The sequence below is a fragment of the Humulus lupulus genome, chromosome 3 (assembly GCF_963169125.1).
Source record: "Humulus lupulus chromosome 3, drHumLupu1.1, whole genome shotgun sequence".
Lineage (NCBI taxonomy): Eukaryota > Viridiplantae > Streptophyta > Magnoliopsida > Rosales > Cannabaceae > Humulus > Humulus lupulus.
The window spans coordinates 253,374,955-253,447,043 of NC_084795.1; the positions used below are offsets into that span (position 1 = coordinate 253,374,955).

General features: G+C 39.5%; 2 protein-coding genes across 2 annotated transcripts; one reads left to right on the forward strand and one right to left on the reverse strand.

The window, feature by feature from the left end:
* The first annotated feature begins 11,096 nt into the window (after positions 1–11,096).
* Positions 11,097–14,718, forward strand: LOC133823635 (receptor-like kinase TMK3). Its single transcript, XM_062256492.1, has 2 exons — positions 11,097–13,743; positions 13,921–14,718. The coding sequence occupies exons 1-2, from the start codon at positions 11,313–11,315 to the stop codon at positions 14,427–14,429; spliced, it is 2,940 nt and encodes a 979-aa protein (XP_062112476.1). The 5' UTR covers positions 11,097–11,312; the 3' UTR covers positions 14,430–14,718.
* A 7,306-nt stretch (positions 14,719–22,024) lies between these two features.
* On the reverse strand, positions 22,025–26,909 carry LOC133823636 (mediator of RNA polymerase II transcription subunit 27). The gene is made up of 8 exons (XM_062256493.1): positions 26,517–26,909; positions 26,147–26,312; positions 24,895–25,363; positions 24,041–24,100; positions 23,747–23,955; positions 23,459–23,662; positions 23,031–23,145; positions 22,025–22,373 (listed from the first exon to the last, which is right to left on the reverse strand). Exons 1-5 carry the CDS (start codon positions 26,794–26,796, stop codon positions 23,872–23,874), a joined length of 1,059 nt encoding a protein of 352 aa, XP_062112477.1. The 5' UTR covers positions 26,797–26,909; the 3' UTR covers positions 22,025–22,373; positions 23,031–23,145; positions 23,459–23,662; positions 23,747–23,871.
* Positions 26,910–72,089: the final 45,180 nt, after the last annotated feature.

Below are 72,089 nucleotides of genomic sequence, written 5' to 3' on the forward strand. Positions count from 1 at the left end.
GGTAGTTACCCAGAATGAGGATACCATTGGTTTGTACGTGTAAAATCCCTATTGTAAAGGCCTAAGTCTTGTTCAAAACGAAACTCACAACTACTATATTCAAAACCTATAAAAGGTGCCATTTTTAACCATATCTATCCTATTCAAACATATTTTCATCCCTAAATATCCTAAAAAAAAATAGACCAAGATGCTCATTTTCCCCATAAATTCCCAAGAACAGAATCAAGAATGCAACGAAAAACATGCATAATAAAGAGAAAATCAAAACCTACACGTTGGAAGTTGATGAGGAAACTGGAGTATCGACTGGTAATATTTGTGCAAGAAAATCCTTGGGAACTCATTTTCAAATGGAGATGGACTGGGAAATTGAGAAATTTTGAAGATATCTTCCTTTTTCCGTGAAGGAAGCATGCAAGAAAATGCTCTAGTTTTGTTTGAAATGTTGAGAATGAAAGGGAGGATTGGGAAGGAAAGAGAAGGATATATGTATAGGCTGAAAAATGGGAAATCGGTAAAAGGATCTGGGACATTAAAATTAAGTTGGCATTTGATCTGAGGGCTATCATTTAACCTCGAAAACTGGTGGCAAAAAGGGGCTAGCGAAAAGACATGGGTAGAAGAAGAGTACTTGAGTACTCTCGGTATCCATCCCTGTATTGACACGTGCCCACACTCGAGTGTGGTATATGGGCATGTTTTCTGAAAGAGAAGTTCAAAAGTTTCCTGCTCATGGGGCTCGAAAAGATGCTTTTGAGGGGGCGAAATGTTACACCCCAAATTTTGAGATATAAAAGTAGCCTCGAAATGGGCTCATAAGTGTGAAGATTAAATATGTACATGGTAGTTGGCATGACTACTTACTTACACTAATAGTCAGTCGCATTAATGCCCCACGTCATTCATACCCGAGCACATAAGGTGAGCTCGAGGGCAAAGGCTTCTTCCGAAGGGTAGTCTTGGAAACCTGACAGTTTACATTAGAGTCACGTTGTGTACCGTCCCAAATTTGTTAATAAGGCTTAGTACCTTTATTAGTGTTTTGGGAGGGCATAATTTTATTTATATGTGAAATTAATTGAATATATGTGCGATTATGTGGTGTACATGATTTATATGGTGATATGAATATATATGCATGCTTATGTGTATTAAATATGCACGTGGGCCTGTTCTTATTAATAATGACATATTTGTAATTTTGACCCATTGAGGGTATAAATGTGATTAAATGTTATGTGATTGAGACCACATTATTATGTGGATATATTTGCAAGGTTTAGCTCGAGGTGTTCCTAGTGAGCGAGTTAGCAGAAAAGTCACAACGAGGTCAAATACCCGGCTCAAGGCGAGCCTAGGGGTATTTTGGGAACTTAGTGCATATTTGGGATTTAATGGGTGTTGGGTAATTATTAAATGATTATTTGGGTATCTTGTGATTAATTGGGAATGTATAGTGCCATTTGAGGTTTAGCGGGAAATGTGGCAAATGATGGTATTTCCCTTGGGGGCGTTAAAGATCAAGTTTTTGATCTAGGGGCACTTTGGTCCTTTTGGTGCAAAGGGATAACTTAGGAAGCCTTCAGGAAATAACTAGAAACCCAAAAAACACAATTAGTTCACTCTCAGCTCACATTTTCTCTCTCTTGAGCCTTGGGAAGCTTTTGAAAATTTGGAGAATTAGTTGGGAAAATTGAAGAGGGTGGAGGCTAGGATTACTTGAGGTTCAGTTCAAAGGTCGAAATCACTATTAAGGTAAGGTTTATAACTTGTGTTTTGTTGTGGATTTTCTGATTAGCTTAGGCTTTGATTGGGTTTTAATGCTAGCTAAGGTTGTCGAGTTAGGGTATGATTTGTAGTTGGTTTTTGGGGTAATTATGATGCCTATGTTGTGTTGTTGAGAGTTTGAGACTCAGTTTTTGCTTGGAAATATGTTTAGGGTGAGATTTGGTGACTTTTGGTTCGAGGGAAAATGTAATGCCCCAAAATCCCTAATAAGGTTTAGGACCTTGATTAGGAGGCCGGGAGGGCCATAATTGATTTATTATGCCATTTAATGATTATATGCATGTTTATGTGAATTATATTATTATATGATGATAAATGCATGCATATGGGTCCACATTTTATTATAAGGGCATTTTGGTAATTTGGCCCGTTGAGGGCATAATTGTATATTTTCATGCATGTGGGTGAATTATAAATAAGACCACATTATAATGTGGATTTGTTCGAGCCATTCGGCATGAGATGATCTTTGAATGTAAGTTATCGGTCTGGTCATAACGGGATTTTATTTCGGGGCTCGGGGTGAGTCTCGGGGTGTTTTGAGGATTAGATCATTACCGGGAATCAAAGGGTAATGAGATATGATTTAGTAGCATTTGAGAATAATGGGAATTGGAGGGCGTTAATTATGATTAACGAGAGGTGCGAAAGGACAGTTTTGCCCTTGGTGGCTGTTAAGGATTTTAATTAGGCATGAGGGCATTTAGGTATTTTCACCCTATAGGATATGTTTCAGCCATTAAAGCTTAGAAGGCTGTAGAAAAACAGAGCAATCCTCTTTTTTCTCCCGTACACCATTTCTTCTTGGATTTTGAAGCTTCTTTTGAGGAATTAAGCAAGGGAACCAAGCTGTGATAAGCTAGGGTTGGGTTCTACCATTGAAGAGGATGTGTTGCTGAGATTGAGGTGAGTTTTTAACCATAGAATCTCTTGTTCTTGCTCTGTTTTCTCATTGAGTTTCAGTTGGGTTTTTGGTTTGAAAGTTGAGTTTCAATGGGAGTTTTTGGCAAGGGTTACTTGGGTTTTGATGCCTAGGATATGTGTAGATGATATTTGGGTTCATTTGGGGGTTTAAATGGAGTTTGGAAGCTTGTTTTTCAGGATGGAAATGGAGGATTCGAAAGAGGAAGAACCAGGGCCATTTCTGCCTGGTCCTAGCGCCCAAAATGCCCATGGTTGTAGCGCTGGGGCACTAGGGAGGTAGCGCTGTAGCGTTACCCTATTTTCTCAAATGCATGTTTTGGGTGTTTTTAAGGGTTTTTGGCTCAAGGTTTCAATTCCTAAGGCTCGAGATCGAATCTACTCACCGTTTGGGTACAATTCGAGGTCCCAGGAGTGAGGTTTAGGTCAAGACCCTATGATTTTGGATTTCATTAATCAGAGATTGTATTTGGTTATGACTAGGTGACCATTAATGAATTAAAGGATCGATTGTTCTCAAGGGTCGGTCATTTGTTATTACTTGCTCGAACCAGAGGTAAGAAAATTGCACCCTATATGTGACATGCATGGTTATTCATGAGGCATGTTGAGTGTTTAAATATGGACATTGATTGCATATTAAATGCTTAGCAAATCTTGCTCACTTGTGAGTGGCGCTGACTTATTAGTCAGAATCGGCATGGTGTCAGTGTTGGAAAAACTTTATACAGGATCTTTATTTATTTTCATGTATATCTAATATTAAACAAATTAATACAAGATAGCCTAAAACATGTTTCTAAAATTGAATTCAAAGATAAAAAAAAATAATATAATACTTACAGTATACGCAGCGGAATTAAGAGTCTTTCCTTCAGTTTCTCTAACTCTTGTATCCTCTCTGTCGCAGAGTATTATCAAGAAACTGAACCGATCTTCTATTTTCTTCACGATCTTCCAATGTATCCTTAGAACCACCTAGAATAGTGTGGACAATTCTCAACACATGAGATAGATATAGAGAGAAGAAGATAAAATAACAAAAAGGTTTAGAAAATGACTTGTGTTTAGAGAGAATCTAAAACTATCAGAAAATCTGACTTGTGACTTATCAAACTTCTCACTAAGCACTCCTTTTATAGACTCAATTAGGTCATTTAATTTAATTAAAAAATCAATAAAATAACAGCCATTTTAAAGCCCTAGGTCGAAATTATCATGGGCTATAGGCTCGTGAAATTTCCCATTTGATTATAAGTCCGTTGGACTTAAAATCAAGGCCTGTATTATTTTCTATTGATTTAATTAATTAAATAATTATTTAAATCCTTTATCAAATTAATTATTTATAATTTGAACCTTGATTTAAATTTATTTATTAATTTAGATACCAATTTATCTTAATTAATAAATCTTCCATAATTTCTCTTTTCTTCTCAAAATTACACAACTCTGTGAAACTATCCAAAATTGACCTGGTCAACTTTGATAATTCTAATTGATGATTAAATCAATTAATTGAGACTATCTAGATGATTTTATCCAAGGTACAATGGGGACCATGGGCCTATGAAATCAAGCTCCAATAAGTTATCATAAATCTAACAAATAAATTTACTAACTTATTAATTCCTCGTGACTCCACTATAGACTTGGAATTGCATTCTTGAATTCATAGAATGCTCTATAACAAATATAGATACGCTATTAATTACCCATTGTTACAACCATAATTGTCACTCAATCCTCTATAGACGGTCTACAATGAGATAGGACTAAAATACTGTTTTACCCCTCATTGTATTTTATCCTTAAAACACTTAGTTCCTTGTAAATGATATTTCAGTAAACTAATTTAATTACTGAAATGAGATCTCTATCATTTATCACCTTGAACCAAACTAAAAGGAAACCATCGTTTCACTTCTTCATCAGAAGCTATAGATGTTCATATCTATGATTAACACTCCCACTCAATTATACTACCAAGTTCCCAAGATGTAAGTATGGGCTAGTCCGTAGGGTAAGCTGGTAACGAACAAGTCAAAGAACTCAAATAATACAATCAGTTAGAATACTAACCACTCAGAATTGAGAATGAATTGACCTATGGTCAACTATATGATATGACTAGAATAGATAATAACGGCATGTTTACTTATCTTACCAACTGTCAATATCGGTCCTGTCCGATGTAACATATACATCCGATCTTATCTACTTTGCTAATGTTCTGGAAAGAACATAACACTGTAATGTGCAAGTAGATCATATCGTAGATTGGCAAGTCAGTGTAAATCTGGTGCACTGACTAATCTTAGGACTAACTTATTTTGAACATATAATCATATTTATATTCCACTGTGATTACGTCACTATAAATAAGATTAGCTATATGCTCAGGATTTAATAGAAGTTTATATTAAACAAATAATCATGAAAATAAAACATGTGAGCAAAGTGATTGACCAAGTCAAAAAATGATTTCTATTCTTTTATTGAAAATAAAATGAGATTACAAAGAATTTGGGTTTTAATTAGGGCATAAAACCCCAATAGTCGGTATTAACTGTGAAGCTGTGACTTACTAGTCAAGTTCGGCAGTAGTACCAAGCACTGGTCGTATGGCACTGACTTATGAGTCAAGGACGGTTTTAGCGTGTTTAACACAAGCCAATAAAGATTAGATCTAATCGACATCTACATTGAATGACTCATCATGAGCATTAATGCCAGACCGACCTCAAGTTCGATGAAAACTAAAAGCGCTTGTCTAGTCTAAAGGCTAGATACTTAGAGCCAGAGCCGGAAAGGCTAAGGTGACCTACACGTCACATGGCTAGGAGGGTATGGGACCTCCGAGATAAACTTATCAGTCATCTAATCGAGATGAACTTATTAGTCATCTGACCGAGGTGGACTTATCAATCATCTAATCGAGATGAACTTATTAGTCATCTGATCGGGGTGGACTTATCAGTCATCTGACCGAGATAGACTTATCAGTCATCTGATCAAGATAGACTTATCAGTCATCTGACCAAGATGGACTTATCAGTCATCTGACCGGGATAGACTTATCAGTCATCTGAAAGTGATAGACTTATCAGTCATCTGACCGAGATGGACTTATTAGTCATCTAACCGAGGTGGACTTATCAGTCATCTAATCGAGATGAACTTATTAGTCATCTGACCAAGGTGGACTTATCAGTCATCTGACTGGGATAGACTTATCAGTCATCTGATCAAGATAGACTTATCAGTCATCTGACCGAGATGGACTTATCAGTCATCTGACCGGGATAGACTTATTAGTCATCTGACAGTGATAGACTTATTAGTCATCTGACCGAGATGGACTTATCAGTCATCTGACCGAGATGGACTTATCAGTCATCTGACCGTGATATACTTATCAGTCATCTGACTGAGATAGACTTATCAGTCATCTTATTGGGATAGACTTATTAGTCATCTGACTGAGATAGACTTTCCAGTCATCTATTTGGAGAGTGACTTATTAGTCAACGGTTTAAAGAATGACTTATTAGCCATCTACCTCAGAGCGGGAGACTTATTAGTCATCTACTCAGAGCGCAGGACTTTACAAAAATTTATTTGTACCTGCTTGCATGCATGAGTAGGGTTATTACTGCTAGGCATGCATACTATGACTTAGTAACATGTTATTACTTGTTAATGAGCATATTGAGTTTTCTTGCTGGGCTTCGACTCACGGGTGCTATGTGGTGCATGTAAAGGCAAAAGAAAGTTGGACCATCATTGAGTTGGAGAGCTTAGGTGACGATGTGTACATATGCGGCTGCTAGACCGCCACGGCCGAGGGTTTAAAAAAGAACTAGGGTTAAACCCTATTTTGCCGCTTAGGTCGACTGGTTGTAAATTTTTTGTTGTAATAAACCTTTAAATTATATTTTTGGGATCCCAATGTATACAGTAAACGTTTTAGTGAAATGTTATATCTTATCCAAAAAAATTAATCCTAAACTGCTAATCATACTTAGCTACACGATTATGGCCAAATGACTCGATTAGCGAGTTTAGCACTGTTTAAAAGGCACACTGTAATGATCCCTAGAGATTAGGGCGTTGCAGAAAATGTAGGAGAAGTGTTGGAAAATCTGGGTTCGCCGGGTCGCACCGCGACCCACATAAACTAAGAGGCCTACGGGGTTTGCCGAACCGCCATAGCGGCGCGGCACTGGGTAGACTGTGCCGTAGTGCGTGTCCAGGAGACAGACTTAGAATGCTCTCTAACTTGCAAAGGGTCGCGGTGCTATAGAGAGGCGTCGCGATACAAATAGGAAAATTTGGACAATTAGGGTTTTAATCTCGGGAACTCAAATATAAAGGCTCGAGAAGGATTCTACTACCCGGTTTAGTAGAATTCAAGGTCCCAAAGGCTAGAAATTTACCTTGAAGCTCTTAAATAGTCTAAATGATTTATGGTTATCCATTATTGCGTTGTGACTAGATTATATCGCTAGGGCTCGGGATCGCCATACCTATTTGTTCGTGACTCGAGGTAAGAAAACCGCACCCTGGTTGTGGATGAGGCTTGGTCCCTTGTAAATGGATATGACTGTGGATATAAATGCGATTATTCGTTTAAGCGTGCTTGTATATGTTGCATATGATTGTGTACTGTATGATCTATATGTTTCATTATACTTAATCTAAAAGTCTGGCCTAAGGGAGTTGGGGCCAACAGTAAGCGTGTGAAACGCAGCTCGACCTAAGCGAGCCGAGGTCGGCCATAAGACTAGAGGACTCGACCTAAGAGCGTCGGGCCTGCACGTCACTTAAATAAATAGAAGTGACGTTTGCACTTGTCTAACTATATGGATTGTTAAGCTGAATTATGTGTTTGATTGAGAAGAATATTACTACTGAGCATATTGTTATTACTTTGTTGCTTATTGAATCTATTGATTTAAGTTTTCTTGCTAAGCCTTGGCTCACGGGTGCTAAAGGGAAAGTTGGGCCAACCATGAGTTGGAGAGCTTTAGGGGAGACGTGTACATTTGCAGCTGCTCGACCACCATAGTCGAGGGATCAACAAGGACTATAACCAAAACTTAAATTTGCCGCTTAGGTCGGCTTATGATGTAATTACTTTTGAAGTTGTAAAAGCCCTGTAAACACTTATTTTGGGGATCCCATGTACAAACTCAAACTTTTTAATGAAAACCACTATTCCTATGATCAAAATGTTTAAACCCTAATGCGTTAATTATCCTTAGTTACACATTTATATCCAAATGACTTGATTAGAAAGTCCAACACTATTTAAAATACATAGTGTAATGGTCATGAAGCATGCTCGAAAGCGCATATGCAGCTGCAAAATCCCTATAATCATGGGGCTTTAATTTAAACTGTGCAATCAACCCTATTGTTTAGGGATATTTATTTATAATTAATGCAATTGATTGTATTTTAATGTACTTATTTGTATTTCAAATTCAATTATGATATATTGTAATATCTCTAAGATTAAGGGAGGACATTTGGATGTACCAGGCCTATAAATAGTCGGAAGATGGTCCTTAGAGGACACGCTCAATTCTTTGATGCGAAAACTCTGTGAAATTGTGACACACAAAGATAAATAAAAAAGTGACTCGTGGATTAGATAGATTTTAACTATCGAACCACGTAAAAATATTTGTTCTTCATTTCTTTTATGAATTATACATTTGCTTAATTGTTTTTGTTTTTAGTTGACGAAAAACGTCGTCAACAATATAAATTCAAATTCAAATGTTATAAAATATTATTATTATAATAATATATAATATAATATTAGATATTTTATAATTATATTAATATAATATTAGATATTTTATAATTATATTAATATAAATTCAAATATGATTATTATAATAATATAATCCTAATTTTTATAATATTTTGGTAGAATAAATATTTATTAATTATATTAATATGAATTCAAATATTATAAAATATCTTTATTATAATATTATTTAATACAAGATTAGATATTTAATAATTATATTAATTTAAATTTAAATATTATAAAATATCATTATAATAATAAATAATACATAATCTTAATTTTTATTAATTTTTTTATCATTTATATTTAAAAAGAAAACATGTTTTTTTATTTGATCTAACTTGTATAAATATATATTCATATTGAATAACAATAAACATTATAAATATTATATATATAGGTTTCGTGTGTGTATAAATAATATGATTGAGTAACTATATAAGAAATCAGAATAACATTTATCTTCTATAAAAAATAAACAAGTTTATTTTCCAATTATTAATGTGCATCTAATCATTAAGATGTAATTTGAATAATATCATGAATGTTTTGTGCTTTAATTATAGCAGTTTGTCATCTAAAAGGTTATCATATTATATAAATATTTTTAAAAAATCATAAACAATATTTTGGTTTAATTTTTCTTTTAATATACTTATGTCGTTTTTTTTTATATAATATTGTTTATTCATTTGAAATTTATATGACAACTATAAAAACTTAATAAAAATAATAAATAAAATTTTTTAAATAAAATTAATCAAACATATATTGTACACTGCTCGGATCTAGTATACATAATAACGAATTCTTAGTTTAATGGTTTTTTTTTTAAACCTATATACAATGTTTTAGTTAAAATCTTTTTAAATATGTTTATGTGTTTAAAATATATAACAACTTAAAATACATAATAAAAATAAATTAATACATTTTTAAATAAAATTAAATAAATATGCATTATATATATATAATCATGAGGAACAAATACTACTTAGTCACAACACATTTTCTTTGCATTAAATATCTCTGCTTACCACAACTTAAATTTTATTATGACTAAAATTATTATATTTGATTTAGAATTATTTTAATTACAATTTTTTAAGAAAACAATTAAATTTTTATTGTAACGTTTTTTAATTTAATCACAAATATTTATATCTACTCTTTTAAGTTATGTTGTGACTAAAAATAATATTTTTTTAAGTGATTGGTCGGTTATAATTCGAAAGCCCCCTTATATACAATTAAATATTTTAGAAATATTGGAGTAGCTTGATTTGGGTCCATAATCAACTATACTCTTTAAGATATAAAACTATGTTGTAGTTTTTACTTATCTATTTGAAGTAAAGAACCTTGTTTACACAACTTAACAATGGAAAATATGTGCATATACATAAATATATGCTAAATGTACGTGTATTTAAATTGATATAAATGGCAATTTATTATGTGTTATGTGAACAATGATTAATGACAGACAAGAGATATCATATGCAGTATTAGAAGGAAGAAAATTGATAATTTATTGCAAGAGTTACAGAAAGAATCATTTTCTTATCGCAACCATTCAAACAAAACATAATTGATATTTTATTTCACTGACTAATTCATTAATGTTTAGGACATTTCTTCAACCAAAAAAAATAAAAAAATCTAATTCATTAGCATATCTTCTTCCTAAATTTTTCAGTTTTTTTCTTCTATCATTAATTATAATGGGAAGTCAACTTTCATATTGATTTCACAAATCAAATAACAAATTTATTTGCATACAGACAATCAACTTCCTCATGATTTAAAAGTTTTCATCTATAAATCACAAAATATAGGCAATAAAAATAATAATTACTTTCCTCAATAATAATATTAAGTGTGTTCGTGCTCTTATACAGTATCAAGTAATGACACGTGGTGTAACTAGCTCTGTTGTTAAATGTATGTTGAACAATTAACTATACAATTAACAAAAAATCAAATTATTTGTACCATATTAATAAATAAATAAATTGGTAGATCTTGATTGTGAGACAAAATATCTCACAAAATCAGGCCATAAAAGTACTGAGGCTAATTCGAATTGTTTACACTCAAAAAAGAGTCAAAACTACATTAAAATAATTTTATTCTGAAAAATTAGTTAGCAGATTTAATACATTATTAACTTATATTCATTTTGATTGGTAAGAATATTAAGTGCTATACTTTATTTGTAATTATAGAATCACCCCACCACCACCACCACCCGTAATTCATTCCATTTCCGAGTCGACTCAGAATTAAATAATATTATTTGTAAAAAGACAATAAAGCCCTTTTGATTCATTTGTTTTTGTGGACAGTGGACACTGGCAAATTTTTACTTTCCACGATATTATGGATAAGAGTTAAAGAGTACAGTACAAGGACACGTAACGAAACATGAAATTACCAAAAAGGGTATTTTCATCAGATAATTTTTATTTTTATTTTTCTCCTTTGTACTAATTCTAATTGTTGAAAAATTTATGACTTTCTCAATAAGTCTGTCTAATATTTATTTATTAATATATTGAGTGATTAGACTATTCCCGGGGTTTAAGAATGCATGCTTTTTATTTGAGTGTTTTTTTCTTCGGAAGTAATGCGAAGAATTATTTTTGTTTTTTTTGCAAGATTTGAGCTTTAGTTTTAATCTGCCATTAATGTACATGTGAAGCTCCAGAAGACCCAAAACTTGAGGTGGAGTTCTTATGAAGAAGTAGGTTGCTACAAAGATCAGAGATCCGCCATGGAAGGCCAACTGGGAAAGCTTGTTCTGAAAGATCTTCTTCTTGTTGTTGTTCTTGCTTTTGCCTCTTTTCTTTCAGTGGTTTTAGGTGCCACGGACCCAAGCGACTTGGCTATTCTGAACCAGTTCCGAAAAGGGTTGGAGAATCCGGAGCTTCTCAAATGGCCGGAAAACGAAGACCCATGTGGGACTCCAAAATGGCCCCATGTTTTCTGCGAAGGTAACAGGGTAACCCAGATTCAAGTTCAGGAATTGGGCCTCGAAGGTCCTCTTCCCCAGAACTTGAACCAGCTCGCTATGCTAGAAAACATTGGTTTTCAGAGGAACAAGTTTTCTGGGCCGGTTCCGTCCTTTTCCGGGCTGAAGAACCTCCAGTGGCTGTTCTTGGATTACAACAACTTTGATTCGATTCCGGGAGATTTCTTTGATGGGCTTGATTCTTTGATGGTTTTAGCATTGGATGGGAACAACTTGAATGGCACTTCTGGGTGGATGTTCCCACCCCAGCTGGCAAATTCTGCTCAGTTGGTCAATCTCACTTGTTCGAGCTGCAATTTAGTTGGTCCCTTGCCTGAATTTCTTGGGAAAATGTCGTCTTTACAAGTGTTGACACTTTCCGGGAATACCTTGTCCGGTGAAATCCCGGCAAGTTTTAAAGACCTGACTTTGAGCAAGCTTTGGCTGAATAATCAAAATGGTGGAGGAATGACTGGTCCAATTGATGCCGTTACAGCGATTGAATCTCTCAGTGTTTTGTGGCTCCATGGGAATAAATTCAATGGCAAAATCCCAGAAAGCATTGGTAATTTAACTTCTTTGAAAGATCTCAATCTCAATGGTAATCAGCTAGTAGGCTTAGTTCCCAATGGTTTGGCCAATTTGGAGTTGGATAAATTAGATTTAAGCAACAACCATCTGATGGGTCCAATTCCAAAGTTCAAAGCAGCTAATTATTCCTATGGTTCAAATGCATTTTGTCAAACAGAAGAAGGGCCTCCTTGTAATCCGGAAGTTATGGCTTTGATAGAGCTTCTCGATGGGTTGAATTATCCATTGAAGCTAGTTTCTGGTTGGTCTGGTAATGACCCTTGCCAGGATTGGTTTGGAGTTACTTGTGATCGTGGTAAGGTCTCTGTTATTAATTTGCCTAAGTTAAATCTGAATGGTACATTGAGTCCTTCCTTATCAAAATTAGAGTCTCTTAAACAAGTTAGGCTAGAGAATAACAATTTGAGAGGTTCAGTCCCTGCGGAATGGACGAATTTGAAATCTTTGACATTGTTGGATCTAAGTGGCAATAATCTTTCCCCTCCTTTGCCAACTTTCAGTAGCTCTGTGAAAATTGTCATTGATAAGAACCCCCTGATAAATGGTGATCCATCTAAGACAGTTCCATCACCAGAAAGTAGCCCAACTGCGCCTGCGGCTGGGGCTGGGGCTGGGGCTGCGTCTGGGGGATCGACATCTTCGCCCAAATCCAGTAATACTCCGTCCTCACCTTCCTCATCTTCCGCATCATCCGGCTCAAGAAATACTAATGCAACTTCGGAGCCACCAAAAAGTTCCAAGAGGTCCAGCTTAGTTCCTATTGTTGCTCCTATTGCCAGTGTTGCGGTGGCTGCCATTTTGCTATTAATCCCATTATCTATCTACTATTGTAAGAAGAGAAAATATGCTTTGCCTCCAAGTTCACTTGTTGTTCACCCAAGAGATTCATCTGATCCAGAGAATATGCTTAAGATTGCTGTTGCAAGTAATACAAATGGGAGCGCTTCTACAGCAACAGCAAGTGATTCGGCAAGCAGAAACAGCAGTGGAATGGGTGAGTCTCATGTCATAGAAGCGGGAAATCTGGTCATATCAGTTCAAGTTCTTCGAAATGTGACTAAGAATTTTGCCCCGGAGAATGAGCTTGGCCGCGGAGGCTTTGGAGTGGTTTATAAGGGAGAATTGGATGATGGGACAAAAATAGCTGTGAAGAGAATGGAATCTGGGGTGATTGGCTCCAAAGCCGTGGATGAATTCCAGGCCGAGATTGCAGTTCTTTCGAAAGTCAGGCACCGTCATTTAGTATCCCTCTTGGGTTATTCCGTAGAAGGCTATGAGAGACTTCTTGTTTATGAGTATATGCCACAAGGGGCTCTCAGCAAGCATCTTTTCCATTGGAAAAGTGCCAACCTTGAGCCTCTTTCTTGGAAGAGAAGGCTAAATATTGCCTTGGATGTTGCTAGGGGAATGGAGTATCTACATGATCTGGCTCGCCAGAGCTTCATACACAGAGATCTCAAATCATCTAACATTTTACTTGGCGATGAGTTTAGAGCAAAAGTCTCAGATTTTGGATTGGTGAAACTGGCTCCTGATGGTGAAAAAAAATCCGTGGTGACCAGACTTGCTGGGACTTTCGGTTACTTAGCGCCAGAATATGCTGGTAAGTGTTCTTCTTAGACCATACTAGTTTACTTTTGTTATGCTTAATGTGTTTATCTGAAAGTTTGGTCAGTTTTCATTAAACACAAAACCAGTTCACATTAGTACTCTATATATACATGTTTGATGATTGAATTTCCGACTGATTCCAACTTTTCATATGTTCTGAATGATTTAGTGACCGGAAAGATCACAACCAAAGCAGATGTCTTTAGCTTCGGTGTTGTCCTAATGGAGCTATTAACTGGAATGATGGCTCTTGATGAAGATAGGCCAGAAGAGAAACAGTACTTGGCTGCATGGTTCTGGCACATAAAATCAAACAAGGATGAACTAATGGAGGCCATCGACCCTGCACTTGAAATAAATGAAGAGACGTTTGAGAGCATTGACATTATTGCTGAATTAGCTGGGCATTGCACTGCAAGAGAACCAAACCAAAGGCCGGATATGGGGCACGCTGTAAGTGTACTATCCCCACTCGTCGAAAAATGGAAACCACTGGATGATGACACCGAGGAATATTCCGGTATCGATTACAGCCTGCCCCTTAACCAGATGGTGAAGGGTTGGCAAGAAGCAGAGGGAAAAGACTTCAGTTATATTGATTTGGAGGACAGCAAGGGTAGCATACCAGCCAGGCCAACTGGGTTTGCAGATTCTTTTACTTCTGCTGATGGTAGATAAAAGAGAAACTCCATTGGCCTATTTTTTTTCTCTTTTTTTTTTCCTGCTTCTTTCTTTTTCATTTTTTACTTCTTCCCCACATTGTTGCTGTTTTGTTAGGTGTAGATATCATGTGGTGTTCATTCTGTCTGAGAATTTAAGATGTCGATAAGTTGTAGTATTTGTTGTTACTTTTGCATTTTAGTGGGGAAAATGAGAGCTTGTGAGATCTCAGAAACCTTCAAGTTTCATGCCAAATGGTTATGTAGATACAGATCATGAAGAATTGAAAAAGACTGGTTATTGATTATTACTTCTAGACCTTAGGCTAATTTTCATACTTGACAAATAATGTTATATTTGTCACTTTTTAATATTATTTTTCAAAAGTGAACCAAAATTAAGATTGTGAGAATGATAAACCTGAAACCCTTGCCGACATTTTGATTCCTAATATTATCTTAAGTCAAATCTTTGAAACGCGAGAAAAGATGAAAGTTATACAACACTAACTAATTAGAAATTAGTGCTAGTATTTTGGGACAAAAAGTAGTTGATAGGAAAAAAAGAAAGGCTCCTTTTAAAATAAAAAAAAATAATAGGAAAGGTATCACCGTAACACCTTAAGCAACATAATAAATAATATATAATGCGTGATTAGACAGGTAATGTTCTAGATACGCCTAATTAAGCAAAGCATTACAATTTTTCTCAATAATTTTGTTAAATTCTCAACTCTTACACTTCCATGTGTCCATTGTCTCCTTCTGTCCACTTCAAAATTTAAAACTACTTTAAGATCATAGGACCCCTGAATTATTATTATAGTTGTGGCTAACGACGACAATAATAAATACGATTGAGCCTTGCCTTGGATTATTACTAGGTCAGATATTACTTGCATGTCTTTGAATAATAGTCATGCAGAGAACTGTGAAGCTTCACAAAGCTCCAAATCCGTACCATCATCCCTTGCAGTGCCATCTAATTTCTACCTACAATCTTCCTTCTTTTTTTTTTAAATCTTTTATTTAAAAAATACCAGAATATTGTTACGTGATAGAAGATAATAGAACAAATTAATCTAGAACCACCTTACTAGCACAATCAACGGAACTCAAACTTTGCTAGTGGAATAATATATGAGCACCCTTGACCCTTTAAGCATATTTTATCTTGTTAGGATGTATCTATTTATCCCATAAGATTAATCATAGATGTTGTTGGGCCCAAAATGATCGGCCCAAAAACTTTTTCCGTTTTAAGTATATTAAAACGAGTCGTTTTGATCAAGCAGAGGCTCCGAAGGCAGACCTCTGTATATTTAATTGGATCAAATACATTTTGGGGAGAAATTCAGTTATTTCTCCCACCAATCAGGGAGTCAGCTTAACTAACTAACCATCTCACATTTTTGTTCTATAAATACTGAGCTCTTATTCAAAAAAATCTATCGAAAAACTAACTTAGGCATCGAAGTGTATTTCTTGCAGGTACCCCCGACGGTTCAACAATTGAAAAAGTTATCTTCATCATCGAAGAAGGATCAGGGAATTAGAATTCGTCGGCAAATACCTCAAGATATAGAAATGCAAAGTTGTTGCATTCTTAATTTGCACACTTAAATTATACACTATGATATATAAGTAATTTCAATCATAGATTCTTTTAAGAGGGATCTACATAATATTTGTTGACTCTCTTTTTCGCTATCAACTTAATAAAACAAAAACTTTAAAGAAATGCAGTAAAGAGCAAGAGATTTTACGTGGTTCATGTTATTAATTAACTCTAGTCCACAGGCTATTGTATTAGGATTGGTGAAGCTTGGCTGGGGCAAGCTTCTATGGAGTTTCAGATAGAATTTTGCAATACTCTGAATACAAAAAATTTGGATCCCTTTACAATGGATGCCCTATCCCTATTTATAGGGGCTGACAACAATTAATTCCCTTAATGGGAAGTTATTACAAAACGATTCCCAAATAATTGGGATTAAAAGCTAATTAATACACATTTTGTGATAGAGGTAGTGGTGGCCCGTGTGTGTCACACGGGGCCCATTTACGAGGTTGCACCCCACCATCTTCTGGGGAGACACACTCCTGACTGTGTCAGAGAGTGGTTGCACGTTTTCCCACGTCAGGCAATGCATTGGGACATGTTGTTTGTCGTCTGTATAGGCTTGACACCACGATGAGTAGGACAACTGTAACGCCCCAACTCCAGGGACCGCTACAGTGCACATTGCAAACAGTGCTAAACTCGCTAATCGAGTCGTTTGGCCATAAACGCGTAACTAAGCATGATTAGTGGTTTAGGAGTTAAAAACTTTGGTTAGGATTTAACGTTTCACTAGAACGTTTACTGTATACATTGGGATCCCAAAAATATAATTTCAGAGTCTATTACAAAAGAATATTTACAACAGGTCGTTCTAAGCGGCAAAACAGGGTTCAGCCCTAGTTCCACTTTCAAACCTCGCCCAAGTATTGGTCGAGCAGCTGCATATGTACACATCATCACCTAAGCTCTCCAACTCAAGGATGGTCTAGCTTCCTTTGTCCTTTACCTGCACCACAAAGCACCCGTGAGCCGAAGCCCAGCAAGAAAACTCATATGCTCATAACAGTCATATCATGATACCAAATCATATCTGGCATGCCTAGCATTCATAGCTCTACTCAGCATGCAAATGAATTCAAACAGATGCTGGGGTATCCAGGATAAGAAATCCTGGCCTTTTGATTGGAGGACTATCAAGTCAATCCTAATCAGATGAGTGTCGCAACACTTGAGGTTCTGGTAAACCATACTGAGTGACCGACAAGCGAGCCGCTAATTCAAATGGAAGGGTGGCTGTTGGGTAAGCCTCTAACCTTCTACAGGTTCTGGTAAACCATGCTGAGTGACCAACAAGCAAGTCACTGGGGCCTCAGTGCCCAAGCCATGCATATGATGATCAAAATGACCATGCAGAGCTCATGGCTCTGACCAGATGAGTGAATATCACTTGAGGTTCTGGTAAACCATACTGAGTGACTGACAACCAGGTCACTAGGGGCCCAGTGCCCATTTCCTGCAATGGCTCTACATGACTAGCCTCTGGCTAGATAAATGCTTGTTTATATTCATCAAACTTGAGGTCGGTCCTGCATTAATGCTCTTTGAGTCATTCAATGTAGAAGGTCGATTAGGTCCAATCGACATAGCTTGCACTACACACTAGGGTTGTCATGACTAGTGAGTTAGCACAATGTGATCAGTGCCCAGTACCACTGCCGAACCTGACTAGTGAGTCACGGCTTCACAGTTGATACTAACACCTTTGCCAATTCTGGCTAATGAATCAGCCCTGTGTGACCAGTGCCCAGTACCACTGCCGAACCTGACTAATGAGCCACAGCTTCACAGTTGGTACTAGCACCTTTGCCAAATCTGACTAATTAGTCAGTACCATGCACAAGTAAGCAATGCTATCAATGTGTATCATATGCCAATTATCCAAGAACAGGGCATTCAGCATGCTTACTAAAGAGTTGCTAGCATAATTATGATCATGCACAAACACAGAGTCTCAAGCTCTGACCAATCTCATATTCATCATTCATGGCATGCCCTAATCACATGTTTCTCGTGCATCACATGCATCACACTTAATCATCCAGCATGCCTCAATAATAATCATATGCAAATGGGCAAGATTGCCTAGCATTCATTATGCTATCAATGTTTACATTTAAACATTCAACATGCACCATTCATAGCCATGCATGTCACATATGGGGTGCAGTTTTCTTACCTTGGGTTCGAGCGAGAATTAATAAAAGAAACAACCTTTGAGAACGATCAGTCCTTTGGTCCTTTAACGGTCACCTAATCATAACAAAAAATATAGGATACCATCAATGAAAATGAAAGGAAAGGTTTCCAAACCAATATCTAGCCTCCGGGACATCAATCCACACTTAACCGGGTAGTAGGATCGACCCCGAGGCCTTAAGCTAGCATCCCCAAGTCAAAAACCTATTTTTGGCCAAATCTGCCTTGATGGGCCGCGGCTCACCATAGCCATGCCGCGGCTCATCCCCCTGACAGAGGCATAATTTCCTCAGAAACCACCTTAGGCCGCAGCACACAAAAGCCAGGCCGCGGCTCATTACCCTGATCAGCCCAAAAACCAGCAACGCACCAGCAAACTCTCCTGCGTTTTTCCTCTCAAACCAGCCCTTCAAATCAACTCAAAACCTCTTCCAAACACTCATTTAAACCTCCAAACATCATCAACATCTCACCCTCATCAAAACCCAAGTTTCCAAACTCAAGAACTTCCATTAATTCACAACTAACACATCAAAATCCTCAACTGAAAACTTAATAGAAAAACAGGGTATACCATGAAACTCATGGCTGGAACTTACCTCAAACTTGATTTTGAATCCCCTTTCATGGCTGAATCAAGTTCCTAAGCTCCCACCTTTGATCTCCTAGCTTAACTCCTCAATTTGGCCTCTCAAAATTCAAAGGGAAGTGAAGGGAGGAACATGTACGGGAGAGAAGAAAATGATGAGGATGAGACTCTGTTTCTGTTCTGTTTCCACAACTTTCTAAACCCCAAAAGCTGATATAAATCCTTAAATCCTTAAGGTCAAAAGACCATAATTCCCCTAGGCCAATTTAAAAGCTTCTAAGCACTCCCAAGGGTAAATTCGTCATTTCCAACCTATACTGTTAATTATAATTAACGCTCTCCAATTCCCGTTATTCTCAATATTCTCAAATACCAATAAATCACATCCCATTACCATTTAATTCCCGGTAATGTTCTAATCATCAAAATGACCCCGAGACTCACCCTGAGCCTCGAACTTAGACCCGTTATGACTAGACCGAACACTTACATTCCCATGATCGTCTCATGTCGAATGGCTCGAACCAATCCACATATAATGTGGTAAAATTATAATTCACCCATATGCATAAAATTACACAATCACACCCCCAATGGCCAAATTACCAAAATACCCTTGCAATTAAAATATAAGCCCATATGCATGCATTCACCATCATATAATAATATAATTCACATAAACATGCATATAATCATTAAATACCATAATAAATCAATTATGGCCCTCCCGGCCTCCTAATCAAGGTCCTAAACCTTATTAGGAAATTTGAGGCATTATAACAACAACTTTGTCAAACAATTACTTGTGGGCCAGGGTCTCTGCGTGTGACACCTGGCGCTACCATCTAGACTCTGAGAGGTCTACTCGCAAACTCAGATGAGTCACATGGAGGAACCTCAAGCTAACATATCCAAGGTTCTCGGGGCGTAGCCTGTTGGGGGACAACTTTCCCCCGAGGAGCCGCCCGAAGATGGGAGGCAGTCTATCTTCTGAATAGACAGTGAGCTCAATAAAGATAACTAAACTCCCTAGGAGAACCTAAATACTCTCAGAGACTGTCACGTGTCACTTGGTGAAAATGCATACAACAATAATTAATTGTATAGTTGAGATTACTTACACATAATAGTGTATAATTTGAGTGTGCAAATTAGAAATGCTTCTATCAATACTCAATTTATAATACATTAAATATCAAATCATTCTAAAAAAAACTTACAATACATAGTGGGATGATTCTATTTCTATTTTACAAAAAATGACAAAATCCATTACTTTTTATTTTATTGTAATATTTTTTTCTGATATTTTTTTTTCTCTTAAATTGATGAGACACATCATACTCCTACTAGTCATTCAAATGGGTACCATACTATATAAATATATATTTATACATGTAACTCATATCATGTGATGTGAGTAGAGAGCAGAGAGTATTCGTCCATGTCCATGACCACCCACCTACTTCCAGTCCATCATTTTAGATTTTAGTACCTTATATTATATTATACAAGGTTGATGAAAAAGTGTAAAAAATTATTAACAAGACTATATATTACAACAAACAAAATAAGTTTCGTTTATGTGACGAAAACCATGAATTAAGGGCAATGGAAAGGAAGTCGTGGTGGGTCGGGGGCAGGGTGGAGCCCACAAAGCAATGATGTCCTAACCTTGCGGGTTCTGGTCACGTGAGGAGCTAAGGATGAAAGAAATCTCGGATGGGTTGCTGCCATTGGTTCATAGGTCAATTAGTTTGGGTTGGCTCAGAAGAAATTTGCCTCATTCATTATCTTCACGACACGTGCCCATTTCTCTTCAAAGCTGTCAACTTCTCATTTGTTATTTTCATTAAGTTGAATACATTTCTAATAGATTGCTTGCTTAATCCACTGAGACTGAGACTGAGACTGAGACTGAGACTGAGCTTAAAATTATTATTCACTTTGCTATTAATTTAGAAATGTGTGGTGTAATGTAAGTTAGCATTTTCTGAAAATAAAGTGAGCTATATTTATTAAATAAGTCCATATGACAAATTGTTTTTGGACTGCAATTTAACTTTCCAGCGAAAAGTTTGTCTACAATGAAAGATTACAAGTTTAATTCGGACTTGAAATCTCTAGTAGTGACACAGCCACGCTCTATTATTTATACAGTTTTAGTTTTTTGCTGAATAGCCATGCTCTATTATTGTGGTCGTAGATTTAGACATGTTCTGGAATTTGTTTATTCTTTTTTATTTCCAAGCTATTTGAGGACATTTGTGGAAAAGCACACGGCCGTTAATATGAATTCGTTCTCTAGCAGTAAACTATCTAATGGGTCTTTCATTTATGTTAGTTGTGACTTGTGATGCTCTTTAGCATTACTGATTCAAATCTGATATTTACATATTCTACCAAGTACAACAATGCCAACTTAATCAACAAAAGAAAAAAAAAACTACAGCAATGTCAACAAACAGCTTAACATAGTTATATGAAGGAAAATTAATCGATAGGGATTGTTTGAACTAAATATTTTTATAGAAAGTTCTCTTTAAAATTATATATTTATGGAAAGAACATACTTTATTTATATTAATATATAATAAACTAATTTATGTATTGATTAATTTATCTTTAATTATATTTGTATGGATGCAAAAATATGTACATAAAAAATTAAAAATAAAATATTTTTATTTTCTAAAACTTCGAAGGTGTTTTGTTTTTATTTGACTTTTGGCTTCTTCAAAGAAAAAAAAAATGAAAAAAAAAAATTATATTTATGAGAAAATGAATGAATAATTAATTAAAAACTTTGAATTTTAACCATATTTGATATATATTTTAATTATTTTAAAATAAGAAACTAACTATTAAATTATGATCCAATGATTAAAAATATCTTCATGCATAAAGTGATTTTGGAGGTTTCTCCGGCCCTGAAAATGAGAATATTGGTATACTCGTATTTTTTGGCACCTAGATAATTATTATCTCAATTTTTTTGTATATAAATGTGTACATTGTACTTATAACTTCAATGTATATAATTTTATAAAAGAAATATAATTATATCTATTTGTGTATAGTTTTATAAAAGAAATATAATTATATCTATTTAGCTGCTAAAAAGGAATACCAGTAAAAGGAAGTACCGGAGAACTAGCTGAAACTATTTATATAAAACATTATATAGTATAAAGAAGCTTAAAGATTTTGTAAATCAAGGTTAACACCCACCATGTTTTTTTATATTGCCAAATTTTAAATAAATTCCGTAATAATATTGTACAATGTTCTACTTACAATATTACACATTGATACCTTGTAACTTGACTTCCAGGAGGAAAAAAAAACTCAAGTAATTAAAGTTTTCTTGATTAAATTCAAATTTAAAAAAAAATAAAAAGAGAACCTTTTCGTTGAAAGTAAGAGTCGAATTCAATGTATAAATATATTAATTAAAAAGAAAGATTCGAAACACTTATCTAAAGAATTTTTCAGAATTATTCCTTATAGTAATCTTTTTCTCTTGCAACAAATTTCATTTGGTGCAATCTGAGCTACAAACAAACAAAAATTAAGAAATATTAATGAATATTTTAAACCAGTAACTTTTTAACAAATAAGATGTGCTAGTTCAAAATTTGATGCATTCTCATTCCTTAAAAAAAAGTTAAGAAATAAACATTGTTTTTACGATTCCATTCATTTCGGGATAAGGCTTAGCAAAAGTGTTAAACTTACTAAATACTCTTTACTCTTAAAGTTGCCTTTTAAAAAAATAATAATAAATAAAAAGAGGCTTAACCCTAAGTCTTTCCACTTTGATATTTGAAAACTTTAAGGAAGATATGAAATTAAAGTTTCATAAAGATTCTTTTACACTTGCTTTGCCATGGACTAAAGCAACTTCAATCAGAGGCAAAAGTTACAAGTAATTGATTGCTACTATTCTTACAGTTGAAAGATAAACATAGGTAATACATACACAGATAATGGGGATTGTAAATAAAAGACGTCTATCTAGTTTCAAAGTAAATCTATTGTTAGAACTTAGAACTAAGAACCGAAAATTATTAGTTTGATCTCTTTCCCTGCGCATTAATTAAAACTTAATGTTCAAACATTGTATCATCAGTGTGTATGGAGCAAAAAGGAAAACTAAATGAAAATTATGGACAAGTAAATAATTGTACTAAAAGAACGTAGTCACATACAGATTCTGTAATCTGTGCCGGCACTTGTGAGAGCCAGCTTTGATTATAATAAGACAAGGCTGCTCACAACACCATACATGCAATTTGCAGTGATTCAGCCAACAACAGATAATACCTGAAAATAAAAACAAACATTCTGGCATTTAGATAAATGAATACGACGAATGAAGAATAATGAAACCCAACAGTAGCCGCCTTTTTCTACTGTTCTAGACTTTAATGATTTACAAACACAAGAAATTGTGGGCCTTGGAAAGTCACATGTCATCCATTAAAGGCTATCTATCTGAAAATTAAGATAAACTATGAATGGAAAAATGATAGAGATGACAAATACATCAGCATGTTAACAAAATTGATATTAGAAGCTTACAGGATATTTAATCAGATCTATCCAATTAATCGGCCACAAGGATAAAGGAGTTTACCTACAAAACCATACAAGTTAAGTATCCTCTGAAAAACACCCAATGTGATAATCCCGATCAAGATTTGAACTTTGATCCTTCACTGAGGAATTGGGTTGGGTAGATGAAAGTTTCAACTGGAAGAACTGCTGCTGGTAAGGGTGGTAAATAGCAGGTAACAATAATGCTGATTGTCGGTCCATAGATAGCAATCGCCCACATTTACTGTACCGATGACAAAGTAAACATTTAGTAACTCCAAAGTTTAACTACCACATAATTTAAAAATGTTTAAACGAGATGAGGCACCTGCAAACTTTTGAGAATAGATTTTGGTAGCTGCAAATCCAATGCTAGTGAAACAAAAATACAAGAAAAAGTTAAAAAAAAAATAGTTCATGTGTCAAGTAGAGAAATAAACATGAACACCCAATTTAGACAAAGATGATACCAAAAGGCATATAGAGCTGTTTCAGGTTCAACTCAAGAAAATATTGCAAAGCCATCGCAGCATGCTCCTGCAGTACGAAATGATTGACATTTAGAGCGCTCCAATCGTCTTTAAATAAAACAAACATAAAATAAAGGATAAAGGGACATTACCGTTATATGTCTAAATACATGATAAACTGAAACACCTCTTGCATGCATATAGCTGCCTCCCTGTTAAAATGAAATAACGTAAAAAGTGCAGCAATTAGGAGCAAAAGGATATAGGGCTCATAAGTCACAACAACAAGGGAACAGCTCAAGAAAAGAGAGAGATAATAAAAAATGTTACAGTTATACTACAAACCACGTAAACAATTGAAGACTTAAGAAGAGACCAGAGAAAAATTATTCATTAACATATACTACAAGCCAAACGTCAGCCATTCTCTTTCTCTAGTCTATACTGCACTTGAATATAGTATGTAATATTAGGCACATAAATACAATGAACCGGCCTAAGGTAGAAAAAAAAACTTGCACGGTTCGAGGAAGGTTTATAAAAACTTAGAACTATTAACAATTAGTATTCTTATTTTGGCTCTGATCAACGCTGAGCTTAATTCTAATGGACTGATGTGACTCTTCAAATGAACATTTACCCAGTTAATAATAATGCATAACACTTGCTAGATATTAGCGCATCTATGAAAGAAAGAACAGAACAGGAACACCTAAAATTCCTCCACATATTTTCACCAAGAATGACAAATTATTAACTCAAATCAAAGCAAGAATTGCTCAACTAGGGGGGAAAAGGTCGCATTAGATTGTTATGAAGAAATCCAACTATCCATTTCATTAGTTATCTGTGAAACAAGTGAACCGATGTCTCATGCTGAGCATAGGACAGCAGCCAATTAGATGTTGGATTTTGAACATCATTACGTGTCAATTTTTTAGTAGTGAAATATAAGTGAGTTACACAATAAGATTGAAACCAGGCAGCTAAATTGATCTTGAAATACCTCATCTGGAGAAAAGAAAGCTACTGCATCTGGATCAATAGAACCAGCTGGATGCAAAGACACTACAGCTCTGAAGACAGAAGGAAATGATAACTCAATTACAGCAACCTTATCTGCAGCAACATCACTCAGAGGACTTGGTTTTAATCTATTTGAACTATGAAAATTATGCTCCTTCAGTGTTTCCACGGGACCCTCATTTGCTGAGGATGGCAGGGAAGAAGCTCTTTTCAACCAGTCCATTCGTTCATAGGTTAAAACTTTCAAATTTGGTTCTTCTTTTTCCAAACGAGTCAGAATGTCTGATAGTGTTTTACAATCACTAAGCTCTTCCTGATGAATAGGTGTAACTACTTGTAGACCACGATTTTTCTTTGGATTCGGTTCAGAATCTTGACCATTTTGACCTTCATCATCAAGGTGAGGAAAAAATCGCCTCTTCTGATCAGTGAAGGCCTTAAGAGCCAACCTAAAACAAAAAACACAAAAATTACTTTTTGGTCAATAATAATAAGAGTAATGGTTTCAGTAGATTAAACACCCACAATGGAAGCCAACATATGTACCACACCAAGTAGCATACTAATTATTCATCAGAACACATGAACTTGTTCCAAAGATCCTACATAAGGCATAGCTCTAAGCCAAGTCTTTCAAAACTACATTAATAATAATAAAAAAAAATCTACAAAACTTAGAACTACATTTTCTGCATTCTCACTGGCTCAAATGGTCGCATGTGGTTTGCTCCCACAAGGTCTGAGGTTTGAATCCCTCTTAGGTACCTACATAGCTATAGTTTCTTGGTCCCCATATATTATTGGGTTAGACGTGGCCTAGTTTAAAAAAAATGTATCTACTGTAGAATCACACATGCATCAGCTAACCCACAAAAATTAAGTAATTCTCATTTCATCAAGACTCACATATTGAATTATGCTAACAAACGACATGCTACAATTAGTAGCATAACTACTATTTATCATAAACATGTTCCAAATCTCACTCACTCACTCACTTGAAGCATATTCATTCTAACCTGAGTCTTTCAAAACTTAAAACTGTTTTTCATTATCCTCTGATGGTTCTTAGAACTCTCAATTTAGAGTTGTGTCTTCTAAGTACCCACAATAAAGTAGAAATTCCCATCTAATCAAAATCTCAATTAAGAAGTAAATTACAAGCTAATATGGAGTATCTGAAACCAGCAAAGGTAAAGGTTTACTGCAATATTCAAGAGACATGAACCAACCTGGTTCGGTCAACGGCGGACGCGCCAGCCTGGCCGGCGAGTTGACGTTTCCAAGCGTAAGCAACTACAGCACCGTCTGGGCAAACCAAAGGCATGTGCAGCCCCCATGAATTACTTCGCGACCGAAGTGATTCGCTAAGAACCCCAGATTCTTCTAGCAGCTTTCCTGATGAAAACTCAAAGGCAAAAGTATTCAAAATTCAAAACTATTTCTTTTATTTGCTTAAACCATACTGAATCAAAGAACTAAAAACCCTAATAAACACACTAGAATATCATGAACTGGATAATTTTTCTTGATATGCTTACAGCTAAATTAAATAAAATAACCAAGCCCTAGAAGAGGGAGTGGAGAGCTTTGTGTCCGTACCAACGGAGCCAAGATCCTGAAAATGTTGACGCATGGAATCATCTTCGTTCTGGAAGAAATGCACAGGTTTGTTGCTCTGGTGAGGCTGCGCGGCGACAAAGAGGGATTCAAGGAGGCGATCAGCGCCGAGCCGAATGTCGGCTATGAGCCGAGCCGCGTGAGACAAACGGTCCATTGCTAGCGCCACCTGCTTAGGAGGCGCCTCCATGGACTGAGCCTGACCGACTACGTTTTGAATCGCCGTGGTCGCGCCCGTCGCCGTCGCCTGAGGTTGCTGCATCGCTTAGTTGTCTTTTCTTTATCGTTATTTGGTCAAGATCGGTTCTTTATCGTTGTGTTTTCCTAATTCGGCTCTCCGCACTCGCTTTGGGTATGTGGTCGAGTACCCGTTTCGATATGGCACATGTTACATTTTTGTTTGGGATTTTTTCATTAACATTTAAAATAAAAAAAAATATTATTTTTTAATATTTTTTTTTAGAAGAGAGTATGATGTATTCATTGTATAGCGAACATCCTACAGATTTTCAAAAAATTCTAAATAATTAAAGTACTGAAAATAAAGTTAAAAAAAATTTGTTGTATGTATTATTTTATCTATTATTATTATATGTTTTGCGTTGTTTTTCTTATAAAAAATCTAAATTATGTATAAGAAAATTTATATTTTGTGTAAAGTTTATTTTGGTTCAATTACTAATTTGAACCATTTATTTTTAAAAATTAATTTTTGGACCTCGTGTTTGTTAAAATGTAAAAAATAAGAGTAGATAGATCTATTATTTGAACAATGTATTTTGACCGATTACCCGTTTTGAACTTTTATTTTAAAAAACTAAAGTTTGGACCATGTATTTAATCAAAAGGTTAAAAATTCTTTATAAAAAGTAAATTATATATATGTATATAATTTATGTTTTCTGTAAGAGTTCATACCATTTTGAACCTTGTATTTTAGTCGATTACTTGTTGGGACCCTTTATTTTTATAACTTAACTTATAGACCTCAAGTTTTATCAAAAAGTTAAAAATAAGAATAGATAAATTGATTATTTGAACATTAGATTTTGGCAAATTACCCATTGACCATTTATTTTTAAAAATTAACCTTTAGACCATGTATTTATTCAAAATGTTAAAAATTCTTTATAAAAAGTAAATATGTTTTCTATAAGGGTTTACACCATTTTGAACATTGTATTTTAGCCGATTACCCATTTGTGTCATTTATTATTTAAAATTAACTTATGGACTTTGTATTTTGTATTTTGTCAAAATGTTAAAAATAAGAGTATATAGATAGATTATTTAAACTACGTTTATTTTGATTTATTACTTATTTGGATCCATTATTGTTAAAAACTAACATTTGGACTCTCTGTTTTATCAAAAAGTTAAAAATATAAATAAATAGATTATTATTTGTTATTTTATTATTATATAGATATTTTTAATTGACATCTATTATAATTATTATTAAAATAAAAAAAAGAAAATAGATTTAATTTTTTCCTTAATTAATTAATATTCATAAATTAGAAAAGTAAAATAAAAATGAGAAAAATGATATTTATACATTTATTATTATATTTATATTTATAATTTAATTAAACAGTTGCCGTAATTAAATATTTAATCAAATTTGAATTCAAATTATATATCATTTAAATAAATAAAATTTAAATTATATATGTTGTTAAGATATATTAAATTATTATTATTAAAATTATTTTATTTCTATTATGAATTTTAAAATTGATATTTTAGTTTTTTCTTAATTATTAATTAATAATCATAAATTTGAAAAAGATAAATTAAAAAATGTGAAAAAATGAGAAAATAAAAATAGTGTTTTGGAGCAATTTTAGAGTGTCACATTATTTCGTTGTATAAATATATAGGTTTAAACTTTCTTTCGTTAATATATATATATATATATATTTAGGGTGTGTTTAGAAAGTCACACTGTGATTGGAATTATGTGTAATTCAGAGTAATTATTCAATTTAGCGTGTTTTTCTGGTCATGTAATTACACAATAATAATGTAATTTGAGGTAATTGAGGAGTCACAATTATACTCTCCCATTCTCCAATTATTTATTACATTATATTATTTTTTCTGTGTAATTAATAACTGTTTTGCCAAACATGACAATAATAATTCATAAGTAATTATCACTTGACATCCGAACACACCTTGTATTTTAAAATATTATGTAATTACTCTATATATAATCATTACCCTAGTAATTGCACGGCCTAATAATAGTTATGTACTGCAAAGTTGTTTCAAAACATGCCCTTAAATTTTCCTTGGAAGATTATGACTTAGAGTACTCCTAATGGAAGAGCTATAATAGTTACTAAAATATAGCTCAAAACTCTTAAAATGCATCTCCATTGGGTGAGTTATAATACCTTAATATATTACCTCATAAATAGTACATCTCCACATATAGCTAAACTTTAGGCTCTTTCAAAAATATTTTAATATTTTTTTCTTTATTTCACCATATATATATATATATAACATATTTCATTTTCACTCTCTTTCTTTCTTTATCTCTCTCCATATATTTGGATATCTATAAATATATATGATATGCTTTTTTCATATATACAAATATATTATATGTTTCCCTATATAAATAGGACACATTAAAAAATCATTTTTAATATATTATTATTTTTTAAATTAATTTGATTACCAATTACATATACTTTATGTAATATATAAATAATTTATATTATAATAATATTACAATATTAATAGTTTGAGAAAATATTAACAAATATTATAAATATTAAAAAAAATATAATGATATTAATTATTAAGAGTTAAAGAAAATATTTAAAATGAATAAAATATATTAAAAACATAATATTTAAATGATATAGAAGAAAAAAAACAGAGAAGCTGATGTATGATGTAATGTAAATGTTTGAGGTAAAATAGATAAAGTAGTATTTTGATGAGGTATTTTGAAGGATAAAGAAGAGTATCCATTGCAAGTTCTCTTAGCTTAGAAAGCTACTTTGCTGTTATCTATTTTCTCACTTATATGAATCAATTACTATATAGGGTATCTATTTATATATATATATATATTTATATATATATATTAATCTTGTTAACGTCGTTTTTCGTCAACTTGAAAAGGAGAGCAATTAAACAAGAAAAATATCAGAGGAAATGAAAGAAGATGAATACATGAGATTTTTACGTGGTTCGGCAGTTAAATCTGGCTAGTCCATAAGTCTGTGTTATTAGCACTTGAGAGTTTTCTGAAAACTTTTCAGAGAATAATTGCCCAGAGTTTATCCTTAAGATCTCAAAATTTCGGTCATTTACAAATGGAGTTTCCTTCTCTATTTATAGAGAAGTTTACAAAATTCATTCCCACATATTTCGGGAAGATATTCTGGGAATCAAATAATATAATGCTATTTAATGTATTATTTCCTACGTACACGAAAACGTCCCATAAAGTGTGGGATCGGATAACAAATCAAATAATATCCCTTAAACATTGGGATTGCACAACAATAAATATGTTCACATGTAACTGATTAATTCAGATACGGGGTTCATTACATCTCTGAGACTATCGGTCGATCACGAGCTCGTTGCTTAACTTCGTCTATGCTTGGAACAAGTAACCATTGACAATGTCGCCACATTCGAACTCACACATTCCGAGCTCGAATCATCTCGACCAAAGGTAAGACATGTATCAGGGAAATATGTGTCAAACCATGGTTATCGCGAGCTCAGAGCATATTCGAGGCTACACACCCTCGAGCTTTTCAAGGTCGTTATTTACAACAAAGTGGTCTGACTGAAGGATCATATGACAACCGTGTATATTTCGAGCTTACACCTAACGAGCCTAGATTTCAGGATCATAACTTCTCATGTTCGAAATCTGGGTGTAACATTTTGCCCCCTCAAAAGTATTAGTTCGAATCCTATGAGAAGGAAACTTTTGAACTGTCCTTCTTGGAAACTATACCATTAATTGTACTCGAGTGTGGACACGCGTCAGCCAAGGATTGATTAATCAGAGTACTTGAGTGTCGTTTGTACCTTGCGCACGTCCATTCGCCTGCCAACTTTATGCCACCATCACTTCATTTGTACCTGACCGTCAGATCAGATACGAAATTGTTGGGGTTTTATGCCCTAATTAAAACTCAAATTCTTTGTAATCTCAATTTATTATCAATAAAAGAATAGAAATCATTTTTTGACTTGGTCAATCACTTTTCTCACATGTGTTTATTTTCATGATTATTTGTTTAATATAAAATTCTATTAAATCCTGAGCATATAGCTAATCTTATTTATAGTGACGTAATCACAGTGGAATATAAATATGATTATATGTTCAAAATAAGTTAGTCCTAAGATTAGTTAGTGCACCGGATTTACACTGACTTGCCAATCTACGAGATGATCTACTTACACATTACAATGTTATGTTCTTTCCAGAACATTAGCAAAGTAGATAAGATCAGATGTATTTGTTACATCGGACATGACCGATATTGACAGTTGATAAGATAAGTAAACATACCGTTATTATCTATTCTAGTCATATCATATAGTTGACCATAGGTCAATTCAATCTCAATTCTGAGTGGTTAGTATTCTAACTGATTGTATTATTTGAGTTCTTTGACTTGTTCGTTACCAGCTTACCCTACGGACTAGCCCATACTTACATCTTGGGACTCGGTAGTATAATTGAGTGGGAGTGTTAATCATAGATATGAACATCTATAGCTTCTGATGAAGAAGTGAAACGATGATTTCCTTTTAGTTTGGTTCAAGGTGATAAATGATAGAGATCTCATTTCAGTAATTAAATTAGTTTACTGAAATATCATTTACAAGGAACTAAGTGTTTTAAGGATAAAATACAATGAGGGGTAAAACGGTATTTTAGTCCTATCTCATTGTAGACCGTCTATAGTGGATTGAGTGACAATTATGGTTGTAACAATGGATAATTAATAGCGTATCTATATTTGTTATAGAGCGTTCTATGAATTCAAGAGTGCAATTCCGAGTCTATAGTGGAGTCACGAGGAATTAATAAGTTAGTAAATTTATTTGTTAGATTTATGATAACTTATTGGAGCTTGATTTCATAGGCCCATGGTCCCCATTGTATCTTGGATAAAATCATTTAGATAGTTTCAATTAATTGATTTAATCATCAATTAGAATTATCAAAGTTGACCAGGTCAATTTTGGATAGTTTCACAGAGTTGTGTAATTTTGAGAAGAAAAGAGAAATTATGGCAGATTTATTAATTAAGATAAATTGGTATCTAAATTAATAAATAAGTTTAAATCAAGGTTCAAATTATAAATAATTAATTTGATAAAGGATTTAAATCATTATTTAATTAATTAAATAATAGAAAATAATACAGGCCTTGATTTTAAGTCCAATGGGCTTATAATCAAATGGGAAATTTCACGGGCCTATAGCCCATGATAATTTCGACCTAGGGCTTCAAAATGGCTATTATTTTATTGATTTTTTAATTAAATTAAATAGCCTAATTGAGTCTATAAAAGGAGTGCTTAGAGTGAAGTCGAAACACAAGAAGTTTTGATAAGTCTCAAGTCAGATTTTCTGATAGTTTTATATTCTCTCTAAACATAAGTTCTTTTCTAAGCCACTTTGTTATTTTCTCTTCTTCTCTCTATATCTATCTCATGTGTTGAGAATTGCCCACACTAGTCTAGGTGGTTCTAAGGATACATTGGAAGATTGTGAAGAAAATAGAAGATCGGTTTAGTTTCTTGATAATACTCTGCGACGGAGAGGATACAAGAGTTAGAGAAACTGAAGGAAGGACTCTTTAATTCCGCTGCGTATACTGTAAGTATTCTATTATTTGTTTCTCTTGAATTCAATTTTAGAAACATGTTTTAGGCTATCTCGTATTAATTTGTTTAATATTAGATATACATGAAAATAAATAAAGATCATGTATAAGCTAATCCAACAGAAATATGGTTAATGGCTCAGATTAGCCTGACCTTTGACATTCCCTGGGGCCTATAAATATGCCCGTACCATCTCCTTCATCTCATTTTCGCGTCTCGAGTTTTCAGAGAAAAAAGAAGAGAAACCAGAACTTAAAGTCTGTTTTGTTCTTGCATGTTTTCCAAACAGAGAAAACAAAACAACTTTGGCTTGTTCGACTCCATGAGATCATTCTTGCAACCACTCCTCCGGTCATCAATCTCTTTGTATCCGCAAGCTTCATTGTGTAAGTCTCTGTTTTTGACCTTATATGCTTATACATATATTTTTTTCTCCATGCACGTTTGTATTGTTGTTGTACTGTAGGCACATTTACTAGTTTAGCACTAGAATGTTTTAGCCGATACCGTGTAGCTCTTAGGTTCTTCTGATATTATGGGTTCCAAACCCAGATTTTGCGTAAAAGATGCAAATATGGCTATTTTACTGTGTTATTTAAATTTCGGATAACATATCGTGTAGACTAAGAAATGGGGTATGGAATTAGGGTTTTTAAATTGCACGTTTCCCAAAATTATCACCTTTTTGAGTAACCGCCAACTTTTTTCCTGAAAATTCGGGATTCTAAAAAATAAATCCACTTTTCCCCCTTCGCGTCAAATACACGCTTGGAGCCTGACTCTTTCAATAACTTAGGCTTCTTCCGAGCTTGATCTAGTTCTTTTGATTAGGCTTATTCCATGGTTTCGAGCATTCGAGCTCAAACCATCTTGATCTTTATCCTTTATTCCTTGATTTCTTGTGTGCCTGGCCCTCACCCTTTTCTTTCTTGTTAGATGTCGCAGAATCTTGAGAAACGGTGGGGGTCAGTGCTCGCAATTCCCTATTCACCGACAACTTCGAGCCCTGAATCGCCCTTTACTCATAATCAATGGCTGATTCATGAGCACAAAGTGAGGTGTGAGCAAGAGGATATTCGAGCTCACTTCTGACGTCAGATCGACGAGGTCAAAGAGAGAAAGAGGAAAAAACTTCGGGTAGCGATCTATCCTGACCCGGACCCCGAGCCCAGACCAATCCCTCTTGACCCCAAGCTTAAAGTAACGGCCGCTTTCAAACCGAGCGATCTTGCATTCTTCCTGATGAAGGAATCTTCGAGTCGTCCATCCACCTCACACCCGACTACCATTCCCACCTCGAGGGAGGAGTTTTTCGAGGCCGAGCATTATTGGAGCTCGGTTTCTTCATTGGGACAAATCACCAACATCCTACCTCATCATGGCCTAGGATTTTCAGGCTCGCTGAGGTGCCGAGCTCCAGCCTCCAATGAACGAAGCTGCTACGCCCCAGGAGATGGCCGTCCCGACAATAAGCTAAAGCTCGCAGCTTGGAGCCACGAGCATATGAAGGTAGGGGCCTTTATTGCCCTTGAAGTCATTTTTTAAGGACTTTTTGGATTTTGTTGGGCTCACGCCCTTCCAACTCCTGACCAACTCATATAGGGTCTTGTCAGCCCTAAGGTCGCTATACCACGGACTGAAGTGGGAAGGACCTTCGCCAAGAGGATCCTGTATCTCTTTTGCTTGAAAAGCAACCCCTCCCAAGCTCAGGGAGGAGATGGCTTCTACTACTTATCGAGCTATCTTAGGGAGAAGAAGATCTTCGAGGACATGCCCAACCATCCTCCTAACTTCAAGCTGGTGTTATTTTGGACAGACGGCCTGGCTCCCTCTAAGTATTATTCATTCAGACGAATTCATAAGTATACAATCCTGTTTTCCTTTCATGCTCGATTTTCGCTTAGGCTCGAACTAATCAGAATGTATTCAATTCTTCAGCCAACTATCACTGTCCTACCCCTACGGATGCAATGAAGGAGCACAAATAAGCTTTGCTCCAGCTTCCATACGGTAGGTGCTCCCTGTCTTATCTTCTTCATGAAGATAAGCTTCGAGCCGGTGGTCTCCTGGAGCAAGACCAGTCAACAGATGATACTACCTACCGGAAGTACACCAAGTGGGAGCATGTGCCACTCCCCACTGATAAGCTCCCTCCAAGGTGAAGCTCGAAAGCACAATCCCCAGCTCGTCGTCGCAGGAGTCCGTGTTCAGGGAATGATACCAACGACAAGGCCTCGAGCTCGAGTGACAGAGGTAAGGTCATTCTTAGCTCGACCTTATGGTCTCCTTCTCTTCTTAAGTATAGACCCAACACCCTGATCTTACTCCCGGATGATAGGGATAACTTCTATGTATGGTCTTGGGTAGATGATAGGGTCCATAGGTTCGATAGCTGGTTGGGGAAATACCAAACAATGTATAGTCTGAATGAAGTCTGGGATGGGATAGTCGTCCAATACGGAACAAATGACTATGGGGTCCGTTCAAGGTTGACTTCCACGTATAGGAAAGAGACTCCCCCAGCCTCCTCTGAAGATGGGGGAATTACCTGGTCACCGAGCACGAGCTCAGGGGAGAGTTCCAGTTAGTTTTCTTATCACTTGTCACATGTCTTTGTTTCCTTTAACTGTATGCCTTATGCCTTCTTTAGCATTTTTAAGCTCGTTTTCTAATGTGATTTGATTATGTAGGCACTATGGATTCTGACCTCGAGAATTTTCTCAACAGTGGCTCGGGGGCCAAGCAAAGCAAGTGCCCGAGAGCCTCACAAAAGACTGGTCGCCCTGCTAAAGCCCCTAAAAGGACCGAGGTGACTCCTCCTCCAGCTCCTCTTGCTGCGACCTCCACTCCCCAGGTTGACATTCCTGCGGCAGATGCTCCTTCTCCGCCTCCTGCTATTCGGATCCTTCTAACCTTTGGCCCAGCTCCGAAGAAACCAACTTCCACTCGGGAGCGCCTGTTGTCGATTTTTACTCATTCTGATGAGTATGTCATCGACAATGCTACCAGGACTCATGGGGCCACCCTCGGCTCAGACGTCTTGTCTCGAGTAGGCCAAGGCTTCAGCAGTCTCGGGGCTCCTCAATGGTAGTTCCTGGTCAACGCTCGGGACTCTAATATCCTTTATGACAAGAGTACCGAGCTCATTTCCTCAGTAATTTCTCTTACTTCGTTATTTATTGTGATTTTATTTGGAACATGTCCTAACTTGATTTGTTTGTGTTAGGCTCTTACTGTAGTTGCTCAGCTAAATTACAAGCTGAACAACAAGGTTCACGCGAGCATGTCCTATGCTCGGGAGTCGAAGGATCTCCAGCTCAAGCTCGCTGACAAGTTCAAGACTGCAAAGTTAAAGCTGGAGGCTGAGCTTAAAGAGAAAAAATCCAAGGTCGAGGAGCTCGAGAAGCTGAACGCCGAGCTCAAAGAGAAGAGCACCAGGGCTGAGGAGCTTGAAAAGCTGAATGTTAAGATCAAGGAGGAGAAAAAGGCCACCTTCGAGATAATAGAGGGTGAAAAGGCTCGTCTTCTCGAAGAGTTTAAGCAGAGGAAGGATCGGGCAGTTGACATGGCCATGTACATGATTTGGGCCAACAACGTTGACCTCGACATGAGCTTCTTGGGTACCTTTGAGAACGAGCTTCTGGCCAAATGGCAAGCTTGGCTAGAGGCGGAGGAAGCTTCTCGGGAGGATGCTGAGAAGGCTAAGGAGGATGCTGGGAAGGCTAAGGAGGATGCTCCTGCTTCCTAGATCTCGATCATGGGCTGCATCCCTTTGAAAATTTTGTAATAGTTTATAGCCTTTGTTTTTCATGCCCTTGGGGCAAAAACAATTTACAGCTCGTAAAAGAGCTATTTACATTTGATATCTTTAACACCATGTTTGGCTTTACTTTAATATTTTTGCTTTACATCTCTCAGATTGAAATATTTTAAGCAATTTATATTAAAGGTTTGTTTTTATGTTTGTTTATTCGTACAAACATCTGTTGGATTTATGCTCGAGTTTCAATGCATTCATGCACAGTTTAGTTGATGTATCCACGTCCGATCTCGTTATTTGTCAAGGTCGGAACTTACTTTTACCATGCACTCGAAAGTACTTATATGGCGTGTAAGATAGGTAGTTTAGTTATATCCTGCTTTTCTAGTCACTTTTCCTCATCCTCAAGTAGCTCCCCAAGGTTGTGAGGTCGAAACTATCTTTTTGCAAGATATTCCAGCCTTGATCTCGACTTAATTCCAAGTGGTATTTTTTTTTTATATTCCATCTTTCTGTCGATTAGTTTTAGCTGGTTTGTTCCAAACTTATTTAGCTTGCGTCTGGTTTGTAATCCATACACTTATAATTAATAATAATTTGGTTATGTCCAAATAACCTTAGCTCGCGCATCTGGTTATATCAAGACACTTTTTAATAATCTGGTTATATCCAAATTATCTTAGCTCGCGCATCTGGTTATATCAAGACACTTTATAATAATCTGGTTATATTCAAATTATCTTAGCTTGCGCATCTGGTTATATCCAGACACTTTATTTTTAATAATCTGGTTATATCCAAATTATCTTAGTTCGCGCATTTGGTTATATCCAGACACTTTTGTTTTTAGAATGCACTTTTAACTTTTATGTCGGGTTAACGGTCCAGACAATTTTAGTTTTTGTGTATGCTATATTGGAGTTATTTATTTTTTCAAACTAATGGTATATATACCACTGGATGCTCCCTTAATATCCTATGAGTGAGATCATAGGTTATTAAATTAAGAGAGTTTGCAAAAAACACAACACACTGAAATAAAAATGACTTTTAGTCAAAATTGAACACTTTATTAACAAGAACTTTGTATAGATAGACAAGCATGGTTACATGAGACATCATTCCTACACTATTGATGGTAATGTCATAGATGTTCGCCATTCCAAGCTCGTGGTACCAATTCTCCGTTTAATCTTGCCAATTTATAGACGCCAGGTTGAATAACTGACTTGATTTGGTAAGGTCCTTCCCAATTAGGCCCAAGTACGCCAGTGACCGGGTCCCTTGTAACCAGGAACACACGCCTTAACACCAAGTCTCCCAATCCGAACTTCCTATCCAGAACCTTTTTATTAAAGTATTGGGTAGCTCGCTGTTGATATGTTGCATTTTTCAGCTGAGCTTCATCTCGCCTTTCTTCAATTAGGTCCAAACTTACTTCGAGTTGGGATTGGTTTGAGGCTTGATCATAAGCATGGCTACGAATAGTGGGTATTTCGACCTCGATTGGTAACATGGCCTCACATCCATATGCCAGGGAAAAAGGGGTATGTCCTGTTGAAGTGCGAGCCGTAGTTCGATATGCCCACAAAAATAGGGGCAACTCCTCGGGCCATTTTCCCTTAGCTTCTTCCAACTTCTTTTTCATAGAACTCTTGAGAGTCTTATTTACTGCTTCGACTAGGCCATTTTCTTCGGGATGGGCAACGGAGGAGAAGTGATAACTTTGCAAAATAGAGTTATTTGACCACTTTTTATGTGCTAATTGTTGCTTAATTCTTGAGTTTTTAAGTAATTTATTAAGTTTTTAAGTAATTTTGAATTTATTAGGATTATTGTAATTTTCTAGATTTTTATATGTTTTTATAGATATTTTATTGTTTTATGTTGTAATTTAATTATTTGAAATTAGTGTTGTTAGTTTGAATGCTAAAAATATGATTTTATTGAAAATAAATGTTATGATTTTACTGTGAGATCATTGTTCAAAAAATGAGAACTAAACTCTTCACCTGGTCTAGCAAGCACCTCTCTTATGCTGGCAGGCTGCTTCTCATCCAATCTGTTCTGTTTGGTTTGTGTAATTTCTGGATGAATGTGTTCATTCTTCCTCATAGCATTATCAAGGAGGTCGACAAACTGTGTAGACAATTCCTTTGGGGGGCTTCGAGGACTCGCAGTAAGCTTCACTTTGCTTCTTGGCAGCAGGTGTGTCGGCCTAAGGCATTTGGAGGTCTTGGTCTTAGAGAAGGGTCTAGTTGGAATAGAGCTTTGCTGGCCAAGTATGTCTGGGCAGTCACGAATAAACAGGACACCTTGTGGGTCAAATGGATTCAACATGTCTATTTGAAGGGGGCTGACTTTTGGAGCTATGGGTTGAAGCCGGACACTAGCTGGTATTGGCGGAAACTATGCCATCTGAGAAACAAGTTCAGCAAAGATGAGGTGTTGGCAGCTGGTTTTTCTGGGAAGTTTAAACCAGCCTTGCTATATATCAGTAGTTTAAACCAGCAAATAGTAGATTATAAAAGAACTATTTGGAATCGATCTATTCTTCCTAAGCATAAATTTGTGCTTTGGATGGTGGTCAATTCTTTTCTGTTAACCAGAGATAATCTTGCTAAAGCTAATATGCACTTATCTAGCTTGCTGTGTCCGGTCTGTGATGAGCATTTGGAGAGCCACCAGCATCTTTTTTTCGACTGCTGCTTGTCCTTGAAGGTGCTGGGTTTCATCTTCAACTGGATTGGTTTTCCTGCCTAGTCTTCTATGTACTCGGCCTGGACAGTCAGTTTAGGTGCTGCAATTAATAACAGTTTTAGTCTCACTTTGAACATGATTCTTGCTGCTGTGGTATATAGTATTTGGAGGAATAGGAATAGGTGCTTATATGATGGTTTTTCATTGACAGCTTATAGTATAGCCAAAGAAATTATTACCTCAGTGAAGTATAGATTGTATATGGTTCATACTAGGAAAGATGCCCCTCTTTTCAAGCTCTTCTTGAAGAAGCTCCAATTGTATGTAATGTGAGGGTGGGTTCTTGACTGTTAGTTGGTTTCGGCTTAGGCTTTGGCCTTGTTTGTATATGTCTGTTTTGTTCAATGAAGTTTTTTCCTTCTTGATAAAAAAAAAATGTTATGTAAATTAAATTTTAATTAATGTTTTCATGGAAGTCATAAGGTACATTTTATTAGTGAAAATATTTAATTTTAATTTAGTTTATAATTATTTTGTAGGAAACAATGTTGCATTGGTGTTTGAAAAGCCAAGAAAAATGAAGAAAAAGTGTGCATTTTAAGGAAAAGCGAGGAAGTTGGCATTTTTCTCCATGGCCCATGGCTTCCAGCCGTGGCCCACTCCAGTTCCAGCTGCCAGCCACCAGGCCCAATACCTGGCCTCCTGAAGCTTCCCTCCTGCCCAGCCGTTCTCCTCACCAACTGAAGCTCCATCAGCCAACACCTCCTGCCCAGCCGTTCTCCTCACCAACTAAAGCTCCATCAGCCAACGCCTCCTCCCAGAAATCATCTCCCAGGCCTGCCTCCCTTTTCAGCCATCCAGGCCCCAACCGTACACCAGGCCCAACTACCCAGCCCCCATGCAGCTGCCTTTTTCCCTTGAGCCCAACAAAAACATCAATGTACTCTTGTCCCCTATGTTCAAAAATGCCACATTTTACCCCACTTTCTACACATTTTACCCCAAAATATCATTATTACACCCTATAATTTACCTATATTTGCCATATTATAATTAATTAAATTAATTTAATCAATTTAATTATTTTAAATTGATTATTTCAATGCCCATTTTTTTGGCTATAAATAAGGGAGTTTAGGGGCATATTGAAGAGGAGGTTACCATACCACAAATTTTCTACACTTTCAAACCTCTCTATTCTCTTCATCTTCTTCTTCTTTTTTGTTATATTTCTATGTATTGTTAGAGGAATAATTTGGGGGTTTCTCCTCCAAATTTTCCTATTTATGTTTGTAATTTTTAGCGTGTATTTGCTATGAATTTCTAATCTTTTTAAGATTATTAAGGTGATGATGAAACAATATGTAACTAGATAGTATTTATTTTGTATGTTGATTTCCCATTTTGTGCAACAAAGTTTATGGAATTTTCTTCTTCAAATATCTTCTTTCATCTTAAATATCATGTATATTGGATTGTTAGCACATATTTAAACTTTGTTCTTCATTAGTGCAAAAACATAATATTCTTTGTGTAAGATGTGTCATTAAATTGTACACATCCATGCTTAGAACAAAAATATTATGTTTTGCCTTATAAATAATGTTCATTGAGTTATTTTTTATTTCATTAGATTGATTCTCTCTTCCATTTTGGGTTTTTCAAGAGCATTTGCAAGTATGTATGCCATTTATTTTGTAATGTCTACTCTAGTTATGTGCTTCTAATCTTTTTCATAAGATTATTAAGATCATGATGAAGCAACTTGTAACTAGGTAATATTTATGTTGTATGTTGATTTCCCTTGTAATGCAACAAGTTTATGGATTTTTCTTCTTCGTATATGTCTTTCATCTTTAATATCTCATATTTTGGATTGTTAGATAATATGCACTTTGTTCTTCATTTTGGAAAAACATAATATTCTTTGTGTAAGATGTGTCATTAAATTGTACACATCCAATGCTTAGAACAAAAATATTATGTTTTGCCTTATAAATAATGTTATTTGATTTTTTATTGTTTCATTAGGTTGATTCACATTAAATACTTTGAAATTATAAATTTTGAAAAGTGAAGAAAAATCTTATCTTTTTAGAAGTAATTTGTGCTTAAAATTGTAAATCTATTTGGAAAATGATAGTTTGATTTAGTTTAACTATCACTAAAACTTAGGAATCAATGTACTTATAAATATTATTGAACTAATATTTTGTGGATTCTAATCCTTAATAATCTTATTTTACCATCTTGTTTGCAATTATTAATTTAGTAATATATATTGTCTTTAATTTCTATATTATTGTCTTTTATTTTTATTTTCATTATTCAAATTTTCATCAATCTTTGGAGCTAGGTTAGAATTTGTTAATTTTGGTTTAAAATAGTTTTCTTTTTTATTTTAGACAACTCCTTTGGGTTCGACATCCTTGCTTACACGATCACTATTCTATATGAACGATTCGTGCGCTTGCGATATAAATATTTAAAACATACTGTACGCCCTGGTTTTCCCACGGGCTGATTAGCAGGTCGAGCCTCGGACTAATCATGGTTTAGTCCGAGGACTCCCCCAGGCCGGAGATCCTGTTTCCAGATCGTACCTTCTTAGCTCGAGGGATCAGAAGGCCTGAAGGCTGGAGATACTCAAAGGCTCGCCAAGGGCCCCCAAGACTGGAGGAAGGCATCAGAAGGCCTGAAGGCTGAAGGCCGGTTCAGGGAAGCAGCTTGTGGTACGAGCTAGCCATGGATCTCTGACCCTTTGTAAAGTCAACACACGCAAGATAAACGTGCATATATCTGACATCACGTATCCGATATCCCCCTGACTTCTCGGACACGCAGCAGGAACGTGCGCATTCAGACACCCACGGCTGGGTTGGGCCGTGCGGCCCATTATCTCCTTACATACTGATTAGACCACACTTATGTGTCAGGTTTAGGAATTAATCATAAATGTTACAGAGTTGATATGACAAATGGTAAGGTCACGGGATGACCTCCCTACCAACTTCCAGGTGCCTTCTCCTATAAATATGGGGACCCTGGGAGTTGATAGGGGTTGGGAAAAATAGTCTCTGAAGAGCCATATACTTTGTAAACCAAATACCCAGAATATATGAATAATATTGACTAGTGGAGTAGAAGGATTTTAACCTTTGAACCACTTAAAAACCGTGTCTTGAGTCACCTAGTTCATTCTCTAAGATTTCATATCTGTGACGGTTCTACTTTCAGTACTAATCCCTTTCTCTTCTTCTCTTAATTACCTGTTGCCGAAGAACCGCGTCAACAGTTTGGTGCTTTCATTGAGAGCAAGTTCGATTAGTACTACCACAAACATCCAACTATGGTGACCACTCGATCCAGGCATGGCAACGAAACAGAACAGCATGATGGGCAGGAGGCCCACCATATTGCCATCCCTGATGAATAGATTCCTGAAGTCCAGCAGAGGCCAGGAAAGCAGCTGGCGGGCCAAGACGACACTGGTAGTTCAGCGCCCTGGCCACCTAATCCGAATCCGTGTTATTATACTGCGGTGGAGATGGAGAATGCTCAGCTGAGGAGCCAGTTAGCAGCAGCTGGTCAGCAAATCCAGGATATTTTGGCCCGACTACCCCCTCTCACAACCAACGTTAACGTTGGAGAGAGGCAAGGTGAGGCTCCTAAGTCTTGCCGGAGTAATCGGTCCAGACATAGCCATTCGGATAGACTTCCGGCAGCCAACTCTACCCCTTCATCACACCATCAAGAGGCAAACTTCAGGGAAATGCCTAGAACCGGACAACAGCAATACAGCCATTCGGTTAGGACATCAACCCCTAGCTCTCAACCTTCCTCGAGGGCGCCCAGGAGAGATCGAGGAAATTCCCGAAGAAGATCCGGGGCGGGCCAGCAGCGCCAGCCCGTCCCAGAAGACCGTCCTGCGCCTCGTCCAGCTCGCCCAGGGCGGGACCAGCAAGCTGGCAGGGCCGAAAGGCCCCCGCCAAATTTGATCCGTCCGGACGGAACTAGGATTGCCTCCCCAGTCAGGCATCCTCCTTCTCCAATCAGATACCCATCTCCTCAGCCCGTTTGAGACATCCCGGCCTACGGGAGTAGTAGAAGAGACCCACCGTCGGCTGGGCCTTCCTGGCGCAGCAGGGTGCTAGGGGAAGGATCAGATCGTAACCGCCAAAGACGCACTCCAAGCCTATCCAGCAGGAGCCACTGGACCGGTAGTCGCCGGAGTGATCTCTCGGGAGGAGATCTGCGTCAGCGACTAAGTTCGGCACAAAGTCACCAGACTACACAGGGAGGTAACCTCCGAGATCGCCTCAACTCTCACAGAGACGATCGAACCAGAGATGGTAGTCAGGCCCGCTCGGCGGGAGTCCGATCCAAAGTACGTAACGGAGGGAATGTCCCAAATAACCTATCTCAAGATAGGAGGGGCAACAACCCGCCTAATATGTACACTGGGTCCGGAGCTGTGGAACAGCCCCGGAATAACCCAGGATCTTAGGACAAAACCCTCGAGCGCCTAACTCAGATGGAGGAGCTGATGAGAAAGCTCCTATCAGAAAAAGAAAAAGACGAATATGATTCGGGTGACGAAATGGAGCTCTTTGCCCCCAACATAGCAGTGACGGCATACCCGTCTGGCTTCCGTATGCCTCACTTGTCATAGTTCAACGGGGACGGAGACCCGTCGGACCATTTAGAGATGTTCAACACCCTAATGATGGCCCATAACATCGGCCCGGAGCTGCGTTGCTTGATCTTTCCTTCCACACTGACTGGACCTGCCAGACAGTGGTTCAAGCAGAGCAAAAGACAGTCAATCAGCTCCTGGAAGACCTTTTCGGCTGACTTCAAAAGGGCATTCCGCGCCTCCCAGGCCGTCCGAGTCCAGGCCGACTCCCTAGCTAACGTGAGACAGCAGCCCGGTGAGACGCTGAAAGCCTACTTGAGCAGATTCACGAATGTCGCTGCTCGAGCCAGAGACGCTGACGATAGCTCCAAGCTCATGGCCATGAGGACCGGAATCCTAGTCGGTGGAGACCTGTGGAAAGATATTCAAAGGAGAGGAGTCAGCTCGGTTAGCAAATTCCTTAACAAAGCCCAAGAGTGGATAAACTTAGAAGAAGCTGAAGCTTCCGCCGCGGGGACCAGCCAAATTCCCGAGAAGGCCGCTGGAACGGAGACAGAGATCGTAGTGGCGATTCCCGACGTCGCGCAGAACAACCAGCCTGGTGGTGGCAAAAGAAAGGGGAATGGTGAAAACAGCCATCATGGCCAAAAGAAGAATAAGTCTGTGGATAAATTTAAGCCTGTGTTCACAACATATACCGAGCTCACCCAGTCCAGGGAAAATATTTTCCTGGCCAACGCTGCTCGGGTCCCTTGGAAAAGGCTGGAGCCATTAAAGCACCACAAGGGAAAGAGAGATACTTCAAAATTCTACCATTTCCATAACGACGTCGGCCACAATACCGACGACTGCAGGCATCTCAAAGATGAGATCGAAACTCTCATCTGAGCAGGCCCATTGGCGCAATACTCGCGAAACAGGGTCCCAGCGAGTCGACCCGTTCTAGAGGTCCCAGCCAGCCAGCCTGGGCCTTGGATAGATCAGGATGTCCTTCCCCCCGCGGTCGAGGGAGAGATATCCACCATCTCTGGAGGACCGCATATGGCTGGCACGAGTAGAGGCGCCCAGAAGAGATATGTGAATGAATTAAAGGCTCACAATGGAGCGGAGTTCGTCCTGGAGCAACGTCAGTCAAAACAGCAACGGTTAGAGAAACAACCGATAACTTTCACGGAGGAAGACGCAGGCCATGTCTAATTCCCTCATAATGATCCCTTGGTCGTAGCAGTCCAGCTCGCCAACCGGAAAGTAAGGAGAGTGTTGGTGGACAATGGGAGCTCGGTGAACCTCCTATTCCGATCCACCTTAGAAAAGATGGGTCTGACTGTCGCTGAGCTAAAGGCAACCTCGATGATGCTATATGGCTTTTCGGGAGAAGGATCAGCAGCAATAGGGATGATCGAGCTGGTGATCACCCTAGGAGAAGAATCTCGGACAGTATCCAATCTACTCGAGTTCGTGGTCATTGACTGCTCTGCTGCCTACAATGCCATTTTGGGCCGACCTACGCTCATAGCTTTCGAGGCTATCACTTCCATCCGACACCTCGCCATGAAGTTCCCTACTTCAGCAGGAGTCTGTACTATCAAGGGTGACCAGCTCGCTGCCAGGGAATGCTATAGCATTTCCATGAAGGGAAAATCTAAACCCGGGCAGCTGGCAATGGCCATTCAAGGCGAAAAGGAATCTCAGGGACCCAAGGCGGCTCCCGAGATTGAAAAACCTCAGATTTCCGAAGAGGAAAAGTTCGCCTTAAGTGAGGACATTGACCCCCGTGTAGGCGAGGGCAGGTCCGAGCTCCAGGCTATTGAAGAGCTCGAGGAGGTGAACATTGATAAACAAAACCCATCACGGACGGTTAAGCTTGGGAAGAACCTCTGTGACCAAAGAAAAGCGGACCTGACTACGTTTCTGCAGAAAAACCTGGACGTGTTCGCATGGTCGCACGAGGACATGATAGGGATCAGCCCGAGTGTCATCATGCACACACTCCACCTGGATAAAAGTGTTCCTACCAAATCTTAAAAGCAGAGGCGTTTAGGAACGACCCGAGCCGAAGCCCTTGAAGAAGAAGTGGCCCGGCTCAAAAAGTGTGGCTTTATCCGCGAAGCCAAATTTCCAATTTGGGTCGCTAATCCCGTGCTGGTTCCAAAGCCCAACGGGAAGTGGCGGACCTGTATTGACTTCTCCGACCTGAATAAAGCCTGCCCCAAGGATTGCTTTCCATTGCCAAGGATCGATCAGCTGGTGGATGCCACAGCGGGGCACGAGCTCATGTCCTTCATACGCGTACTCAGGCTACAATCAGATCGCGATGAATCCGGCAGACCAGGAACATACCAGCTTCATGACCCCGACTAATGTCTATTGCTATAAGGTCATGCCATTTGGCCTGAAGAATGCCGGAGCTACCTACCAAAGGCTTGTAAACAGAATGTTCAAGGACCAGATCGGAAAAAACATGGAAGTATACGTCGATGACATGTTGGTCAAGTCAAAGACTGCTGACAACCACGTTTCCGACCTGGAAGGGTGTTTTAACATACTGCGAGAGTATGGCATGAGGCTCAATCCTCAGAAGTGTACTTTCGGTGTCGCATCGGGGAAATTCCTGGGTTTCATAGTCAATACCCGAGGAATCGAGGCAAACCCCAACAAGATCAGGTCACTGCTCGAGCTTCCTTCCCCTAGGTCACGAAAGGATGTCCAAGGCCTCACAAGAAGGGTGGTAGCGCTCAACCGGTTCATTTCCAAATCAACCGACAAGTGTTTGCCCTTCTACAACCTGCTCCGGGGAAACAAGAAGTTTGAGTGGACAGTAGAATGCGAAAGCGCATTCCTCGACCTGAAGGCGCATCTGGCTGAACCGCCTGTGCTATCCAAGCCCAAGGCGGGGGAACCTCTTTTCCTCTACATGGCCGTCACTGAGGATGCAGCTAGTGCCGTGCTAGTACGAGAAGAGGACCAAGTTCAAAAGCCAGTCTACTACATCAGCAAGAGACTCCTCGGAGCAGAATCAAGATACCCCATGATGGAAAAACTGGCGTTCTGCCTAATCACGGCCTCGCGAAAGCTCAGGCTGTACTTCCAGTTCCACTCTGTACACATCATGACCGATCAGCCTTTAAGGCAGGTTTTGCAAAAGCCTGAAGCATCGGGACGTTTGTTAAAATGGGCGGTCGAACTCAGTCAGTTCGAGATTTTCTATACTCCACGAACTGCCATAAAAAGTCAGGCGTTGGCTGACTTCGTGGCGGAGTGCACGGGATTCCAGGAGGATCCATCAGAAGGCTTGCCTCAGGTCGCCTCCCCACATTCGTCGTGGAAGATCTTCGTTGATGGTTCATCTAACGAGAGCGGCTCCGGGGCTGGAATCATCCTAATATCCCCCGAGGGACATAGGTTCCACTCGGCGCTAAGGTTCGGGTTCAAGGCGTCCAATAATGAGGCAGAGTACAAAGCCTTGTTAGCTGGGCTAAGGGTAGCTCAGGAGTTAAAGGCGAGCTCCGTCCAGTGCTTCAGTGACTCCCAGCTCGTGGTGAACCAGGTTCTGGGAGAGTATCAGGCACGGGGACCCATGATGGCTGCCTATTTGGCAAAAGTAAAAGCCGAGCTGTCCGCATTTGGGCGAGGGTCGATCGAATAGATACCTCAGGAGCAGAACGCCAACGCAGATGCTCTCGCCAAACTCGCCACCTCGGGAGAGACAGAAACCCTGGGGTTGGTGCCAATAGAATTCTTGGAAAAACCAAGTATAGAAGGAGATCGGGCAGAGATCGAGATGATTGATATTAGGCCGACCTGGATGACTCCCATTCTTGAGTATCTCGTCGAGGGCAGGCTACCCAAAGAACGTAACGACGCACAACGAGTCCTTTATCAAGCTCCTAGATATACGCTAGTCGAAGGAGTGTTGTACTGACGTGGGCACTCCCTACCTCTCCTCCGATGCGTTCTTCCAAGTGAAGCGAAGGCCATCCTGCAGGAAGTTCACGAAGGATTCTGCGGAGACCACACTGGGGCGCAAAGCCTGGCCTTAAAGGTTCTCAGGCAAGGTTATTATTGGCCGACTCTGTCCAAAGACTCGATCTCATATGTGAAAAGGTGCGACAAGTGTCAGCAATTCGCTGTGGTTGCCCGAGCTCCTCCGGTCGAGCTAAGAATGATCTCGGCTCCTTGGCCATTTGCCGTTTGGGGAATAGATCTAGTGGGCCCCCTGCCCACCGGAAAGGGCGGGGTCCGTTACGCCGTGGTAGCCATTGACTACTTCACCAAGTGGGCCGAAGCAGAGCCATTGGCGACAATAACGTCGAAGAAAGTACTCGACTTTGTGGTGAAAAGCATCATCTGTCGATTTGGCCTACCTAAGAAGATCGTCTCCGACAACGACACCCAATTTGACAGCGATCTGTTCACCGAATTTTGTGAAAGGCACGGAATTGTGAAAAGCTTCTCCTCTATGGCCTATCCTCAGGCAAACGGCCAGGTCGAGGCTATCAACAAAACTCTAAAGGCGAGCCTCAAGAAGAGGCTAGATGAGGCAAAGGGGATCTGGCCAGAACAGCTCCCCCAGGTTCTTTGGGCATACCGGACCTCACATCGAACTCCTACGGGTCACACGCCTTTTTCCCTAACCTTTGGGAGTGAAGCAGTCCTCCCCGTGGAAATTAAAGTTCTGTCGCATAGGGTCCAGTCTTACGACCAGGATAGGAACCATGGGCTCCTATGCCATTCCCTGGACCTTATCGATGAAAGGCGAGAGGATTTGCAACTCCAGCTCGCCCATTACCAGCAAAAGATCGCTCGCTACTTCAACACTAAGGTCAAAAGACGTGCCTTTAGCGTTGGCGATTTGGTCCTAAGGAGAGTTTTCCTGGCCGGAAAAGATCCCAAAGATGGGGTTTTGGGACCAAACTGGGAAGGACCATACCAGGTCATCGAAGTCATCAAGGATGGAACTTATAAGTTAGCTCGACTTGATGGAGGGGCGATCCCGCGGACTTGGAATGCCATCCACTTAAAGAAATACTATCAATGATCCACTTGTAAGGCCTGGAAGGCCACTTTCTATGTATAAATAAGAATCAAATGTTTCTTTTTATTTGCAAGTGTGATTTTAAAGTAACCACGAAAGACCCTTTCCCAGTTACTTGGGGGGCATATGGTACCTGGATATAACCAGGTCTCCTTAACGACTTAGATGTTGACTCTTATCTATGGATAAGGGTTAACGCGAACTAAGTCCTATCCTGGTTTTAACCAGGTCATAAAACTTAGAAGTTGATTTAAATCTATTGATCGTGGTTCTTCTTAAAGAGCTCGGGATATGGATAAAAGTTAACACGAACTAAGTTTTCAAAATAAGTTCCTGGTCATAACCGGGTCATAAAACTTAGAAGTTGATTTAAATCTATTGATCGTGGTTCTTCTTAAAGAGCTCGGGATATGGATAAAAGTTAACACGAACTAAGTTTTCAAAATAAGTTCCTGGTTTTAACCGGGTCATAAAACTTAGAAGTTAACTTAAATTTATTGATCGTGGTTCTTCTTAAAGAGCTCGGGATATGGATAAAAGTTAACACGAACTAAGTTTTCAAAATAAGTTCCTGGTTTTAACCGGGTCATAAAACTTGGAAGTTAACTTAAGTTTATTGGTCGTGGCTCTTTCTTAAAGAGCTCGGGATATAAATAACGGTTAGCATGAACTAAGCTTATATATAAATATATATATATAAGTTAAGATTGCCAAGTAAATCGTCTTGAGGTGAAAACACCTCATGAAAAGGTTATAAAGACAAAATAAAAATAATTAAAAATGCATAAGGAGAAGTGCCCTAAGCCCCATCAGCTGGTCCTTTGGAGGTCGCGGTCTCTCGCCCTGCTCCGCCGCACCAGAGGCTTCCCCAATCTCCGAGGGCGGTACCTCTTTGTTTAGGCGGGCTTGGAGCTTCGGCAGCAAAAAAGCCCAGAGGTTCGGCGGCATAAAAGAGAAGTCAGCATCCGGGTTATGGGCCCAGCAGTGATAGAACAGGTCCTGCATGGACTGCTCCGAGATGGCCCGCTCGGCTTCCAAGGCGGCCTCCAGGGCGGCCTGGGCCTCGGTCTTCGCTGCCTCAAGATTTGTTCGCGAAGTGGCAAGGGAGGTTTCAAGTTCTCGGTTCTTTGAGCGGCTCCTCTCTAGCTCGGCCTTCGAAGCCGCCAGCGCATCTTTCGCCGCCTGAGCTTCCTGAAGGGCGGCCTGGCGATCAGCCTCCATCTCCTCGAGCTGAGCCTTGGTCCTGGCGATACCTTGATGTACGGCAGTAATGCCCTGCAAGAAAGGAAGGATAAGTTGGCTAAGTGGGAAAACAAGGCATTGTGTAAGTGTTAAAGCTTTAGAAGAGTGGGGCAGATCACCGTTAGGGTCATGTCCATCGAAGACTCTATGACTCGGACCGGGCTCGTTGTTTCGATAGCCCGGAGATCCTTCTCTTTGAGCTTGTAGAAGCGGTGGACGGCATAGCTCGCCGACTCATACACCGTCCCCCGGAATGCTTCTGGGATCTTTCCCAGATCCTGGGGGTCGACCGGGATGCGTACGTCCGGAGCTGCCACAGCCGGAGTCCCGACCTCCAGTACCATGTCCTGGGTGGCTGATGGAGATCGCTGGGGCGGCGGGGGCATGTGTCCTGCTTCGGCAGCAGGAAGGATTGCCCCCTCGACCTGGGATGGCGGGGTTTTTTCCTTCTCCTTAGCCGGGGATTTGGTGGAGGCCCTGGCCGCGTTCTTGGACTCTCGGAGCCTTTTCAACCTTGGCCCTACTGGGGGATTCCCGCCGAAGACTACACCCCGCAGATTACCCCCGGGCTGAGACATCTCTTCTGCCAAAAACAAAAACATGGTTATTACATGTTAGCAATCATGCAGAGGTTAAAAGCAAAAAAAGTATACGAATATTAAGGGAGCCCTACCCCCCGAGCTGGAAGAGCCTAGGACAATTATCTCACGAACTGGCGCGGGTTCTAGGTCCGGTTCTGACTTGGAGCTGGACTCTTCTACATACTGTCTAAACCCCGGACCATAGACACCCCTCTAAAGTGATGGCCATGTGCGTAAGTTGGTCCCATACTCCTCAAAAAGGATCGACCTAAAAGCTAGGGTGTTATCTACTACTACGGTACCCCTAGGCCGGCTCTCTTGGTGATCCAGCACGAGCCGGTCAACACAATGGAGCAGGAGTGTATTCAGGTCCGGGTCCCTCCCGTGACGATGGACGATCTGCCTAGGATTGAACCTAACCAGCCGGGGGTCTGCAGTGGCCCTATCTACATTCTTAAACAAATAAGGGTTACCTTGGCCGGAAGGACCCGCGGCTGCTCCGGTTTGGATCTTCTCCTCGTCCATCTCCTGAGCGACCTCCAAGGTCCTCTTTCTATTCCTCACGAGCGAAACTTCAGCTGTTTCGTCCTCCTCGTCCTCCTCTTCCGCGACCTCCTCCACGGTGATAGGTCTGTTTGCACGAGCTGGAGGCGGCCCCCGAAGCCTCTTCAGGTTCAGAGTCTGATTTGGAAAAATTAGTTTGCAGAACACCATCGTCTCGTCCGTCACGAGCACGCAGTAGTCTTTTTCACTGGGGGGCAAGCCCGCCAGTGTTTCATATTGACCCCCGAGGGTTGCAGACTTCTCGGTCCTCGCGTAGATGGCTGCAAGATTGGGTTGGAATCAGAATGGAATACGGGAGGAGCTAAAATAAGAAAAAAAAACACTTAAAAGGTGAGCTAAGGTCAGGGACCACTTACGAGGGCGGTTAAAATAATGGTGCTCGCAATTCCAGAACCCAGTTGACATGAAGAACTGGTCCTTGAAGTCATTTGGATGGCTTGGAAGCTCGATGACCGCCGCCGTATTAGGGAAATGGGTTAAGTAGTAGAACCCGTCACCTCGCCCCCGCTGGTCCGGGCTGGCTTTGAGGCAGAAGAAATATAGAATATCCGCAGGAGTAGGGACCTCCCACTCCTGCTTCTTGAATAAATACCTCAACCTCGCCAGCAGACGGTAGGAGTTGGGGGGGAGCTGAAATGGGGCCAACCCCACATAATTCAGGAAATCAGCGAAGTACTGATCCAGGGGAAGGAAGGCCCCTGCCTTGAAGTGTTCACCGCTCCAGGCCGCAAACGATTCGTCGAGTGGCTTGCAGCTCCGCTCGCCCTCCGCAGCAGGTCGGGCAATCACGGAGGCTTTCCCCAGTGGAATGTTGTGGGTGAGGAAGAGTTTGTTGATCTTCGCCTGGTCGGTTACCTTTGAGACGATTCTCTCCGCCTCAAAGAATGCGTCGGGGGCCACCTCGACCTGCCTCTCCACGGCCGGCCCGAAGTGGGGGATCGGCGAGCTTGACATCACCGCCTTTCCTTTCTCCTTCTGGGAGACCGAGCTTCCCGCGTTCTTTTGAGGCAGATTCCTCTTTGGAGCCATCTGGTCGCCTATCGAGCAAAAGAAAACACTTTAGAAAAGGCGACCCAAGCAGAAGGACGAAGTAATTATTATTTACACGAGCTGAGGTAAGCCCAGCCCGTGGAGAGTGGAACCACGCGGTTCAATGAACACGTGCATATGCTCCCAACAGATCCCAGGTTACTCGGAATTCGTGTGTCAGGGGGTTCAGAGTAAAAATTTTCCTTGGGGGGGAAGTTTCAACAGGCAGAACGTTGCAAAACCGCTTTTGAAGCGTATCCCCTAAGCTACCCGGTTTTGCACCCAAAATTCCTAAAAATCCTAACCAGAAATTGTTACTGAAGAAGCATCTTGAAACCCATACTCTAAGGCGATTTCCTACAACAAGTGTGCCCTAGCCTAAAAGGGGCTGTCACCCTCCTACCCACGCAACCCAGAAAACCCTTGCATGCGGCTACAATAAAAATTTTCACCTAAGCTACAGTGGCATGTTTTCAAAATGAACAAGGTCAGAAAACTTACAGTATATGGCTGGATGGTAAACGAGAGTGTTGCGTTGGTAGGAGCCTCGTCGGTGCAGTAGCTTCCAAAGCTTTGGAGAAACTCGTGCGCCTAAGCTTCTTGAACAAGAAAAATGGTGGCAGTAGAGTCGAGGGTTTTGTTCTTCTGAAAGTCAGAGAAGGAAGAAGGAAAGAGATTTGGGAAATTTTTGAATGAAGGGGTGGTCCGTGCGTAGGATGGCCACCCCCTTTTTATATAAGGGAAGGATCACGTGAAGAAGGCTCTTGGATGGCCCTAGTGAGGGATCCGAGGCCTTCCACTCGAAATATGAAACGACGGCTGGGAAATAGGCTAGGCCATTAAATGCGGTTCTCGTAAAACGTACCGTCACCACCCACGACGTTCCACGTATCAGACGCCTGCACAAAGAATGGAATGTGAAGGGTTGTGGGGAAGTCTACAAGCCCCTACTATGGTCTTCTATATATGACGTCATATACCACGAGCAGGAGCTTCGGGGGCAGGTGTACGCCCTGGTTTTCCCACGGGCTGATTAGCAGGTCGAGCCTCGGACTAATCATGGTTTAGTCCGAGGACTCCCCCAGGCCGGAGATCCTGTTTCCAGATCGTACCTTCTTAGCTCGAGGGATCAGAAGGCCTGAAGGCTGGAGATACTCAAAGGCTCGCCAAGGGCCCCCAAGACTGGAGGAAGGCATCAGAAGGCCTGAAGGCTGAAGGCCGGTTCAGGGAAGCAGCTTATGGTACGAGCTGGCCATGGATCTCTGACCCTTTGTAAAGTCAACACACGCAAGATAAACGTGCATATATCTGACATCACGTGTCCGATATCCCCCTGACTTCTCGGACACGCAGCAGGAACGTGCGCATTCAGACACCCACGGCTGGGTTGGGCCGTGCGGCCCATTATCTCCTTACATACTGATTAGACCACACTTATGTCTCAGGTTTAGGAATTAATCATAAATGTTACAGAGTTGATATGACAAATGGTAAGGTCACGGGATGACCTCCCTACCAACTTCCAGGTGCCTTCTCCTATAAATATGGGGACCCTGGGAGTTGATAGGGGTTGGGAAAAATAGTCTCTGAAGAGCCATATACTTTGTAAACCAAATACCCAGAATATATGAATAATATTGACTAGTGGAGTAGAAGGATTTTAACCTTTGAACCACTTAAAAACCGTGTCTTGAGTCACCTAGTTCATTCTCTAAGATTTCATATCTGTGACGGTTCTACTTTCAGTACTAATCCCTTTCTCTTCTTCTCTTAATTACCTGTTGCCGAAGAACCGCGTCAACACATACCCATTTTGGGTCCATCAAGAAGCCCTTTATTATCCCATTTTTTCACAAAAGTGGGTGAATAATTCACTATCGAATTGAGTACCATTATCTGATACTATTTTCCTTGGCATTCCATATCGGCAGATGATGTTTTTTTACCACAAAGTCCAAGACTTTTTTCGAGGTAATCGTTGCCAGAGGTTCGACCTCGGTCCATTTTGTAAAATAATCGACCGCGAGCACCGCATACTTAACTCCACCTTTGTCGGTTGGCAACGAGCCTATCAAGTCGATTCCCCACACAGCAAGTGGCCATGGGGAAGTCATCATGGTAAGCTCGGATGGAGGAGCTCGCGGGATTGTAGCAAATCGTTGGAATTTATTGCATTTCTTGACATACTCGAATGCGCCTGCTTTGATAGTGGGCCAGAAGTATCCTTGTCTTATAATTTTCTTTGATAGGCTATGCCCCCCAATGTGGTCTCCACAAAATCCTTCATGAATTTCTTCTAGGATTTTCTTGGCCTCGGGTGGAGTCACACATCAGAGTAATGGCATAGAGTATCCTCTCCAATGCAACCTTCCTTCCACAATAGTGTATCTAGGAATCTGATACATCAATTTTCGAGCCTTGTTCAGTTCTACTGGGAGAATGCTGGTTTCGAGGTAATCGACTATTGGGGTCATCCAGGTTGGTCCGGAGCCTATCATGCATACATCTTCCTATTCAGGCTCGCTAATACTGGGAGTCGACAGATGATTAATAGGCACTACGTTTAGTGCATCGACCTCGTTGGACGTGGCGAGCCTGGCTTAGGCATCTGCATTTGAGTTTTGCTCTCGGGGAACCTGCTCTATCGTATAGAACTCGAAATGTTCGAGCGCCGCTTTTGCTTTCTCTAGATATGCGGCCATCCTTGTGCCACGAGCCTGATATTCCCCTAGGATTTGGTTAACCACCAACTGCGAATCACTATAGTAATGTATTGCCTTGGCCTTGAGTTCTTTGGCTATTCAGAGTCCTGCCAATAGAGCTTCGTACTCAGCCTCATTGTTAGATGCTTCAAAGTTGAATCTCAAGGCAGAGTGAAATCGACTTTCAGTTGGAGTGATTAATATAATCCCTGCCCCCGATCCATTTTCGTTGGAAGATCCATCGACGTAAAGTTTCCACAGCTCGTGGGTTGGGGTTACAACTTCGTCATCAGACACTCCCGTACATTCCACAATGAAGTCTGCCAGGGCCTGCCCTTTTATGGACGTTCTTGGATGATACGTGATCTCAAACTGCCCGAGCTCAACAACCCATTTTAACAATCTACCTGAAGCCTATGGTTTGGACAAGACTTGTCGTAGTGGTTGGTCAGTCAGCACATGGATGGGGTGTGCTTGGAAGTAAGGTCGGAGGTTTCAAGATGAATGGATTAGGCTAAGAGCCAGTTTTTCCATTAATGGGTATCTTGATTCTACCCCCAGTAGCCTCTTGCTGACATAGTACACTGGTTTTTGTACCTTCTAATCTTCTCGGACGAGCACGACGCTGATGGCGTGCTCAGTTGTAGCGAGATACAGGTATAAGACTTCTCCTGTGATAGGTTTTGACAAGATGGGAGGTTCTGCGAGGTGTTTCTTTAGGTCTTGGAATGTGTGCTCACATTCTTTTGTCCACTCGAATTTCTTGCCTCCTCTCAAAATATTGAAGAATGGAAGACAGTAGTATGTAGATTTAGAGATAAATCTACTTAATGTCGCCATCCGTCCAGTTAAGCTTTGGACATCTTTATGCTTTCGAGGTGAGGGCATGTCAATTAGAGCCTGGATCTTGTCAGGATTAACCTCTATTCCCCGCGCGTTTACTATGAAGCCCAAGAACTTCCCCGATGATACTCCGAAAGAACATTTTTGGGGATTGAGCTTCATGTTGTACTTCCGCAGCACAACAAAGCATTCTTTGAGGTCATCCACATGGTTATTGTTATGTTTAGATTTGACTAACATATCATCAACATACACTTTCATGTTATTACCTATCTGCTCGGAGAACATCCTGTTTACAAGCCTTTGGTATGTCGCTCTAGCATTTTTTTGCCCGAAAGGCATGACATTGTAACAGTACAGCCCTTTATCTGTTACAAAACTTGTATGCTCTTGGTCTGGCGCATGCATGGAGATTTGGTTATATCCATAATAAGCATCCATGAATGAAATAAGACCTTTGCCCAACTGTGGCATCTACGAGCTGATCAATTCGAGGTAGGGGAAAGCAATCCTTAGGGCATGCCTTGTTGAGATCGGAGTAGTCGATGCAAGTTCGCCATGTTCCATTAGGTTTTAGAACCAAAAACGGGTTGGCGACCCAATCAGGGTAGAAGGCGTCTCGTATAAATCATTTCACCTTTAACCTGTCGACTTCTTCCTTCAAGGCTTTCTTCCTATCATCGTCCAGGAGTCTTCATTTTTGCTGCTTCGGGGGGAAGCTCTTGTCAATGTTAAGTGCATGGCTTATCACATTCGGACTTATCCTTACCATGTTCGAATGTGACCATACGAAAACATCCTAGTTCTCCCTCAAGAAGCAAATTAATTGCTACTTTATTTTTTCTGAAAGGTTTTTCCCCACCTTCATAGTTTTTGGGGGATCAACTTCTTTGAGTTTGACTTCTTCGAGCTCCTCTAGCGACTCGAGGTCAGCCTTTTCTTCTATTCTTGGATCGATCTCTTCATTTATTTCAAAGACTGTCCCATCCTTATTCTGAATCACAACAAGTGTTTGTGCACTTGTTTGCTTTTTCCCTCTAATGGAAATGCTGTAGCATTCCCTCCCTGCGAGCTGGTCCCCTTTCAGAGTCCTGATGCCACTAGAAGTCGGGAAATTGATGGCCAGATGCCTAACGGATGAAACTGCCCCCAGCCCTACTAGGGCGGGCTCCCGAGCAGTATGTTATAGGCCGATGGGAGATCCACCATGACGATTTCCATCATCTTGGTTACTGAGACTGGGTAGTCTCCCAAGGTCACAGGGAGTTCGATGGATCCCATATAGGCAACCCTTTCTCTTGAAAAGCTATACAACGTAGTTGCACAGGCTTTTAGGTCATGAAGCACGAGTCCCATATTTTCTAAAGTGGCTTTGTAGAGGATATTTACCGAGCTCCCGTTATCAATCAGGACTCGGTGTACCCTCTTGTTCGCGAGCTGAAGGGTGATGACCAGGGGGTCATTATGGGGGAACTGGACATGAGACGCATCCTCTTCAGTAAAGGTTATAGGTTGTGTTTCAACCCTTTGTTGTTTCAGAGCTCTAGGTTTGGGTTCGTAGGGAGAATCGTCACTAGTTTTTAACTCATTGACATATCTTTTATGGGCATTCTTGCCTGAGCCTGCAATGTGAGGTCCCCTCGAGATGGTTATCACATCCTCTCCATCAATCGGAGGGGGTCGCTCATCCTCCCAAGGTCGAGAGTTATTGTTTTGGGTAGGTGGTGCAGCTACTGCCCTTTGGCTGGTGGAAGCCTATTGGGGTTTCGATTTCTTACATATTGCCTGAAATATCCCCTCGAGATCAATCGTTCGATCTCATCTTTCAACTGCCGACACTCATCGGTTGTATGTCCGATGTCTCGGTGGAATCTGCAGTACTTGTTGGGGTCTCTTTTCGCCTTTTGGTTCCTCATGGGATCAGGTCGTCTGAAAGGGACCTAGTTTTCATTAGCTAGGTAGATATTCTCTCGAGACTCATTAAGCTCGGTATACACTTTGTATACGGAGAATTATTTTTCCCCCATCCGCCTTGGGGTTATTCCCTTCATTTTTCTTTCTCTTAGAAGGGTTGTCCCCAAGGGTTTTTGAAGTTGTAGGATCAACCGAGGTCGAGGTAGAATTTGTGTTTGCTGTAGTTATGGGCTAAGAGGTCATATTCAACACTAACCTCACCTCTTCTACATTAACAAATCTCTGAGCTCGTTGATTGAACTTGGTTGTGGACCTTACGGGCTTCCTTTGCAAATCTTCCTAGAGAGGACTTCTAGGCATTACTCCAGCTCGAACAACCATTAAATGACCACTATTGTCGACATCATGAGCTCGAGCGACTTCTGACCTAATGTCAACCATGGCTTTGAATTGTTTCTTGAAATCTCCCGATAGTTGATCCCAAGAAGCAATCGAATGTTTTTTATATTTTTTAAACCAGTTTTTTACTGGTTCCGTGAGAGAGGCTGGGAACAACATACACCTGAGCTCATAGCCCACATTACTAGCTCGCATGATCGTGTTGAATGTGCTTAAGTGACTGTATGGATCTGAATTTCCATCAAATGGCGGGACATGGGGAATTCTAAATCCTTGAGGAAATAGAGTATTAGAGATATGTGGGGCAAAGGGTTTAAGTTCCTCATCGAACTCTTCGTCCCGTTCTCGGCTACGTTCGTTCTGCAAGAGCCTGAATGCTATTTCCAACTGCTCAATCCTTTCTTGGATTGGATCTATGGGCCTCAATTAGGGGGAACTGGTTATCGTTGATTACAACTCCAGTTCCCCACCTCAGCACGGGATGCTTGCACCCGTTGAGATGATCTCTCAGGTATGAATTCGGGGGATTATCACGTCCCTGATTATGGTTTAAATGCTCCCGCAAATCTGGGTGATCTCCTCGATTTCCAGCATTCCTAGGTTCCGGGTTATATATACTCACAGATCTAGTGTCACCCGAGCTTTCGCTGACATGGCTCGTTGCATGATTATTACGAGATGGGTTTCCTGTTGGTCTCCTTGTCTCAATAGTTTGAGATCGAGACAATTGGCTCCTCGTGGGATGGGGACCCCTGCACTCCCTTGCAGTTTCTTCATTCCCATGTCTTCGCCAAGATCGCCTTTCCCTATCACGATGGGCCAGTTGCGCATCCCTCCGAACTGGAGAGGGGTGCCTTATTTGCGATGGTGGATGTCTTATTGGGGAAGGTGGTTGTCGTCCATTATGGGGCCTAGAAGGCCCTGAATTTGCTCGATCAGGCTCTGGCACATTCTGCGTGGCACCAGGATTTCAGGTCCGAGCCTCTGAGGGGGCTCAGTTATTCCCTATTCCTGTTGGTGCCTTTGCAGTTGGGTTGGCAGCACCTTCAGCCTGGTTACCTCTCCGGGGTCTTGGTTGGACAGGCTGCTCTACTGGCGGCGGAGGTTGCTCCGCTCTTCGGGTGGCTGCATTTTGTGCGGTCGTCCCCGAGGCCTACGAGGCAGGATGTGAACGTCTCGTGAAGGCAGATCCTGGGCATCTTGCGGAGGTGGGGCCTGAGCTGCCTATGCTTCAGCAGGTAGTGTGGCTAGCTCTTCGTTGCGTTTTTTAGCTTCTGCCAACTGCTTATGCAGTTGGCGATTTTCGAGTTCCATGATTGGGACATATCTCTCGGGATTGTAGTACATATCCTCATCGGCCCTGGGAGCAGGTGGTCCTTGAGAGTCGGATGAACCACTCCTCTCATCGGGATCAAAATTCACCATAGGCTGCTTTCTAGGGCGCCGGGGGTACTCATCTTCATCTAGGATTTCCTCCTCAGGAATATTGGGATCATTTGCAGCCATTGCTAATTCGAGAGGCTTTTTGACTAACCAGATTCACACACTGTTTAATGGCTCTCAATGAAAGCACCAAACTATTGACGCCATTTTTCACCAACTTGAAAAGGAGAGAAATTAGACAAGAAAAATATAAGAGGAAATGAAAGAAGATGAATACAGAAGATTTTTACGTGGTTCAGCAGTTAAATCTGCCTAGTCCACGAGTCTGTGTTATGAGCACTTGGGAGTTTTCTGGAAACTTTTAAGAGAAAAATTGCCCATAGTTTATCCTCAAGATCTCAAAATTTCGGTCCTTTACAAATGAAGTTTCCTTCTCTATTTATAGAGAATGTTACATAATTCATTCCCACATATTTCGGGAAGATATTCTGGGAATAAAATAATATGATGCTATTTAATGTATTATTTCCTACGTACACGGAAACGTCCCATAAAGTGTGGGATCGGATAACAAATAAAATAATATCCCTTAAACATTGGGACTGCACAACAATAAATATGTTCACATGTAACTGATTAATTCAGATATGGGGTTCATTACATCTCTAAGACTATCGATCGATCACGAGCTCGTCACTTAACTTCGTCTATGCTCGGAGCAAGTAACCATTGACGATGTCGCCACATTCGAACTCACACATTCTGAGCTCGAATCATCTGGACCAAAGGTAAGACATGTATCAGGGAAATGTGTCAACCCATGGTTATTGTGAGCTCAGAGCATATTCGAGGCTGCACACCCTCGAGCTTTTCAAGGTCGTTATTTACAACAAAGCGGTCCGACTGAAGGATCATATGATGACCGTGTATATTTCGAGCTTACACCTAACGAGCCTAGATTTCAGGATCATAACTTCTCATGTTCGAAATCTGGGTATAACAAATCTCAAATTACATTTTTTCATTAATTCCCAAGTACGAGCAAAGTTGATTGCCTTATGTACTATTTTAGTCATATATATTTATACATATATAGAAAATATTAGAAGCTAGGTTGTAGTGTACTTTATGAATTCTACTGCATTTGTTAACCAAGATTCAACTACATATACTAAATTCATCTATTTTTCTCTTTATATATATTTCGAATTATATATATACAATACTTGTAAAAATATGTAAACAAATATTTTATGTAGAAAAAAATAGCAACTCATCACTTCATTAAAAAACAACTTCCATTATTTTAAAAAACAACTTTGTTTTGAGAGACTAAAATAGAGAAGTTTTATGGGTTGCTTAACGAGTTGCTTAAAGAGTTTTATGAGTTGCTTAAGTAGTTTTATAAGTTGCTCAACATATTGTGTTTAAGGGTTGCTTAACAATTTGCTTTATGGATTGCTTAAGGAGTTTTATATGTTGCTAAGAGATTTAAGAGTTGCTTTATAGGTTGCTTAAGCTATTTTATAAGTTGTCTAGCATGTTGCTTGGGTTGATTATGTAGTTTTATAAGTTGCTTATGAGTTGCTTAGTAAGTTGCTTATTAACAAGTTGCTTAAGGAGTTTTATAGGTTGCTTAAGGAGTGTTATGGGTTGCTTTATAGGTTGTTTAAGTAATTTTATAAGTTACTCAACTTGTTACTTTATTGGGTTGCTTAACGAGTTGCTTGAAGAGTTTTATGGGTTGCTTATGTAGTTTTATAAGTTGCTTAACATGTTATTTTATGGGTTGCTTAAGGAGTTTTATAAGTTGTTTAACATGTTGCTTAAGGAGTTGTATGGTTGCTTAAGGAGTTTTACAAGTTTCTTAAGGAGTTTTAGAAGTTGCTTAACATGTTGCTTTATTTGGTTGCTTAGGGAATTTCATGGGTTGCTTAACAAGTTGTTTTATGAATCGCTTTATGGTTGCTTATAAGTTTTATGGGATGTTTTATTGTGAAGGAGTTTTAAGGTTAATTTGGTTGTTTGTCCAAATTGACTTGGTTGCATTAACAAATTAATTAAGTTGCTTTTTTTTATAATAATTTGGAAATTATAAAAAAAAAAGACATTAATTTTTTTTTAAAAAAAATCATAAAAAGAATTAGACTTAAAAAAATAAAACATCAACAATACACCAATCATCTCTCGAGTAGAAACACATTGTCAGTTGTTATGTGAGTAGCTAAGAGAGCAATAGTAGCACAAACAATGAGTCATCTCCTTCACAAGCCAAGTTTAGATTGTTCACTCTAATATTATTGCAACCAGTGGATGTACTTAAAGTGTTTGATGGTATATTACTAGAATAAGAAAATTGGATATTCAAATTTACAAAAGAATTATGTGTTGTTGATGTTGCCAATTTACAAACACTTTGGTAAATATATTTATATATGTGTCTATAAATATATATTTATATATATATATATTAGACGGATTTTGCATGTAAGTGGGAAGTTACATTGATTATATGTAAATAAGAATTTATGTATATGTATAACATGTGTACAAGAGAGAAAAGACGTGTGAGAGAGACATTTTGTTTAATTGATAGAGAAAACTGTAAAAATAAAATGATTAAACTAATAAAACTATAATTTTGCTAAATGACATATATAGAAATGAAAAGAAATAAATGAGATAGTAAAAATGAAAAAAAAAAATTGTATATAAGGTAAATTCCCCTTCTTTTTTTTACAAAGGCACATGTTACATTTTTTTTTTTTGATAAACGACCAAGTACTCATTGATAATAAGTGTAATAAAGTAAATTGGTCATAATACAGGGTGTATATTCTTCCAACCAAATAACCTCATTTTATATTTGTAATGTATATCTAACATGAAAGATATACATTTGGAAAGACACATAACAAGTATCTAAAATTCTTAATAGTATGACTCCATTCTAGAGGAGCGAATAGAGTTAGCCACTAATGCCAAACTCTATGAAAATAAAAAAGAAAAGCATTTAAAATGCAAAAGAAAGCTCTGACTTTTACAACTTTACCATCTAAAATTAAAACTTCATCAACAAGAAGTTGGCAAATTTGAAGAATAATTAGGTAGCTTTTATTGCTTGTTTAAACAACAAGTAAAGAAAATATTGTTCAGAATAGTGCCCTTAAGAATAATTAGGCAGCCTTTATTGCTTGTTTAAACACCAAGTAAAAAAAATATTGTTGGGAATAGTGCCCTTAAAGCAATTGTAATTGACAATGATTTTAATGAAATGAATTATTGTGTACATGTAGCTTATGTACTATATTATTGCTAATAATATTAAGTAAACATCAGAAAATTCTCAAGTTCATCTATGTGGTCTCAATCACATATTGGTATGAGGGGATCGAGATTGAGATAATGGACTTAAATAGTTTGCAGTAAAATAAAGTTGTGGAATCTTTAGATTAATTACTGCTAGTATGGTTGTAACGTCCCAAATTACCTTATAAGGCTTAGGGCCTTGATTAGGGGGTCAGGATGACAAATTATGGAAATGATGTGATTATGTGATATATTTGTGTATCATTATATGATTATGTGAGTTATATTATTGATATACATGTTTATGTGTATTAAATATGCATGTCGGCTCATTTCTGACTAAAATAGCCATTTTCATAATTTGGCCCGTTATAGGTAAGTTTAGCATATATGTGATATATGTGTGGAACCACATCATTATGTGCATATATTTGAGTTACTTGACACGAGACGATCTTAGGGAACAAGCTAGTGGGAAAGTCACAACGGGACCCATACTTGACTCGGAGTGAGTCAAGGGGTGTATTGGGTATTTAGTACATTACCAGGTTATTGGGTAATGAGAATAAATATTTGATAATATATTTGGAGTTAGTGAGATCAGGAGGGAATTGTGTGGATTTTGACTATTTTACCCCTAGGGACGTTTGTAATGCCCTATTATCTTAGAGCCATTACTAAGTGATTTATAAATGTGCCATTAGCTCGCTAATCGAGATTTTTGGTTAAAAAGTGTGATTAAACCAAAATAAGGACTCATTTAATGAACATTAAATATAAAGAGTTGGTCATTCATTAAAATTCATAAAAATCTTACATTGGGATCCCAAAATATTGTTTTGAAATACATTTACAATCCGAAAGTATGGTACAGTCGACCTAAGCGACAAAATCAAACGTTTACCACGTGTTCCTCAAAACAACCCTAGCCGTGGCGACTAGGTAGACCAAGCATGCACACACCGTTCCATGCCCTTCAACTCATAGTTGTTTGACCTTTTCCTTGCCCTTACCTGCACCACAGAGCACCCGTGAGCTGAGACCCAGCAAGAGAACTTCAAGCACATCATACAATAATTTATTTCAACAAATAAATACTCAATAAAAACAATAAACAATTACCAGTTCCTATTGGAATGCACAACAACACAGTAGTATAACAACACAATAGCACAATGGTATAACAACCTAATAGTACAGTAGCACAACAGTATAGTAACACAGTAGTACAATAACACAATATCATAGTTGCACAGTAACACAACAACACAATAACATAGCTGTGGCCTTCGCTAATCGAGGTGTACTACCAGGCACCAAGTCCGCAGCCTTAACCGAATGGGTGTGTACAGCACCCTTAGAGGGTCTTGCCATGACGGCCTGTATTCAACATTCTTAATGCCAATCCTGGCCCTTTGCCGCTCCCGGCTCTTTCCGCTTTCAGCTCTTGTCGCTCCCGACTCTTGTCGCTTTCGGCTCTTGCCATTCTTAGCTCTCGGCTCTTGCCGCTTCCGACTCTTGCTGTTCCCGGCTTTTGCTGCTTCCAGCTCTTGCCGATCAGTCACAATCACATGTATGACATAACAACTAAAACCAATAGATACAAAACTATACTCCACACATATCTATGGGTATAAACAATTCTCTTACCTAGTGTCCTGAGCTGACAACCCAAAGAGATCTTGAGCACGATGCCTAATCTCGAGCCTGAGCGGTAAAACCTAGTCACAACATATTAATAAATAGATATCCATCAATCTCTAATCAATTTAGAATGTTGGATTAAAATACTAGCCTTCGGGACCTCGAATCCTACTAAACTGGGTAGTAGGATTCTTCTCGAGCCTTAACATTTGGGTTCCCGAGCCTAAAATCCTCAAATAGCCAAAAATTCCCATTTGAGTCGGGCCCAGCCCTTAAGGGCCACCAGGAACTCAATTAAGAGAGAATTGCTCTCACATTTGTGGGAACACGGGCCGTGCCCCTGGGCAAAATTTTGAGGCTCCCAAGCCTCTGTGTTCAAGCGGGTCGCGACGCCTGATGAACAGGGCTGCGACTCGAGCCCAAAAACCTAGAAATCTCACCATTTTTCCATGTTTTCCCTAAACTCAATTCACCAAAAATCCACCCTAGACATAAACTAAAGCCAGAATTAAGCCTCTTAAGCATTCCCAAATACTGTAGACAACACAACCACATTAATAGCTAAGCCAAAACTCCATCACAGCCCAAGAGTTAAACCTTGAGTTTGAAACTCAAGAACACCAAAACCAAACTCATAATTCAATAAGAAAACATAGAAATTTTCTTACCACTTCTGCAAATGATGACCTTGAATTAATCCTCAAGTGATCCTAGCTTGTTTCCTTAGTTCCCAAGCTTTCAAATCTTCAATTTTTTGCACCAATTCTCCAAGAACCCCACTAGCTTCTATGCACACCAAATGGGAAGAGCAAACCGACTAGGGAGAGAGAGAGAGAGAGAGAGAGAGAGAGAGAGCAAGGGAGATAGGCTGAGAGTGTTTCTAATGTGTTCCTCAGCTAATTCTAGAGTCTTGTTTTGGTTTGAGTCTATCCTAGCTGCCTAATGACCAAAATGCCCCCAAGTCTATCTTTAATGTCTTAATGCTACCAAGGGAAATCCCGTCATTTGCCACATCCCACTAATTCCTCGAGTGTTCCTACAAATCCCCATTTAATCCCGATATACCCAAATAATTACTAATAATTACCTATCACTCGGTAAATCCCAGGCACATGCCAAGTTTCTCAAAATACCCCTAGGCTCACCCTGAGCCGGGTATCTGACCCCGTTGTGACTATTCCGCTAATCCGCTCCGTAGGATCATCTTAGACCATATATCTCAAATATATCCCCATTACACTAGGGTCTCACTCACAATACAAACATAATTACATTCATGCCCTCAACAGGCCAAAATTACAAACATGCCCCTATTCACAGAAATGGGCCCACGTGCATATTTAATACACACAAACATGCATGTCTAATCACATTAGCACACAATTCATTTATATCACATAATCACGCATAAATCCATTACTTGCTCAAATAATCCCAATCAGGCACTCCAAGCACTGTAGTCAATGCACTCAACCTTAATATCAAATTTGAGACGTTACAACTATCCCCTCCTTATTAAAATTTCGTCCTCGAAATTTGGTCAAACATCTTGGGATACTAATTCCACAAACCTGAACACATCTCCAAAGATAGGTCCTTTGTCTCGTCACTTCTTTGCAACACTTTCACAAGAATGATAGTCTTAATCTGTAAGACTTTATCTCTTTTATCCAGAATTTCCATTGGCTTTTTCCTTACACGATAAGGTTCACTAAATTTCTAGGGTCTCCTCACCCAATCAGGGGTTGTACTCGTCACCCCTTTCTTCAACATTGGCACTAGTAACACCTTGTGGGCCTCACCCATGTTCGGGTAAGGCCAATCGGTAAACCCCTGGCCTAATCCTTATTAGGATCTCACAAATATACCAAATCTAGAATCAAACTCCTCTTTCCTTTCCAAACCATCATTTCCTTGTTAGTTCATAATACTTGGAGAATACAAAGTCCTCAATCCTGGAACTCCACGTTCCCATATTTAGACTTGTGAACTCCCATGTCCTTGTGATAACGTAGACACTCCTGCCCTCAACATTCCTTAATAATTTCACTGGTCCTTTGAGCTATTTCCGAACCAGGATACTTCTTGTCCCTAGGTTCATTTTCTGGAATAAGCACTTCTCATTCCCCATCTCACAATATCCTACTCAGAGTCACTCTATAACCCCCCCCCCCCCCCCTTCTTCTTTTTTTTCTTTCCAAAACCTGGGAGTCCATGGGTCTCAATCTGACACTACAACCTCAGTGTCCAATGGAGACGTACGGTCTCCCTTCATACCCACTCCCTCTTTTGATATCTCACTCACACCAACCATGGTGTGCCAACCCAACAGGTCAAATCACAACTTTTGCATCCTCTCATCTCACCTGTAACCTAAGGAGGTCCACCCCTAGGGTCCATAATCATATTCCTCTATACTAACTCGAGGATGCACTAGAGTCATAATAGCCCTTCTGGCCTCTGATTATCATCTCCTGTTTACTAAACAATTAGGGTGTGCGCCTCCCAATATACAAATTGTGGTCTCAACACCCATTCAAACTTCCTGGATACAATAATCATAAGGGGTAACTTAAGGTTCATCCCGCATCTTCCCCTCAATGCTAGCATCCTTACGATCACTCATCCGACCTGTATATCTTAACCCATCTACTCCAAAGTAGTAGGGTTCTTAACCTTTCCTACAAGATCTTTTTTCTCTGTTTCACCGTTCATTCATAGAAATATATTCGCCAATTATCAATCATAGGTTCAAAACCAACCCCGGTCATTTCTTCATTCTAACCGCGACTAACATGCATTACTATCAACTCGACATCCAATGTAGAACATCTAAGTCCCATGTCAAGCATCTATGTTCTTATTCCTCTTTCCATCATGAAGTATGAATAACCTCCATTCCTAGTCTACACACGACGCACCCTACCTTTTGACGCACCGCACCAAAATTCCATGTTCTAAGCACGGACAGTGTCCATCGCACCGTCCTCCTATACCAGTTCATCACGTACATATCATAATACCATGACGTACTGACCAACCTTTATTCTAACTTCTAAAAATTCGGTACACAACTATCCATTCAGAAAAACTTTATGTTCTTATGTTACTTCAATTAAGGTATGGCTGTCCTCGAAGATGCTTCAAGTAGTAACCGATGTATCCCACTGGTTTCACTATTCTTCTCGCCCCTAAGGCATTCCTTTAGCAATTTCCTTACGATTTCCATCTGAATTACCTCATACATGATGCCATTACCTCCCAAAGCATGACCTTGAATGTTTTTTGGAGAAATCGGAACTTGTCTCTCTTGGAACCTTTCATGTAACCCTACTTCCTTAGTCTTGGTACTATCAATGAAGTTTTTATTCACGTTCTGCTTCTAATTGGGAGTAGTCTGAAACATCCCTGATCAATCTAAATACGACTTGTCCAAACCATCCCTGTATTCTCTGCTTGTCGAACTTACATGGACCGCTAAAGCATTGGTCAGTTTAAAAGCCTTCACTGCTAATCTGTCACATCCTACTTAGCGCAAGAAGCAATTCTTGGAATGTCTCTTGCCTTGATCCTTAACTGGTCAATTCTTGAGAGCATTGTCCTACCTTGCAACTCGGTAATGAAACCTTTATTCATGGTAATGGGTACCTATCCTTAACAATTACTTCCTTTGACTATCCATATGCGGTACATATCCTTGTAGACTTGGACCTCTTCTTGACAAATGGTGTTGACGTCTCCCATGATAAATTGTTCCGTTCGATCAACCCTCAAGTCAAACACTTCTTCAATTGAACCTTAATTCTTTCTGCTGAGCTAGTGTCATTCTTCCTAATGTCCCTGATACCGATTCTATCCATGCCTTAATCCCGTTACACACTCATTCCTTTGACGAGACAACAATCCCTACGAATCATCGCAACCCGTCTGAAACTTCACTGGCCAATCCGGTTTCCATCTGGTCTCACTGAAATAACCCTAATGGTATTGTAACGCCCTGCTAATAAGGGTCCGTTACCAAGTGTGATTACAATTAATGTTGGACTCGTTAAACGAGTCATTTGGACTAAAATATGTGATTAAGCCACTAAGGGTTCAGGTGTTAAAATTTTTGGTCAAGACATAAACATTTCCATTGAACAAAAACTTTAGTATTTACATGGGATCCCAAAATACAAGTTTAAAAGTTGGTTACAAGTCAGAGATTACAAAATAAGCTGGCCTAAGCGGCAAAATAGGGTCCAACCCTAGCTCCCCTAAAATATCTCGGCTGTGGTGGTTGAGCGGAATACACATGTACACATCGCTACTATCGCTCTCCAACTCATGGTTGGCCAAGCTTCTCCTTACCCTTTCCTGCACTACAAAGCACTTGTGAGCCAAAAGACTCAACAAGAAAGCATATTCAGAAAGTTCACAGAATATAACAACATGCTTAAGTAATAACTAGAACCAAGCATACACACTGTACTGGTAAGTCACCATAGGGTCACACAAGTGCGTGTCGCACTCCCATTTATTCATATGGCATCCGAGCCAGTCACGTGCATAAGGCACTCCCGGGGTGGCCTAGCCATAACGGCCTGCGCTCAATGCGCATAACGCCGATCACGGCTTAAAAGCTGAGCCTTACAGACCCTTGAATTATAAGTCAAGCCTTGGAAACCCTTGACTTATAAGCCGAGCAACCCCCCCCTTTTAACCAAATATAACCTTAACTAGTAGGTCAAGCTTTAATCAAATACAACAGACATATTATCGGTTAATAAACTGACCTTTCTAGCCAGAATAAACATCCACATAATACATTCATCATACATGTAGATACAATGTACTGTAGTATACTAAACAAATATGCACACGCACAATTATAATCATGCTCATTTGCTGGGCTTGGGCCCTAATCACATTACATTTAATAAACGGGCTAAGCCCCAATCATAGTACATTAATAGCTGGGAAAGCCCCAATTCTACATTTCACGTATCGGGTGCAGTTTTCTTACCTCAATCTTTGTGCAGGTAGTGGAAGGACCCTGAGCGCTGATCCTGACCCGAGCTTGGCGGAAACCATAGTCAAACCACAAGTATATGTTAATCAAGACTTAACCTTAGAACCCGAGTTCCATACCAAACTCTAAATCTTAAAACCATGGTTCTTAGTTAACGGGGCACTAAAAACGTCCCCCGAGCCCCCAAGCAAGCTCCCAAGTCATATTCTTGAGCCCCCCAGGCCTAGCCCTAAAAACCAGAAAACATGCATTTTAGGGTCCCTGGCGCAGTCGCGCATACAGAAAATCTGGGGCTTCTAGACCATCACGCCCCACAACTCGAGCCCCCCAAATTGAATTCAATTTCCCCTTTCTGGGACACTAACGCGGTGACGCTACAACCTAGCGTGGTCTCACTAGGTCCCCAGAACCTAAAACTATGCCCAAAATTTGATGTTCTTCCCCAAATTGCAAACCCAGCGATTTCCAGCAAACTCAGACCTCAATTTGACCAATCTAGATGTTCTTAACATAATTCTAGCCACAGAAAACTAATCTGTAAGCCTAGGTAACAAAACCCACTAATCAAACTATCACAACACCCCTTGAAACCTCAAACTAAGAATCAAAATCACAAAAACCAAAAACACCATTGAAATGTGAGGGAACCAGAGGTTTACCTTGATTTCTTCTGCCCCAACCCAAACCCTGGCTGGAATCCTCTAGTTTGGTATCTCTAAAGTCCTCAACAAGCTCAATCTCCCTTAAATTCCTTCCATGGTTTCACTTGGGTCTAACTTGAAAATTCCCTTGAGTGAGCTCCCAAAATGCTTCAACAATAGAGAGTAGAGTGAGGGAAAAATGTGCAAGACCCCTTCCCAAAGGCTGCTGCTAGTTAGCTAAACCAAGTTGTCAAACGACCATTATGCCCCTCGCCCCTTATTATCTTAAAAGTTACCCTCAAGGGCAAATTAGTCATTTGGCATAATTCCTGTCAACCACAAATCATCTCATACAATCCAAAATAATCTATCAAACCAATGTTCATCAAGTAATTCCCGCTACTCAATACTTCCCAGTAATTCACCAAATTACCAAAATACCCTTAAGCTCCCTCGAGCCGGGTATTTTACCCCGTTGTGACTTTTCCGCTAACTAGCTCCCTAGGATCGCCTCGTGTCGGGTAACTCAAATATATCCACATAATAATGTGGTTGCAATCTTATAACACACATATTTACAATTATACCCTTAACGGGTCAAAATTACGAAAATGCCATTCTAATAAGAAACGGGCCCACATGCATATTTAATACATCTAAACATGCAAGCATATTCATATGATAACACAATTCACATAATAACATGCTCATAATACACAAGCACTTAATTAATTCAATTATTGCCTTCCGGCCCCCGAACCCAGGCACTAAGCCATATTAGGGAATGTGGGGTGTTACAATTATCCCCTCCTTACAGGAATTTCATCCTCGAAATTTTACCTGAATAGCTCGGGATACTGGTCCTGCATGGTTGATTCCAACTCATAGGTCACCTCCTCGACATTGTTGTTCCTCCATAATACCTTAATTAGAGGTATGGTTTTGTTCCTCAAGACCTTGTCCTTCCTGTCTAATATTTGGACTGGCTGCTCCTCAAAGGATAAGTTTGTCTGCAGCTCCAGATCTTTATAGCTCAGTACATGAGTCTCATCAGATACATACTTCCACAGCATCGAGATATGGAACACATTGTGCACGACCGATAATGCTGGAGGTAAGGCCAATCTATAGGCCACTTGACCGATCCTCTCTATGATCTCAAAAGGTCCTACAAACCTAGGGCTCACCTTGCCCTTCTTCCCAAACCTCCTCACCCCTTCAGTGGTGAGATTCTAAGGAAGACATAGTCTCCCACCTAGAACTCCACGTTCCTACGCTTTAGATCCACATAACTCTTCTGTTTACTCTATGATGCGAGCATCCGAGCTCTGATCTTCTTGATAGCCTTATTGGTCCTTTGAACTGCCTCAGGACCCAAGTATCTATGTTCACCCATCTTATCCCAGTGAATAGGTGATCTGCATTTCCTACCATACAACATCTCATAAGGGCCATTCCTATAGTCGCTTGGTAGCTATTGTTGTAGGAAAACTCTATCAGAGGCAAATATTTACTCTAGGACCCCTCAAAGTCCAGTACACATGCTCTCAGCATGTCCTCAAATATCTGGATAGTCCTCTCAGACTGACCATCAGCCTGAGGATGATAAGCTGTACTAAACTTCAGCTGTGTGCCCATCGCCTTCTGCAAACTTCCCCAAAACTTGGAAGTAAATGTGGGGTCCCAATCTGACACGATCGACCTTAGAGCTCCATGAAGATGTGCTATCTCTCTCACATAGAGCTCTGCATACTGGTCAACTGTATAAGTCGTCTTCACTGGTAGAAAGTGAGCTGATTTGGTGTATCTATCCACAATAACCCACACCAAATTGTGTTGACCCATCGTCCTGGGCAATCCCACCACAAAATCGAGTGTGATGTCTTCGCACTTCCACTCTAGGATATTAAAGGGTTGTAGTAGCCCCGCTGGTCTCTGATGTTCAGCCTTGATTTGCTGACATGTCAGACACCTGGCCACATACTCGATTATGTCCCTCTTCATCCCCAACAACCAATATAAAGTTCTCAGGTCCTGGTACATCTTCGTGGTGCTGGGCTGCAAATAGTACGGGGTAGTATGAGATTCATCCTCTCCAGAATCTCCCGTCTGATAATAGTATCCATCAGAACACAGATTTGGCCTTTATATCTTAGCAAACCCATATCTGATACTGTATAGCCCCTAGCCACTCCAGCTAGGATGTCCTCTCGAATCTTCACCAGCTGTGGCTCTTGTAATTGACTCTCCTTTATCCTTTCTAGAAGAGTAGA

What these genes read in the sequence shown, in the direction of transcription:
- LOC133823635 (XM_062256492.1), top strand. Translation starts at nt 11,313, where the DNA reads ATGGAAGGCCAACTGGGAAAGCTTGTTCTGAAAGATCTTCTTCTTGTT. An exon ending in CTTAGCGCCAGAATATGCTG is followed by an intron (nt 13,744 to 13,920) that starts GTAAGTGTTCTT and finishes TGAATGATTTAG; the next exon opens with TGACCGGAAAGATCACAACC.
- LOC133823636 (XM_062256493.1), bottom strand. Translation starts at nt 26,796, where the DNA reads ATGCAGCAACCTCAGGCGACGGCGACGGGCGCGACCACGGCGATTCAA. An exon ending in TCAGGATCTTGGCTCCGTTG is followed by an intron (nt 26,313 to 26,516) that starts GTACGGACACAA and finishes AGTTTTCATCAG; the next exon opens with GAAAGCTGCTAGAAGAATCT. An exon ending in ATGTATTTAGACATATAACG is followed by an intron (nt 23,956 to 24,040) that starts GTAATGTCCCTT and finishes TTCGTACTGCAG; the next exon opens with GAGCATGCTGCGATGGCTTT.